Genomic DNA, 61,225 nt, shown 5'->3' on the forward strand with positions numbered 1-61,225 from the left:
CCTAAATTGTTCTCAGCTCATATGAAAAGAAGAGAGTTGTACAAATTAGTACTTTTGTAGTTCGTAGTCAGTATATTTGTGATTCACAACTATTATTATTATAGTTCGTAGTTATTACTCTAGTTTACATTTATTGAATGTAATAGCAGTTATTATCTTTGTAGTGCATGTAATAACTATGACTGAAACAGCAACATCTAGGTTTTATTTTTTTAAATTCATAAGTGATCAAATAAGATCTTGAAAAATTGTTGTCAGTAAGTCCTTAATGTGTAACTATGCATCTAAATCGACTAAATTGCTTACTAATTATCTTTAGCACTAAGGAAGCAGATGAGTTAAAGGGCTAGAAAGTAAGAGTTCTATAATTTGTCGTTCTTCCTTCATATGTGGTGATTCGAGTAGATAAGCAACCTTATCCATGAGTCTGAATGATAGAGTTGTCAACTATTCTTGTCAGTATTGGTAACTGACCCTTAATATACCTTGATGCGTTTAGTTCCTTGAATGGAGGATTACCAAGTATCTCAATTGTTTAGATGTGCAAATTATTACGGGTGGCAAAATTTGATCCAACCAAATAACCCGACTCTTAATCGAATTTGGGTTTAGTCTAATCGGATTTGTGTCGTAAACTGGTCAACCCGCCTAACCCATTTAATAATCAGGTCGTGTTCAGGTTTATACTACTAACCAGTTTTGACCCGTTTGACCGTTTAAGCATATGGGTCAGGTCGAGTCGGGTTGGGTCGAGTCAACCCGCTAACCCATTTGACCCTTTATATATATATAAAGACTAAAATGCTAATTACATCTACCCTAACACGCACGCACCACTCTCCACTCCTCTCCAACTGCCTCAAAGAAAGGAGAGAAAAAAATTCACCTCGAGCGTAGCAATAGGCACCGCAGTGCCTATTTGCCTCCATGTCATCATCCTCCCGCTTCGCCTACACCCCCATCCTCCGCTCCCTCCCGTGGATGGCAACCCCTCCCCTCTCCATCTCTCGATGCAACCCTCTCGTAGCGGTCTTCTCCTTCAACCGCAACCAGCAGCCGAACCTGATCATCAGCGACAGCGCCCGCTACATCGGCGATCTAATTGACATCGAGGATCGCCTTGCCGTCGAGATCTACGATTCGACGGCGGGGAGATGGGAGCTTTGTCCCCCCATCCCGTCGACTTCAGATCTAGCAACTCCTCCTAGTGGCTATCGTCAGTGCTCCTTCCGATGGCTGTCGTCGGCGCTCCTCCCAAAGCGATGGCTCTTCTTCGTGCTCGGGATCTACTCGTGCTACCTATATAAATAATGAATTAATAGAATTGTAAATTTTATGTTTGAATGAGTTTTGAGATGAAAATAGGTTAATTTGTTTGTTTAATACATTATTTATATAGAATAAATTAATAAATTTTAAATTTTATATAGGTAATCAGGTTAGACAGGTCGTGTTATCGTATCGTGTTAACACGACCCATTTATTAAACGAGTTAGACAGGTCGTGTTACTATGTCGTGTTAACACGACCCGTTAATTAAACGGATTAGATAGGTCGTGTCTTGTTAATAATTTAATAATTGGGTTGTGTTTGTGTATAATAAATGCAACCCGTTTATTAATCGAGTCGTATTCATGTTAGGGTAAAATTGACTCAGCCCAAATCTAACCCAACCCAAACCCGCTTAACCCGACCCAATTGCCACCCTACAAATTATCCTATTGTGAGATGAGTTAGTCAAAGTGGAAAAAAATTAGGTGGTAGACTAACTGTCAGCACGATTGTCACTTGTTTGATATTTCATAGTGCACCTTATTTGTTTTGGTATTGCTTTCTAAAGTTGTTTAGTTCTATTTCATTTTTTATTTTATTTCCTTTTGTTTTTCTTAAAAAATGTGCTTTATATTCTCACTTATCGGCTTTTATGACAAGTGACTAAATGTGTGTATTAGGTTTACTAAAACCTCTTAGATATTGGCTAAGGGTGAATTGTTGATGTCTAGAGGTCCTTTGGGCGAAGGTTTACCTCAAGTGAAATTTCTAAGTAATATATCGTGACATTGCTGTACTTTTATTCTTCTAACATGGGAATTAAGAGGCTTCGAGGCAATATTTATTGGTTGCAAGGACAATTCAATCGGGTGTTTATTGTATTTAAATAATCGAGATGTTAAAACTTCTGCTCATATAAATTATGAGGGAGCATGATTTAAACTTATGGTTAATGTCTTCTTAATTAAAATTTATGTTTGTGTTATTGTTAAGGGATTTTTACAAATCACACCCTACATTTTACCTATTTTATGATTCGCACCCCGTCTTTGGGGATTTTATAACGCGACCCCTCATTTTTCCTATAATATTCATTTAATACCCTAACGTTACTTTAGCTAACTGACATTAACCATGTTATATGGTTTATGTGACTCTAGTTCAAAAATTACTAAAATACCCTTAAGGAATCATCTTTAAACCCTAAAATCCCAAAATGGGGTTGAATTGTCTTTAAACCCTAAAACCCCAAAATGGCATTCAACCAAAAATGATTACAGAAACTAACCCCAAAATCCCAACTTAGGAGGAGTGATGTAGGCTTGGAGAAGCTCTTGTCGTTTGGGCAACTTCGGAAGGCAACCTCCTTCAACCTTCGATTGCTTGATGTTTTGGTGATGTAGGCTTTGGGAAGCTCTAATTCCAAGCTGCAACCTTCCGACTATAAGCTCCTTCAACTCCAATGGCTTGGTGTTTGGGGAGTTACTGCTTGGGGTTTGGAAGCTTTGAGGTCAGCTTGGCATTTAGGGATGTTCTTCATAGTTTGGGGAGCTATGAGATAATAAATTATAAAGGTTTAAGTTATGAATAAAATTAGAGATGAGTACAAGGGTAATTTAGGAATATTATAAATTATATAATAGATTATAACAGAATATTCTCTTTCTGGTATCATTCTGTTTGATAATAGTTAGGTTAAGTTAACTCAGGGTGTTAAATGAACATTACTATAAAAAGGAAGGGTCGCATTATAAAATCCCCAAAGATGGGGTGCGAATCACAAAATAGGCAAAATGTAGGATGTGATATATAAAAATCCCTATTGTTAATAAGGATGATAAAGGAGATTGCTTCATGTTGCTTAATTATCATTGGTTAATTCAAAAGGGCTTGACTTAAGTTATGGACTATTCTTCCATTTGTATTTGAATTTAATTATTATAGAGTGATTTAATAATTGAAAGCAGAGTGATGTGGGTATTATCTAATGTCACTTTTGAGTCAACATTTGTGATAATCTTTAATAAAGAAGTTATTGATTAGTTATGTTTATTTATCTACTGCTAGATGATTGAGGACTAGTCATGATTGGAGTGAGCATTTAAGCTCTAAAAATTTCGTGTAATTAGCAAAATACTCATGGGGGGAAGGAGGAACATTATTATGAGTTTGACTGTTCTTTTCCAGACTTAGTCATCTAAGAGTTCCGTGGTTGCTACTGAATTTTTGTTGTTGGTGGTGATGATAGAGTTACTTTCTTTAATTCTTATATGGTTGATGACTCATGGTGGTAAACATGAAGAGCTTAATAGAGAACTAAAATTTTATATTGCTAATTTTGGAATGCTTAGTATTATTATGCGGAAAGAATGAGAGTTTAGAAATAATATAAAGAATAATATGTGGAAGTTTTTATTTTGGGTGAAGTGAAACTCTTTGAGCTAAGTGTTTGTTTATGTCGTTGTTTTATGATAAGGCCATCATTGTATTATACTATGTACCCCTCTTCCTTAATTAATTGATAATTAGTATGAAACCTCCTTTTGCAAAATAATAATAATAATAATTTAGTAGACCATTATTTAGAAGATTTAAATTATTAGGGTCATGTTATTAGTAAATTGATATTGTTGGTAGACATCTAGATAGAAGCATGTAGGGAGCGTGGGCTCAAGTTTGCAAATTGTTTGCAACGTCTTAAACTACGAGAGAAGTATATATTTTGGTTTATCAAGATGAGCATTATGATAATTAGTTTGGATGATACCGGATGACTGTAGTTCTTTGTTGTGACTAGTAGGCTCGATATCCTTAATCCTTAGAGTTTTGTCCCTGGTGGGGGATTGGTTTGTCAATGAAGTCTGAGTTCGACCTTATAGCTAAAGTTTTGCAAATTGACTTGTGGTTTGGTATCCTAAGCTATGGCGCCTATTAAAATGAGTAGTTGCGAGCAAAATTTAGTTCTTGGTCCTATTTTGAGGAGTTTGTATCTTTGTAGTCATTTGTAGCAGAGAGAGTTAAGTTCATAGTGCAAGTAATTCTTGCCATAAAAGTTTATTTTCCCTAATAAGTGTGTTAATTTTTATGAGCTGATTAGAGTTATAGTGCAAGATGTTAGCATGTAAGGTGATATTTATAGATTTTTTTCTATCCTTGACTTTTCCTCCAAAGATTTTATCTTCTAATTTCAAGGTCGAAACTTTCTTTTTGGTGGGTGGGATATAACATCCTAAAAAAAATCGTGCGCACACATGCACCTCTTTCCTTCATCCTTCTTTTCCTCTTTTCTTCTTATCTCCCTTTCCTTTCCTTCTTTTTCTTTTTCTTTCCTTCTTCCCACCTTTAGGTCATTTTCCCCCTTTCTTCTTCTCACTGTGTCGAAGCACCACCGGAGCTTCATGACCCAGTGAACCGCGTCGGGGGTGAGTCCTCTATTTCCGTCTTTATCTAATTACATTTTAATAGCTTATAGAATCTCCTCTCCCTCATTTTTAGCTTTGGCCTAGTGTTGGTCGGCTAGCAACCTCGTGTCGTCGGCATGCTGGTCCAAGGAGCTTCACCTCGTGAAGCTCTCTCGGTTGTGGCCCTTCGTGGGCTCTCCTCGTCTTTGGAAGAGGCCATAGTAAGTAACATTTTTTCGTCGACTTTCGAGGATATTTTTGGCCACCATCGTCATTGTCTCCTCACATGTTTATAATAATGACAAGGATAAATATATCACTCTAAAAGTTTAATACGTTATATGATATAAACTCATCTAATATATAACGCTAACCATAGTCTACTCAAATGCTAGCAAGACCCCTATTGGAGTATCCTACTTAAAAAAACTAAAACTTACATGAATACTTAGAAATGCTCTTATACTAATTGAAAAACATAAGAAACGCTCTAGGAGATGAGATCTATCATACGCTATAGATAATAATATGTAGAAAATAAAGCGTGAAAAAGACGATCGCAAACACAAAAGCTTTTACGTAGAAAGTCCCAAAATTGGATAAAAAACTATGGATCCAAACTCATATCAAAACCAGTCACTAAATCCTATAGCAGTTAAATCTTAGAGATAAGATAATGATGGGTTACGGTACCAAAAGATAATTTCGTGCAACCATAAAAAAATATTTACCAAATATTCTATCGTAATCAAAAAATTACAAAACTAAGTGAATTAGATTCGCAACTCCCTTATCTACAATTTTTGTATTTACGTCATTCGCAGATTAGGACTACAACTGGAATGAAAATATGAAAGAACGCGGGTGATAGTGGTGGTGACGGGTGGAGTGGATGTTAGGGTTGTGGATGATAATGGAGATAAAAGTGGATAGTGGATGTAGGTAAGGGATATAGATGAAGGGGAAGAAGTGGTCGAGATCCCAAATTTAAGGAAGAACTCAACAGATGAGGGAGATTAGAAGTTAGGAGAAACATTGCCAATGGTAGAGGTGGTAGGTTGGTGAAGAGGGAGGAGGGAGAGAGAATAGAGAGAAGATATGAGGCAAGAAATCAATAATCCAATAGCATAATGAATTTGGCTGCCATCCACACCTTTATAGATGCTAGCCAAAAGCCTAATAATAATAATTAACTCTAATCCTAGTGCAATCCCGCTAATCGCGTTTGAATGCGCCCGATTGCATTCGAACGCACAAAAGACGTTATCTGTATGTGCGAACGCGTTGTAGGCATTCGAATGCCGCGTTCGAACGCGCATTTCATATTTTTTGTATTTGCGAACCTGATGCAGGTATTCGCAAAAGCATTCGAACGCGACCTACAAGAATTTTATTTTAATAAAAATAAATAACTAATGTAATAAGAAAAGACTCTAACAAAGTGTATCAAACAGCTACGATAAAATAGTAAATGCAGTAATAAGAAAATAATTAAACTAAATTAGTTCTCAATGCTTAGATTTACTTAGATTCCTTAATAAAGAAGCCCGGCCCTCTATTTGCAAACCTGATGCAGGTATTCGCAAAAGCATTCGAACACGACCTATAAGAATTTTATTTTAATAAAAATAAACAAGTAATGCAATAAGAAAAGACTCTAACAAGGTGTATCAAACGACTACGATAAATTAGTAAATGCAGTAATAAGAAAATAACTAAACTAAATGAGTTCTCAATGCTTAGATTTACTTGGATTCCTTAACAAAGAAGCCCAGCCCTCTATATATAGAAGTAGGGTACAATGAGTCATACTCGGACTAGCCCCAAAGACTTATACGACTCGAACTAAGACTTGCCTTAGACTAACCCTAAAGCTTATACGACTCGAACTAGGACTTGCCTTAGAGGCTTACATGACTTAATTGAACTTATCTTAGTGGCTTACATGACTTAATTGAACTTATCTTAGTGGCTTACATGACTTAATTAGACTTGTCTTAAGGGCTTATATATGAGATAAACATGACCTAGAGATAAACATGACTTAGCTAAATCAGCCTTTCTTATCCTTCTCGAATTGATTCTTCGTTCTGCCATAGATGGAGTGCGAATTTGAAGATACCTTAAATAAGGAAGTTGTAGATCAGCATGTCTTCGATCTTTTCCAAGTAGTTTCGTAATATTTGGTCATCTATGAAATATTCTTTGAATATTCTCCCAAAACTGCACAAAGTTGAATTAGTTAACTAACAAATTCTAACCTAATAAGACTCTAATTAAAGCAAATAAGCAAATAAGATACCTATACTCAATCCATTGAGCCCAATCTCCCCTTGATGTGATCCGATCTGACCCAATTCACATCAAATCAGGTTTCACATAACTCCAGAAATTGTAAATTACGTTGGTGCGTTCAAATGCAACCCAAGTGTGTTTGAACACGATGACTTGAAGTGTGAATATATTGCGAACGGCCAAATATAAACCTCTGTATGTGTGAACGGCACCGTTGTATGTGTGAACACTTGTAGGGTGAGTTCAAACGGCCAAAACAAGCTCTCTACATGTGTGAATGCGATGTAAACAGATGTAGGGTGCGTTTGAATGCTCTGTTCAAACAGCAGATTAAATAGTTAAATACAAAGTACCTATTCTTATGCCTTTAGGTAAAATTTCATACTTCTTCAATCATCATGACACCATTTAAGCACTTCAATAACGATTCTAAAATTATTTTAAATACTTTGACTTTAAAATTAATCTTCTACTTTAATATTCTTCATCAAATAATTCATAATATGTATATATACTCATACATAAAATCTAGACATATTACATGAATATAAATTATATTTTGAAATACTATTTACCAATTATATAATTACAAATAAACCTAACACTACTCAATTTGCTCATCTAGGTTTTTAGAAAGGTAAACCAAAGGTCAGGAGCTAAAGGCTAAATGAATAGACCTTACCTCGAAACAATGATGTCAAATAGAAAGTAAATCATGTACTAGATAATATGAATCAAATCATATATATGGTACCTAATAGCGACTTTAGATATCCTAATGAGATATGTTAGAGCGAAGATGAAGAGCTAAACATGAGAAGGTATAGAAATAGCTTATGTAGAAAATAAGTTGTAGCATTTTTAATTAATTTGTACTATATTGTATTAGACAATAATTTGTATAATACAGATCGAATTATATTGTACTTATGTACTAGTCATTTTAGTTGTCTCTTGATGGTTTATCATGGCCTATTTAGGCCCTGCCAGATTATGTAGCCGTCTTATATGGTTATTGTGGATTTACATATTGATATATTAACGTTTAACTTGATGATAATATGATTTATTTTGTGATAGATTATGTGAGCACAGATATATATATGTGTGCATAACGGCCCCATCCATCCTATCACATGTGCCATGCATGCCATGAGGACAAGTGGGCATGCGCATGCCCATGCCAAGCGAGGGTGTTACACATTTTCTCTTCCTCTTGAACCCTCGTAGTGGTAGTAAATCGTATTTTTAAGCTTTTTCATTTCTTTTTGTGGGATAAGAGCAGGGAAGTTAAGGGTTTGCATCACTGGTTAGTACAAAGCCACTAGGTCCAAGCATGAGAGAGGTCTAGCTATCTCTGATTTGCGGATGGTTAGGCTTTCTCTTGTTGTTAAGAAAGTTTTGGCAATGCTAAACCATGATAATGATCCCTAAACTTCCTTTGTCTTGGAAAATATGGTATGCCTCACTTATTAGCATTTTGAATAGTTATATGTTGGTACCAACTAATCTACCTCTGCTAATCTCTTGATTAGGTGAGAACCTCCCCCTCCGAGGTGGATTAAGGTGAACACGAATGGGACTTTTACAAACCCACAAGATAGTAGCCTTTATTGTCCCACTCTCTAATGGATCCCCTCTTATTATAGGTAACAGATGTTATGGATCGATCTCGGCTATCGGCTGCAGGTCGGGTGCTAGGAATGCAGTCTGTGTAGTCAATGGAGAATATTTGTCAAATCTTTGTTCAATGCTAAAAAATTACAAAGCTAAATATGTTTGTTTTGTATCCTCCTAATCTTCAATTTTTATATTCATGGCCTTCTCTAATTTAGATTATATTTGGGTCTAATCTCAATGATGTTCCATTGGTGGTGTTGATGGCCGGTGAAGATTTTTCGAGTTAGAGGGCTAGATGTGGACTTGTAGGTCTATAATGGAGGGTGGACGTGGGAGAGGATGATTAGGGTTTGTATGAAATGGAGGAGGAAGATTTAGGAAGATGGTGATTGTAGGGTTTGGGGCGGTAGGGGCAAGATAAGGTTTAAACTTTAACGATTCCATTATAATGGTGGCAATGTGGATTTCTAGATCGGTGAATATTGTAGGTCTCTAATAGTGTCCAAGATGTAGTGGAGGTGTGGTTAATGGATATGAGGGTAGGGAATTTGGTCTAAGATAAGAGAGGGGTGGTGGAAGAAGGCGATGAGGTTAGAGAAGAAGATGGTGGTTGTGATGGAGGCCTGCCACTTTATGGAGACAATGGTGGTAATGGCCAAAACATGGATAACACCAAGTAATGGCTGAACATGTTAAGGAGAGGGAAAATGAGGGAGAATATGGTCAGTGCCTAAGGAGGAGGGTAGGTCCAATGGAGGAAGAGAAGAAGGAACTAGCAGTGTGCGACTAGGGTTGATGGGAGGTAGGGGAAGCAGACTAGGTTGAAGATGAGAGGAGAGATTAGGGAAATGATCAATTCTCAATTCATGCATAATCGAGGTTGCTCTCCACATTATATATGGAAGGCTGACCGATTAACGCAAACCACTTAATTAAACCAAGTTCATGATTAATCCAACATCAATCAAACTGATCAACACAAACTGAAATAAAACTAAACTATATATCAAAATAAATAACTAGCTAGATAAGTAGCTCAAGCTATGAGCCTAATGTCCACGAGGTGGTCCACTATATGTAGGTCATATATGTTGACGTGAATTGTGGAGTAATTGAAGGAATCACAAAATATTCTAGCTACTAAGTTAATTTATTTGATTTAAAGTCATCCAAGATTGTAGCATAGATTAGTGTGATTAGTTTCATTCCAAATTAACTTCATGTATAGATGATATATAGTTCCTCTCAATTTTATCTTTTAGACGTAATGAATGAGAATACTATTTTTCTTCTCCTCAACATGGTATCAAAGTAGAGATTCTAAGGCCATAGAATTTCTAGAAAAATAATAGAAGGAAGAAAAATAAAAACACCTCCCACTGGGGTAAAAGAAACATGGAGGTGAGAATTCAACTCTTACGATGAGAGTGGCACAAGTATTAAGCCAAAATTGAACCCAACACTAAATCTCAAGTCATGAACCTGCTACGCAGATTGGAATCAAGTTAGATGGTACCAATTATGCTCTATGGTCTCAAATTGTCGAGATGTATATCTCAGGCAAAGACAAGTTGGGATACATAAATGGAGAGCTTCCACAACCTCTGCAAACAAATCCTACTTTTAGAAAATGGAGAACTGAAAATGCAGTGGTGAAGGGATAGCTAATCAATTCTATAGATCCAAAATTAGTGAGTAACTTTATCAGATTCTCAATGGCTAAGGCTGTTTGGAATAATATTGCTACAACATACTTTGATGGCACTGATATATCACAAGCATATGATCTCAAAAGAAGAGTAACCAGACTCAAACTAGGAGGAGGATCTATAGAGACATACTACAACAATCTGCAAAGCTTGTGGAGAGAAATTGATTTTCGCCGACCAAATCCTATGCTACGTGATATTGATATATAGAAATATAACTCTATTTTATAGGAGGAAAGAATTTATACTTTCTTAGACGGACTTGATGATCGACTTGGCAAGATCTGAGCAGATGTGTTTCAAATGCGACCATTCCCAACAGTGGAACAAGCTTATGCACAAGTTCGAAGAGAGGATTTGAGGCAATTTCTAAGTATGACAAATAAAGATACCATATCTGTTGGTGCTATTCTTTCAAGGGGAGGACAGAATTCTTAACAACAATTATCTTTCCAAATGTCATTAAATCGAAGGCCTAATATAGTTACAAAAACAAAGTTACAAGGGGAGGGAGGAGGCTGTGATCTGGCACGAAACTTTAGAAAAAAATTTCAGAAATTATAGTCTTCAAATCAACGTGAAATTTTGATATGTTGGAAGAGAGCTTTCCAAAGAATTTAATTTCAGGAAAATCGAACGTCAGGATCTCAAAATATCATCAAATAAGTAGACAAATGTCAGGGAGCCCGTCTATGGATCCGTGGATAGAGGCACGAGATCCTAGGTGATTATAGAGGTGGTAGACCGACGGTAATAGGGTGGCACTGGTGAGTAAGGTGGTGATGGTGGTATTATGAATGATGAAAGGGTTAGGGCAAAGGTAGAGAGATTTAAGAGGGAGGAGTGAGCCACTCCTAAGGAACTAGGGTAGGTGGTCGGTCGAGGGAGGCTAGAAGTGACGGAGCCGGGGAATGAGGGAACGAGAGAGAGAGGGAGAAGAAGAAGATTAGGGCAAAAACTTAATTCATTCAATAATGCCTCCTTGGTTGCCATCCACACCTTTATAGGCTAACCAAACAATTCAAAAATGATAATTATGAACCCTAGAAATAGTGGATTTTCGCCGACCACGTTCGAACGCACAAAAAGCATTCTCTATTGATATGAACCTGATGCAAGTGTTCAAACGCACATTTGGGGTTCTCTGTTTTTGCAAACCTGATGCAGACGTTCGCAAGCGCGTTCGAATGCACTCATCTGCATTCGAATGCGATCTATAGAAAACTTATTTTTCTCTGATCAAAATACTAAAACAATTAAGAAAAGATACTCATAAAATGTATCCATGCTCGAGACGACATCGGTGAAGTCCGAATCATATCATGTAGAGCCTCAATTATCTCTTGTACCATAATAAGAATCTTCTATCTCCACTAATGAACAGATTGCTCAGAATGATTTAGGTAACCAAGGTTATATTTTTTCTTACTCGAAAATAGGAAAGCATGATAGCTGGATCATTGACTATGAGGCAACAGACCACATGAAGTTGTGACTTTTCTGAAGCCACCCAACCGAAACGGATATGCATTGCCAATGCTAATGGAATAACATATTCAGTGACAGGGGCTGGAACAATTGCTCTTTCTCCTTTTTCATTACAAAATACCTTACTAGTTCCATTACTCTCTAATAAGTTGTTATCTATAGGACAGATAACTGGGGACTTCAATTATTGTGCTCTAATGTATCCTAGTTTTTGCCTATTTCTAGGATATTCTCACTAAGGAGATTATTGGTTGTGGTACTAAAAGGGAAGAGTTGTATTACATGGATGATTTCAGTCATGATAGAGCAAATAATATGCATTCTACTAGAGTTAAGAAAAGATACATTTGGTTATGGCATAATCGGTTGGGACATCCCTCATTTCGGTATTTGAAATGTTTATTTCCAGATTTATTTACAAAGTTTGCTGAGAAAGATTTTAAGTGTGAAGTTTGTATTCAAGCTAAGAGTCATCGTGTACCTTATCCAATCAGTTTGAATAAATGTGACAACCCTTTTGTGATTGTCCATTCTGGTGTTTAGGGTTGTGCTCCTATTACTATTTCCTCTAGTATTCAATAATTGGTGTTTGAGATTTTTCGATCGTTTCATAATTTGAACACAATTTTCTACTAAACTTCAGATTCCTCAATCTGATAATGGTGGGGAATATGATAATACACAATTTCACAGATACTTTAAGGAACATGGTTTGCATCATGAGGCATCTTGTTCTCAAACACCATAGTATAACGGTGTTGAAGAGCGCAAGAACAAACACATCTTGGAAATCACTCGAGCTCTCTTGACGACTGCTTATATACCTAAATGATTTTTGGATGGATGCAGCCGTGACTGCTGTATAACTAATGAACCAAATGCCATCACGAGTCTTGGACAACAAAACCCCTCTTCAAGTTCTTGCGCAACATATGACATTACCATCAGTCTTGAAGCTTCCTCCAAGGAGGTTTGGTTGTGTTACATATTTTCATCTACACAAGAATCAAAGAATGAAGTTGGATCCATGTGCTGTTCATTGTGTTTTTCTTGGCTATGCAGCTCACAACAAAGGATGTCAATGTTACGATCCAGTTATAAGGCGACTATACCACCATGGATGTCACCTTTATTGAATCAGAGAATTTTTTCACATCTCAATCTTCTCGCTCCTCTCTTCAAGGGGAGATGATGAATGAAGAGCAGAAATTGGAAAATTTGGCCAAGCTTTGAAGAAGCTTCAGGCTTTGAAGAAACTTCAAATGATGTAGGGGTAGAAGTTTAGTCAAGAGAACCAATGACACTGATAGGCCAAAGAGGAGAAATTGAAAATACTATATTTAGAGTATGTCGAAATGGAGACCAAACAACAACCAGGCTTTGAAGAAGCTTTAGGCTTTGAAGAAACTTCAAATGATATAGGGGTGGAAGTTCAGTCAAGAGAACCAATGACAATAATAAACCAAAGAGGAGAAATTGAAAATACTAAAAATTTAGAGTATGTCAAAATGGAGACCAAACAACAACCAGCAAGAGCAGATCAAATTGAAGAAACTATAGAAATTGAAGTGAACAGCCCTTCACTTACCTAATAGTACCACAATTAGACCAATCTCCTGAGAATATTCCTAAGGTACAAGTTCTAAATTCTCCTCAAAATATTTCTGCTAGTTATAAATTACCTTTTAGGCAAAACTGCGGGCAACCACTAAACTGTTATTCACCCAATCATGGAATGAGCAACTCAAAGTACCAAATTGCCAACTATATTACAACTCAAAATTTGTCTAAACATCTCAAAGCATTGGTTCGTAAATTATCTACATATGATATTCCTAATACGGTGAGTGAAGCCATGAATAATCCCAAATGGATTCGAGCGATAGAGGAAATGATTAAGGCATTATAGAAAAATGATACTTGGGCGCTTGTGTCATTGCCCGAGGGATGTAGATGGGTGTTCTTTGTCAAACACAAAGTAGATGGATTAGTTGAAAGATATAAAGCAAGTCTTATTGAGAAAGGATATACTCAAACATATGGGATAGATTATTGATATGATTCGGGCTTCACCGATGTTGTCTCGAGTATGGATACACTTTAGGGGTGTCTTTTATTCTTATTTTAGTATTTATTTCATAGAAAAATAAGTATTTTTATGTCGCATTCGAACGCGGATGGAGTGCGTTTGAACGCGCTTGCGAACGCCTACATCAGGTTCGTAAATACGGAGAATGCAAAATGTGTGTTCGAACGCGCTTACAAACGCCTGCATCAGGTTCGCACATACAAATAACACAAAATATGCGTTTGAACGCAATCAAGTGTGTTCAAACGCGGTCGGCGAAAATCCACTATTTCTAGGGTTAATAATTATCATTTTTTAATTATTTAGTTAGCCTCTAAAGGTGTGGATGACAACCATGAAATCATTATTGAATGAATTGAGTTTTGCCCTAGTCTCCTTCATCTTCTTCTCTCTCGTTCTCTCGTTCTCTCGTTCCCCAGCGTCGCCGCTTCTAGCCTCCCTCGATCGGCCACTCACCTTAGTTCCTTAGGGGCGGCCTACTCCTCTCCCTTCTTTCAATCTATCTATCACCTTACCCTAACCCTTCCATCACCCATAACCCTTCCATCTCTACTTATTCCATCTCTACTTATTCACTGGTGCCACCCCATTACCATCGATCTACCACTAACCATCATCACCTAGGATCTTATGCCTCCATCCACGGATCCATAGACAAACTCCCTGACATTCATCTACTTCCAAGACGATATCTCAAGATCCATGAGAAAACATGATTTCAAGCAAAGCAATTCAGATCATACTCTCTTCTTGAAGCACTAGCAAGGGAAGGTAACAACTTTAATAATTTATGTTGATGATATGATAATTATAGGGAACAATGTTTTGAAAGGTGGCCGCGGATGGCGGGCCGTCACCCCACCGCCTAGCGCCAAGACGGAAGGCAGGTGACAAGGCGGTCTAGCATTTTTATATTAAAAAAATAAAAAGAATTATATATAATGTATCTATAATTTTTAATACTAATTTAATATATATATATATATAATTTGTAATGATGCACTGTGCCACAATATCAAATAACATAATCACAATTCACAATTCACAACTATAACAAGTTCACAACTAAATATCCAAAACAAATAATATGATCAAAGATTAAAATTTATCAAATTCATAACAAGTTCCCAAGAATCACAAATTCACAACTAAATATCTAAAACAAACAACATGATCAAAGATTCAAAATTGTCAAATTCGTAACAAATTCACAATCATCACATCTAAATATAAAATATCTTAAGTATCTAATAAGTTCACAATCATCATAAGAGTCACATTCATAACAAGTTCACATCATCACAAGAATCACATTCATAATAAGTTCACATTCAAAATTAGAATTCTAATCTTCTTCACAATCTTCAAATGGAGCTTCATTTGCTAATAAATTATCATCTAAATCGTCATCAAGCTCTAGCTCAACATCATTATCATCCTCTATTTCCTGATCTGACTAGATCAATTGCTCATCTAGATAAGTAGAAGGAGTGCTACTAGTAGTAGCTTGAGCAACTCTAACACTCCTCCTTGATGATAAAAATTCTTCCGCACCTAATGCTTCTGTCACCATCTCCTAAGTTAAACTTTCACCTAGGAAGATCTCTTGCTCTTGAGGATCATTATCCAACCAATCAAATGCACTATTTCTCTCTTTTGAAGCCACAAGATCCTTCTCTTTTGCTATCTTTCGATCTTTCATCCTTGCATTAAATTGTACATAGACTAAATCATTCAATCTCTTCACTTCCAATTTATTTCTTTTCTTTAAATGAATCCGAAAACAAAGACTAAATTAATATGAGTCAATTATAATTTAGAATTGACAACTTAATCAATACTATGATATATTACCCATTCATATGAGTTCCAATTTCTTTCACACCTGGACGAGCTACATGTCAAATTAAGAAGCTTAATTGCCATGTTTTTTAGGTGAGGGGTGCCAACTCCATATACACTCCACCAATGAGCTAATAATCATATAAATTATAAAGTAACTTAGTAATGTATTAACATACAAATTAGAAAGACATGTTTTATTACATACATTAAATTATTAAATATACTTGGGTTAAATTCATCATTATTAATTTCTTTTGCCAATCTTGCTAGTGGTCTCCCAAAAATTTCAGTAACATCTTTATATGCTTTCATCTCCATATTTATAATGTGCACTTGAATAGATAGATCTGGATAGAAGTTCTCAATACAACTAAAAACACCCTCCATTACATTTACATCACTCTCAATTTCATTGCAATCTCTATAAAAATAGTATATATTTAAATAATATGCAGCAGCATGGAGATGTGTATCAAACTTTCCATTTATGTAGTGATCAATTGCATCGAGGAAAGGCTTGGATGAAGTCTCATTATTACTGAAAATATTCTTAATTTCCTTCTTATCACATTGGTGGCTTTCTTTCACCATCAACAATTCGAAGTAACTTCACTAAGGGAGTGAAAATTTTAACTGCTAATGACACTTGCCTCCAAAATTGATTATTGAGAATAGTAGAGTTAAGCTCTCTTACCCTTAGCAATTTTTGACCATTTGCATATTGAATATTCATCAGAAGTAAACATAAGCCTTAATTTTATTTTCTTCTCAAAAAGACTCTGAATGTGAGAAAAGAAGTGGCAAATCTTGTAATCCCAGGTCTCACGATCTCTCTTTTCTATGTGAATTGGTGCATCATACTTAATATTTTATGATATCCATAAATGAATACTATGACTTCCCTCCCACGTTCAATTGCACATTTAATCTTTCCTTCTTTGGATATCCTCTCCAATATTAAATCTTTACAATGGGCGGCATAAGATGTCCAATATATGCGGGGATATTTATCTTTTAGCAATCGTGTAGCTGCTAAATTAGCAGCAGCATTATCAGTCACAATTTGGAGAACATTCTCCTCTCCCACTTCTTTGATACCATCAACAACAATATTATAGCTGTATTTACCTATATGTGAGTCTTTAGAGAAATCAACAAAATACAAAAAACTAACTCCCAACTCACAACTAACATATAAATTCATAATACTTCTTCCTTTCCGATTTATCCAAGCGTCAATCAAAATTGAGCAACTATTTTTTCTCCATGCAATTCTATGATTCTCCAAATCATCATTTGTTTTAGCCACTTGCTTCTTCAAAAGTGGCTCACGCAATTCATGCATAGATGTTGGCTTATACCCTGGGCCATACTGACCAACTGTTTCCATCAATATATGAAATGATTTATCATTGATAGCATTAAAAGAGACGCCACATTTATAAATCCAGTGAGATAAGTAGTTGTTAACTTTATCTCTTTCTTCTTTGGCTTCTTTGGCAAAGGAATCTTTTATGTTCATCTGTACTATCATCTTTCCCCGCTCTCAATAGAGGTGAACTTATCCATAGGACCTCTACTCCTTGGTCTTTTACTGCCAACATCTAAAATTTCTAAATCTTCATTCTCTTTACATATATTTACTTCTACCCTTAATTCTGCTGCCTCTCTTGATTTCTCTACTTTTTTCTTTTGATTCTCCTGTAGATGATCTTTGATAATTTTTTTGGCCTGATCACTAGCTTTCGAACAAGGTGCAACATCACCTCTAATATGAGCAATATGCTTTTTAAATCTACCAATTCCTCCCTTAGTGACCTTCCCATAGAATCTATATTTCACTATGTTGGCATCATTTTTATAAAGGAAGATATCCATATTTTCATCCTAGATCATTAGAGCCAATAGGCATAAAATATTCAGATGATGTAGACCCAGCCACAAACACTGTTTGAGAGGAACTAGTTGCCATATCTGATTAGTTTTACTCTATATATAAAATTGAGGTCATTGGGTAATTCACAAATTAATTAGCATATGAGATTAACAAAATAACTAGCAGTCTAGCATATCAGATTAACAAAGTTACAAACTAACTACTTAACTAGCATATCAGATTGTTAATAGCCAAAAAAAAAATACTAATGGCAGAAGTATTTCTAATTAGCAATTAATTCTTCTAGACTTCATAACAATTAACAAATTAACAATAATTAGTTAATTACTAATTAAGCAATTAGAAAACCAAAAGTCCAAAACTAACAGTGAGAGTCAAAGAAATCTACATTTAAATTACTACTTACAATAATTAGTTTTCTAATTACTAATCACTAATCAGAAATTCAGAATTTAGAAAACTAATCACTGTAAATAATATTTATTATTTAATAATTACAGTGAAGTAGTTAAGCAGTTAATTAGTGAAACTGTGAAAAAAATTAAAAACTAAAGAAAACTAAAGCAGTATTGCAGTAATTAAGTGTTAAACTGTTAAATCTTAATTAATCAAACCCTTTCCCTTCTTCTATAATCAAACGCTTTCGCTGCTACAGTAAATCATAAATTAAGTATTTAAGTGTTTAATTACTTATTTACTGTAGCAGTGAAGAAAATAGAAAGCAAAGCCGGCAATGAAAGGGAGAAAGAGAAGGAGAAAGGGAAGAAGAAGAAGAATCATCTAAAGGGTAGCAAAGCCAGCGAGGGAAGGATCAACAAAGTTACAAACCTTAGTTGCCGCCTTACCGATTGCCGCTCGGAGCTATGAAGGGGAAGGCTGTGCTTGGAGCTATGAAGGGGAAGGCTGTGCTTGGAGCTATGAAGGGGAAGGCTGTGCTCAGAGCTCGATGAAGGGAATGGCTACGCTCGGTTGGTCACTTGCCAGTGCCGCTCGAAGCCTCAATGAGACCGAGAGTGAGGAGAGAATGGTGGGATTTTTAACGCTCGAAGAGATTGAGAGAGAGAAGGCTTCGGTGAGATCGAGAGAGAGAGAGAGGAGAATGATGGGTTAGTTTTTTAAATGGTTAACGGGTTAGCCTGATATCAATTTAAACCCAAAACCATTGGGCTTTCCTGCAAAATGATTAAGCGCGCCACCCGGCCCGCTATGTGCCTTGGCGGACCGCCACGTGATTTGGTGTCCCGCCAAGAAGGCCTAAGCGGCCTGGCCGCCAAGCCGAGGCCACCTGGGTTGTTTGCGGGGCGGCTGGCGTGCCGCCCCACTATGGCGGCTGCCTTGACCGCTATTTAAAACATTGACAGGGAATGACAAGGAAGAAATCTCTTAATAAGAGCATTTAGCAACTGACTTTGAGATGAAAAATCTTGGAGGGTTGAAGTATTTTTTGGGTATTGAAGTAGCTCAATCAAAACGAGGCATATTTCTATCCCAAAGAAAGTATGTGCTTGACTTGCTGCCTGAAATAGGAATGCTTGATTGTAGACCTGTTGATACACCAGTTGTTCAAAACCATGGTTTGGGAGAGTTTCTAATGAGACTCCTACCAATAAAGAAAGGTATAAATGCCTTGTGGGAAAGCTAATCTATTTATCTCACGCAAGACCTGATATTGCTTATGAGGTGAGCTTGGTGAGTCAATTTGAAACACCCAAACCTCTGTTTACACGTGTAAACCACCAGAGTAAATCCCCCCATGCGGTACATCACATGACCTATCCGTAATAGAATCTCATAAGGCACAAGCAGCATAGTTCATACTATAAATAGACTCAACCATAAGAGTCCGGATACAGGTTCCACAGGCCACAACAAGCCTTCTAGATACATATCCAAAATACAATGCTAAAGTCCAAAATACATTGTCAATCATAACACCATCGTAGGGGCTCAATACAACTAATAGACATACTGAAATAGAAAGGCAGCTACTCCTCGCTACCCGCACCTGCATCCCCTAGCTCTGAAATAATGCCACCAAGAGGTGGTGAGCTCACAGCCCAGCGAGTAGGATCCATACAATCTAAAATAATGAAATCACATGCGTATATCTAATGTATACCTATATTTGTTAGCAATAACAATATGTTTGTTGAAATGACTTACCATGAGTTACTAAATCAATGCAATTGATAAAGATTACCAGTCACTGTCCTGGAATATGCTAGTTCCTAAACGTATCAGGATAAGTCCACACAAATATAAAGTTTGATACGATCTCTTATTCATACAAATCTCAATCATAATGTTTACATATTATGCATAGCAATAAAAGAGTAGTTCAGTCATCTTATGCCTGCCAGGGCATTAATCATATTTATCATAGCTCACTAAGCTATTCACCACACAGGGTAAATACTCTCAAGAAAAATCATCCATCACAACCATCCACCTACACATGTATGGCGACACTACATATGACCATTAGTCTGTGGCCATCAGACTAAGGACCCCGGTCGTAAGTCCATATCTCACTCTATCTAAATCATCATCACCCTTAGCGGGAGAATCGGGAACCCTCGGCTCATCAACGGACGCCCTAACCTGCATCATGGAGTGCTGCTAGAGATATATCCCTGTCTCACAATCATGTTCTTCTATCATCATAATCTAGTCTTGACTATCTAGTATAATTACCCGAATGCCACACAGGCTCCCGACCTTAGGTGTAAGCCGCTAATAGTATAGTCAGATAAGATACACTCTACCCTTAATCCTGGGCTGAGTGAGTAAGGGCACTACCTAGTCAGAACGTGACTACTAATGATAGGTGGAAGTGGTGCAGTGTCTGTAAGTGTATAAAGCATGTCATAGTCATCATGATCGTTACATTCTATATTCACAACAGATATTTATGTAAGGGTATATCATACAGGATACATGTAGAGCATCGTAACACTAATACATATGCTAGCATTCTCATAATATCATGATGAGTAATCTATCAATAACTACACATATCAAGATACATCATAGTACACTAAATGCATGTACTAATACTAACATTCCTATAATGTCATAGAAGGTATAATAACTGTAACTACATTATTCTAGACTTGTATCAATTCTACTCGCCTAAGGGGCCTCTACAGTACACTAAATCTTGTCAGCTAGCCGATTTCTTTGGAATCCCAAAATCCTCCTCACGCAGTGTCAATCCTATTAATTCACGCAAGTAAGGCTATACGTAAGATTAGCGAATTAATAGAATAAATTTCTTTATTATGGAATTTATGTTTAGGCATAAACATGAGTCAATGTCTCCTAGGGTGAGTTCTATGTTATCCTAAAATTCACATGATAATAAATTATCATTACGGGGGTGATTAGACTGATTAATCAAGTGGAAGTAGATAAACAGGGTTATAAGGTCCAAATGGGCTAGGCTGGAGGTATTGGGTTAGGCTCAAGCCTAACCTAATAGGCAAGAGGGGCCTTGGTGGGCTAAGGTTAGGGGTGTAAATGAGCCGAGCTTGATCGAGCCCGGCTCTAATCAAGCTTGGATTGAAATTAATTTCGAGCCTATCTTTGTGATCAAGCTTGAATTGAAATAATTTCAATCCAAGCTAATTTCAAACGCGAGCCAATTTCGAGTTTAAACGAGCTTAAACGAGCTGCTCAATTAGCAATTTCAAGCCTTATCAATTTCAAACCATTTTCAAGCTTGAGCATGCTTGAATTAATTTAGGCTTGAATTAAGCTTAAAATAAAACCTAATTCAACTATAAAAATATAAATATTACTAAAATATAAATTACAAGCAATAAAGATGGGTTAGAAAACTACAAGCAACCAAAATATAAATTACAATTAACAAAGATAATTGTGTCAAAAAACTATAAGCAACCAAAATATAAATTACAAACAATAAAGATAATTGCGTCAGAAAATAATGGCTGAAATTCTAAATGGGTAAAAGGGTTTTAATCTGATGGTTCATATTAGTTTGATATTATATATATATATATATATATATATATATATATATATTCGAGCCTTATCGAGCCGACGCGATCGAGCCGGCTTGGGATCAAGCTTGGCTCGAATTTAATTTCGAGCTTAGCTTTAATGATCAAGCTCGGCTCAGCCTATTTATGAGCCGAGCTTGATCGAGCATTATCGAGTCGAACTCGAGCTGGCTTGATTATTTTGACAGCCCTAGCTAAGGTGGGCTGGGGGTCCAACCACAACCCACCAAGGTTGGATTAGTGGGCTGCAGTCTACAGCCCACTTAACATTTGGGTTAGTGGGCTGCGATCTGACCGCAACCCATTAAGGGGTTGGGTTGGTGGGCTACGGCCTACAGCCCACCCCGAGCCTAGATTGGTGGGCTGCGGCCTATAGCCCACCCCGAATCTAGGTTGGTGGGCTACGGCCTATAGCCCACCAACACCTATCTCGCCCCCCCCCCCCCCCCCCCCCCCCCCCCCCACCCACCCCCAACTCCTTTGAGGGAGGGAGACAGAGGGGGAGAGGGAAAGCCCACGCGGCCGCGGTGCTGGTGGCGCAGCCATGAGGTCGGTAGCACAGCCACGAGGCCGGCAGCACAGCTCGAGGCCGACAAGTAAGTAAAAGGGAAGGAAAAAAAAAGAGGGGAGGAGGGCTCAACGGTGGCTAGATGCGGAGTCGTAAGCCACCGCGGACTTCGACGACAGCGAGGGGGGAGGGAGGTTATCTACTGAAATTAATGGCGGGGGGGGGGGGGGGGGGGTAGGAGGGCTTACCGAGGGGGTTGTAAGGTAGGCTCGTCGGCTCCGGCGTGCACAACCCGCGAGAGAGGAGAGGGAGAGAGGTAGCGAGGTGGAGGATAAAATGGGGGTTGGGATGGCATCGGTGAGGGGAAAAAGAGGATTAATGAAGGTGGTGAGGGTGGCGTGCACGGCAAAGGGAAGAGGAAGAAGAAGAAAGGAGAAGAGAGGACGGGGAGAGGGCGGCAGGGTCTGACGCACGTGCTCGACGCGTGCGTCAAGTTTTTTTTTTTAAATTGGGGTGTTACACAATTCATGCATTGTCCGAGTGAAGAATATATGAGTGTAGTGCTTCGTATTTTATGGTACTTTAAATCTTCTCCAGGAAGAGGGTTGATATTCACGAAAAAACAACATTTGCATATTGATCGCTATATGGACGCAGATTGGACTGGGAACATTACTGACAGAAAATCTACATTAGGCTACTTCACATTTGTTGGAGGTAATCTGGTCACTTGGAGAACTAAAAAACAAAAGGTAGTTGCTTTATCTAGTGCTGAAGTGATACGATTCGGACTTCACCGACGTCGTCTCGAGCATGGATTCACTTTAGGAGTGTTTTTCTTTCATATTTTAGTGTTTAATTTCCATTAAAATAAGTTTTCTGTAAGTCGAGTTCGAACGTGGGTGGAGTGAGTTCGAACGCGGTCGGTTGGGCGAGTTCGAACGCGGTCGGCGAAAATTGTGTTTTAGGGTTAATTGGAGTTGTTGGTTAGCCTATAAAAGGATGTGTAGGGCAACCAAAATTATTATTGAATATTGAGATTGAGTTTTGCCTTGCCTCCTTCGTCTTCTTCGTTCCCGTTCTCTCAATCCCCGGCGACGCCGCTTCTAATCTCCCTCAACTGGCCAATCACCCTAGTCCCTTAGGAGTGGCCCTCTCCTCCCCCTTCTTCCAATTTATCCAACACTTGCCCTAACCTTTCCATCATCCATAACCCTTCCACCACCGCTTTTCCACCGGTGCCACCCCATTAACGCCGATCCTCCACCAATCACCATTACCTAGGATCTCGTGCCTCCATCCACGGATCCAAAACAGAGCATCCTGATGTTTGTCCACTAAACGGACAATATCTCGAGATCCCCAACTCTGATTCGTCTGAAACTTGATTTGTTGGAAAGCTCTTTTCAAGGGCGACAACATATCCAAATTTCACATCAATCTAACGGCGGTATCTTTCGGGATCTTATTTCAAAGTTCCATGCAAGATCAGTCCAGATCTGAGAATCGGAAGAGATCGATCCTTAGCCCAAAAGGAGAAATCATATCAAGCTGGTATCAGAGCACCATATCCCGAGGCGTGATCATATCATGAAGCTGAAGCTGAGTTTAGAAGATGGCTAAAGGACTATGTGAGCTACTTTGGTTAAAAAGATTACTAGAAGAAATTGGGTGTTCATTTCAAGATACAATGAACCTATTTTGTGATAATAAAGTAGCAATGGCAATCGTGCACAACCCAGTCCAACATGACCGCACCAAACATGTGGAAGTAGATCAACATTTCATCAAGCAGAAGCTCAAAGACAAGGTTATTCAATTTCCTTTTGTGAAGTCAAAAGACTAGCTAGCAGATATTCTTACCAAGGTGGTTGCTAGCAAATATTTCACAACTCACTTGACAAGTTGGGCATTGAGGATATCTATGCACCAACTTGAGGGGGAGTGTTGACGTCAATTATGGAGTAATTAAAGGAATCACAAAATATTCTAGTTATTAAGTTAGTTTTATTTGATTGAAAGTCATCTAAGATTGTAGCCTAGATTAGTGTGATTAGTTTCATTCCAAATTAGCTTCATGTATAGATGATATATAGTTCTTCCCATATCTATTTCTAGACGTAATGAATGAGAATACTATTTTTCTTCTCCTCAACAATATATACCAAGAAGCCAATAGAACAACATATTGGCTTGCCGTCTCAAGTTTTGGGTGCACTTAGGACCCTGTGAAAGACACTGAATTCTTAAGCATTTTAGGCATTTTCATATAAAAGTAAAATTTTTAACTTAGTTAAACGGAATGTTACAAATAACATAAGATAAAAGAAATTTAGTCAGCGGTTGAATAAAAATGTATAACATTTGTGAGTTCAGTGTTTTAGATATTGTTACAGTAGAAAATAAACTTCTTTTAATAATAAATAAATTTGAGGGACCATCTATTGTGGTAAATAATTTTGAAATAAGGCTAGTTCGAAGGGGTACTGCCAGTGCTAGGACGGTAGTTTTTGTCCTCCGATATGATCAGCGGAGGTATTTGTAATCCCGGCGGTTAATTAATCTACATCTGTTACGGCACTGCTGCAATTCGGGAGCTTTCTTCTGCTGTACTGTTGTGAGTCAACATAAGACTTAGGTTGTTCATTTCTTTGTTACTTTCTTCTTCTTCTTCTATTCCACCGCCGGCCGCCTATGCACGGTTTAGTCAAGCGCTGATGCAAGAGCTTCCGTTAGGCGCACCATGGCTTAGTTATATAGTCTTAACGCTGACGCAAGAGCTTTCGTTAGGCCTCTCCAAGAACCAAACACACTCACTGTTCTGCTTCCTTATTTAATACCGGGAGAGAAATCCGAGCGATCCATCCCCATGGCGATCCCGCGCATGAAGCTCGGCTCCCAAGGCCTCGAGGTCTCCGCCCAAGGACTGGGTTGCTTGGGCATGACGGCCTTCTACGGCCCACCGAAGCCGGAGCCAGACATGATCGCCCTCATCCACCACGCCATCGGATCCGGTGTCACCTTCCTCGACACCTCCGACATGTACGGCCCCTTCACGAACGAGCTCCTCCTCGGGAAGGTCAGCTCCCACATCCCTTCTTGGTTACATCGGATTTTGGGAAATTCTCATGTTAACACTGTACATTTTTTTTTTCCTTGGAAAATATATTTTACCTCCTCGTAGAGTTATAAGCTTGCCCAGAAGGTAAATTTTGGGTTAATTACTATCACCCGTTACCATATCCATCTCTTAATTTTTTTTAAAACATAATAAAATTTTGAACTATTAAAAATATTTCAAACACCTCTTTCCTTTCCGATAGATTTTAGTTGCTTTTCTAAGATATTTTGGTCTTTTAAACTTTACTATGTACAGGATTAATAGGTCTGAAATATTTTCAATAGGTTAGAGAATTTATGTGTAAAAAAATTCATGAAAAAAAAAAGTAATAGTTCAAGAATCTAATAGTAATTCTTTTTCGCTAAAACTATTAAAATTTTGATCATTTTGCCTTATATATTATTTTGTTTTAAAAGTTTGTGATGTCTAAAATATTAAAATGAGAGACAAAAGCGATTTTCACACACAATAAAAACTTATTTTTCTAATTAGTTGTTGTAAAATAAAAAGACTATGTCAGTCTTTTTATATTAAAACTAATACTTACTAGACAATTGTATATAACTTAGAATTATAAATAGGTTAAGAGATAAATAAAAGTTCAAGAAAACACTATAAATATTGGCTTATTCACTAGGTGTAAAATATATATTTCCCTTTATTTAATAAGGAAATTTTCAAAAAGCATTTATTATTAGTAATTTAACACTGCCATATGATGTCCTCTGCTACCTTAAGCCAATCAGTATATATCAAAAAGGTATCAATTCTTTTTATGAAAACAGTATCATAGTGGAATTATTATTCTGCTAGGATAATAAGATTAACTTCATAAATGCCTAAAATACCATTGTTTGCTTTGCAAAATCCAAACTCAATTCTATCATTTTCCCAGGGATACTTTAGTAAGCTTGGCTGGTGTAAGATTAGGTTTAGTTAGTAACTTGGTTTGTAGAGTTAAGTAAATCACAGTCAAGGGTTAACAGTAGTTAATTAAGGTGTCATGAAAATTATATGCAAAAAGGAGGGGGAAATCATTACTATAGTTAGGATGTTATTTAAAATTTTCTCTGGTTCATATTGTAAATTTGCTTGAATGTAAAGTAGGGGTGAAAATGAATGAGATAAGAATTAGATAGCGATAAAATCTTATATATATATGTATTTAAAAACGAATACAAATATGAATTTGAATAGGGGAATGAATAGTAAACTTAATTTATCATATCTTCTAGTACATAAATATAGATATGGATCTCTAATATATCCCTATTTCATTTTTATAATTTATAAGAATTTATCATATTATTAAAATCTAACATACAATTAGTAGATATGTATATATATATATATATATATATATATATATATATATATATATATATATATATATATATATATATATATATATATATATATGAAGAATATAATGCATATGCATGTAATAGTATAACGATTGCCTTTTACATTACTATTGCTATAATATTTTAAACTATATAGATACACATAGATATTGATCCAAAATACTCTTCTTCAAACCATATTTGTATCTGCAAAAATTATCAAAATATAAATACAAATTAGAATACAGAATTAGATCTAGCCAAATAGTATCTAACTTGTTTTCATTTTTACAAAGAGTGTTTGGTTGCTAGAAATTGAGAAAAGAATTCACTTTTAATAAGTGACTTTCTAACCTAGCTTCACTTTCTTTTTTTACTTTTTTTCTTCAAAGAAGAGAGCCACGTTAACAAAGTAAATTAGAAACGTGACTTCCTTATCTACCACAAATAGTTTTTCTTTTTTATTTTTTTTAACTTCTTTTAATTTCTTGAAAGAGAGAATCGGTGTTTGAAAAGAATGACGCTCACCAAGTGTTTGATGTTTTGCAGGCGGGGTCAGGGAGAAGGTGGAGCTGGCGACCAAGTTTGGGATTAGGTACGTCGATGGGAATATGGTGATACGCGGGGATCCGGCGTATGTCAGGGCCTCATGCGAGGCAAGTTTGCAAAGACTTGGCGTTGAATGTGTTGACTTGTACTACCAGCATCGTGTGGATACCAATGTACCCATTTGAGATCACGGTGAGTATGTTGCCATCTTGGTCGGATTTTAATATTAAAAGCCATAAATCTTTTATTAAAGTATTTACTCAGGTGGATGTCATTCATAGGAAATATTCTCTCAAGGTGGAGAAAGAGAGAAAAGAACGGTGTTTTTTTTTTTCAAAAATATAAAACAAGCTTTAAAATGTGTTAGAAGAGTTTTCTACTTTTTACATGAACAAACATCTCTGATCAGAGGGTTGACTAAAACTCCTCACGAGGAGGCTTAATTTAACAGTTTCTTAGTAAGTTAGAGCTTTTCTCTAAAAGACTATTAGAGTTTAAATATGTAACAAACAATCGAACGATTTATGAAAAGAAGTTTTCTTTTGATCGCGTGTCTCGTATTATCTTTCTTTTTATTCTTCCTATATATCTATTCTCTTCTCTCTAACTAATTTTATTTCCCTCTCATCCTCTTCATCTTCTATATTTTCTCGTCGTCTCTTATTCATCTCTGTCGGAAGGTCCACTGTCGCATAATAAGACCCCCAAATTGTCCTGCATCAGTGGGGTCATTTCAATTGGAGATTTGGATTAAAAATGACACAAAATGCATCTCTAAAGAGTTTTATATTTTGATTTTAGCTATGCTAAAATACACAGGTCTGACCAAAATAACTACATATTATGCAGTCTGTGTGACATTTATGATCATATGTATCTTTTATCTTTCTGGTTGAATGATATAACTGGATTCTTTTAACATTCCACCGTCAAACCTTCTTATAGTATATGTTGACACATTTGTTTGAGACATTCTGTACTGATGGAATATTTGATAATCTTTTTTATTATCATTAGATGGGGGAACTCAAGAAACTAGTTGAAGAAGGAAAGATAAAATATATTGGATTGTCGGAGGCATCATCTTCAACTATCAGGAGGGCGCATGCAGTTCATCCAATAACTGCTGTCCAGTTGGAGTGGTCTTTATGGACAAGAGATGCTGAAGAAGATCTAATTCCTACTTGCAGGTGTGACTTATGTGGAGTTATTTGCATTAAAAAAAAAACCTTAGATTTTAAATAATAGTAAGATTGGGCTCTTAAAACCTCGATGTGAACCTCTATAGCACTCAGTATTCTTACCATATGTTGTGCTTCTCAGAGAACTTGGTATTGGAATCGTTGCATACAGTCCACTGGGCAGAGGGTTCTTTTCTGGTGGCCCTAAGATGCTTGATAATCTCTCAGAGCAGGACTTCCGTAAGGTGCACAGTCTTAGAATCTTTAAAGGTTTCAAAAGTAAGCATAATAATTGAAGGATTACACCTTGAATTATACCTGCATGTTGTTTCTCGGTCTGCAGAGTCTGCCTAGATTTCAACCTGAGAATCTCGAGAAGAATGCTGCCATATTTGAGCATGTAAACGCAATGGCTACGAGGAAAGGATGCACACCTTCGCAGCTTGCATTGGCCTGGGTTCATCACCAAGGAAACGACGTCTGCCCTATACCTGGCACTACCAAAATTGAGAACTTCAAACAGAATATTGGAGCATTATCAGTGAAACTCACCTCTGAAGAAATGGCTGAACTCGAATCATATGCCTCAGCAGATGCTGTCCAGGGTGATAGGTATGACAGCGCAGCAAACACCTGGAAAGATTCTGAGACCCCTACCATATCTTCATGGAAAGTGAAGCAGTGATAGATGAACTCAAGAAAGATATTTGTGAGCTCGTAATAATGCTAGTTGGACTTTGTTTCAGTTTTGATTGAATTAAATTTGATTAGTAATGAGAATAAATGTCATGAATGAAATATGGGAATGAGATGCATGTAAGCAGATTCAAGTACTCAATTGCAAATTGAACTGAAATTTTGTAGGGTTCGAGACATTAAATGATTATAAAACTATTAGCCTATATGAGCTTAAGTTTTTACAGAAAATGGTAAGTTTACATGGTTCATAGAGCAGCGGGTCACCAGTTTGAATGGCTACCAAAGCATATAGCAGTATCTAATACAGTAATACTAGCAGGGTGAGCATTAAAAAAGACACGCCCTTCTTTAATTTAAGTATGGTAAAACTTTGCACAAGTACTGACTAACTTCTTGTTCACTACTTTGTCTGCAAAATTTGAGAATTATCTTGCCTTAGAAGCAGTTTCTCAATTTGTGACAAAGTTTTCAGAAGACAAAACCTGTATATTTTCTTCAGGTACATTGGGGCAAGCAGCAGAAACCACCCAAGAAACAGTAAAACTACTTTCTTCCAAAATAAGAAAGCAATGATGCTTGTCCATCCCCTGCATCTTTAGTCGCCCTTTCTTTCTTTTTCACTTGACTGTAGGGCAACATAGAAATGTTCTCCACTTTTATTCCTGAATCAGGTGTCGTTTCTTCCAATTCCCGTTTGATACCACAAGTCTCTCCTTGTATGGGCTCCTTGGGCAAGAGTATATCACTATTAGCAATATTTTCCTCCTTAATTGGTTCTCCAGATTCTTCTCCAGAAGGTTCTTCTTTCACACTATCAGAAGCATTCCTTTGTGTAAATTCCTTGGATAATTTCAGGTTTTTTTGCTCTGGCTGGTCAGTGGCATTAGCTTTTTTTGTGAAGAACTGTGATATTGGCTTGTCACCTGTGTATTTCAGTTGTATCTGTATATCGAATAGAAAATTATTTGCACAAAATAAAACAAAATCAGCAAGTTTTGTTAATAGAGTTCATAGTTCACTCTTTTAACAAAAACAACTCCTAGAAATCTGTCGATAGATAATCTTGTGCTTTGTCAAATGTATCTAGAGGACTTTTAGAGTATTCTTCTTTTTCTTACATCATGGACATGAACAGAGAAGTGACTTAATGCAAATAACCACTCTTAAAGATTCCAAACTAACCACTCTTGAAATTCTATTAAGATGTTCTATAAAGGTTAATTGTAACATTTTCAACTCATCTCCTCTATATCCTGTAGTTTGAATAAATCAGTAGGACAAAGAAGTATATCACAAGGGAGAAATACGAGTGACTGACATCACCAGTAAAGGATACCTCTATATTAAGCAGCTTTACCAACTAACAACTTATCCTAATTTTCCTTCCATCTTATCGTTAGTTGTGCCCTATTAAGAATAGACTGAAAGAAGGGTGTGTCAGCACTTGATGGTCTCACCTAGGCTGGGACTGAGGATAGATACATGTAGTCTTACCCTCATCTTTGAGAAGGTTGACATGTTGGATGAAAGGGGCAAGCTTTATTGTCACATCAAGTGATACCCTTGCTAGGCTCACAATCAAATAGTTGATGTGGTGATAGTTAAGCCATTCATTGGCCTACTAGAGTAGCTAATTGTTTACTATAATTCACCAGGTTTACCTGGCAAATGACCAAAAGACATCAGAGCAGATGCTTCATATGTTGACAAAACACAATCCCCAACTGTGCTCTGGTAGCATTTGCACTTCTTGTCCTATTGATTTCTTTTTGAAAAATTCTTTCTAATTATACATACAAACTAGGGGCGTCAACTCTTGAAGTTTTTAATTTCCTGAAAAGCTTAACCAAACCTAAAGATTCTTTTGTCGTTGATAACCCCTTGCTCAACCAAGAATTTGGGACAATATAAGATTGGACATCTTTCTCTGATACTATATTAATACTATCCTTATCATTAAAAATTATAATCATTACCATGGTTTTAACTTTTAAGAAGACACCAGAACCAAGAATACCTGTGAAAAGATTCAAGATTGCCAACAAAAATTTTCCTTTAGGCCACTATTAAGGTCTTCTCCCAAAGATGCATGCATACCTTGGAGATATTTGTACACAAAAAATTCCCATGTATATCACAATGTCCGGCAATCCATCATTGGACTGCTAGTTATTGTTAATCATACTCATTGTCATTCATTGTCTTAATGTCTTTACCCAATAACAAATGCATAGAGCTCCCCATCTTTTAACAGAAGCATGTGGAGAACCTTATTTATATGCCAAACCTCAGAGATGAAGTATAAAGATTGGAGTTAAATTTCTGTACTAGACCTTTTAAGGCAAGATATACATTGTTGGGCCATTATATAAACATCTCAGACTTTGTGGTTAATGATTATTTAATATGGTATCAGGGCCAAGTTATTTTTGGAGGTAATTAGTTCAAATCCCATTAAGCTTTACGTAATATCTCTCAGAATCTAGTGTATAGAAGCAGCATGTGAGAATGCTAAGGTATGATTTATATTGTTGGTCCACTACTTAACAGCTTAAAAGATTTGGGTCAACTGATTATCTGACAAAACTCATACTAATTAAAAGGTTAGGTCTTAAACACATCGCTACTTTTGTTTTGAAAAATTGGCACTGCTACTACATTTGAATATGTTCTACATATTGATGCATCTCCACATTAATTTAATCTCCAGAACTCATCTAAACTCTAGACCATATATTCTGACCCTACAAGAACCAAGACAATGTATGCTCTTTCATCTAGATAACATGAAAAGAAGGTATGACAAATCACAAATGTTAGAGAACAAAGGTGAAGAATAAGTTAATAACAGACTATAGTAGGCAAGAAACAGTAAATTTCGTGCAATACCCTAAAATAGCTTAAAATGCAGCAACATGCTTCAAGCTTGTGTTAGACTTGAAATCAGTTAGTTGATACTACTCTTCATACTTGCATAAGCTAACAGAGGAAAAAAAATATCCTACTCAATGTCAGTTGATACTACTCTTTATAGAAAAGTATTAACATTTCCACAGGTTTCAATATCAGTTGGATACATATATAAGATCAAATACCTCCTTGATGCACTCAGGGCCGTCGAAGGATGGCTTACCAACTGCAGTGGTTACAGGGTACCAAATCTAAGGAACAAAGTAATGCATGATTGAAGTAGTCATTAAATAAGAAAACTGTAACAATGAACCATAAATTAGTAGCAAATTGTCATACATTGCACACAAAAAGAAAAAAAAAGTTTTTTTTTTCATGTATACCCCTTCAAAGTTTCTTATTTGTGTGTATACCATTCTAGATTTCATATTTGTATATACACCTTTCAAAATCCATGGATTTTGTGTGGATACCTTCAGGTTAGTGTTCAATGATTATAAAATCTTAATGATTTAATAGACAGAAGACATCAATAATTAAATACCATTATCTGAAAAAAAAATGCATGTGAATAAGAGTATTTATGATTTTTTACGGTTCTTGATGAAATCTTATTGTTACATAGGTTTGAAGGGTATCGATGTAAAAAACCAAATGTTTTGAGGGATATCAGATACGCATGCAAATATCACCTTTATAAGGGAGTACACACAAATAAAAGGTTTTAAAGAGTATACTTGCAAAAAAAAAACCAGAAAAGAAAAGAATACGAATTTAGTCACAAGATTAGCTTCACCATGTTCCTACCAAACATTATCATTCCTAGAGGCTCCCATGAGGCAGCAGGATGATGTAGTTCTTGACTCTTGAGAATGACTTACCAGATCAGAACCCTCGTAAGGCCCGAGGATTGTTTCAAAATCCAGGGAGTTATTTAACCAAATACTGATGGAGTCCTTTTTCCCGAGGACCACAGGCATTCTATCTGCAGGTAAAATTCATAATAAGATAAACTAATATCATTACAATGAAAATAATCAACAAATATGAAGAGTTGATAGCATTGCAAGATTAGAAGAATTAAGCATCATAGATTAGGTATTATGTGATAGTAAGAATATCAAGATATCTCCATTGCTTCACAATAAATAAAAGGATAGATGAAGAACGCATGATAAAACATTTCATTTCAATCTTTAAGGCTTCCTTTTATCTATTTCCATTTGCATTTTAGGATCTTGCATAGCATCAGCAGAACCTGACATATGCATCAGTGATCTGTACATTAGATCTTTCAACTTCTTTTAAAAAAAATATGTGTTACTAGCTACGAAGAAAAAATTGACAACAAAACTAATGAGATGAGATTTATTACATATTGAAGAGGTTGCGTGCTCATCTTAAACTTACTCGAAACCGCATGAAGCAAGTTTATGATCGTAGCCATAGGGAGCAAGAGTTTGACATCAGTAATTGGGTGTTTGTGAGGGTGCAACCATATCAACAGGTGACCTTGTGTCCGATGCGTAACCAAAAGTTAACACATCGCTACTTTGGTCCGTTTCGGGTATTGGAGCGTATTGGTCCGATTGCATATCGTTTGGAGCTGCCCGAAGGGTCGAGAGTGCATCATGTCTTCTATGTTTCATTGCTGAAGAAGCGCATTAGAAATCATGAGATCGTTGGATCAGTTCTACCGGAGCCATTAGAGGAGATAGAGATCGTAGAGCCAGTTCATGTACTTGCTAGACGCCGACGATGACATGGTACCAGATTGGAGATGAAGATTCTAGTTGAGCGACTTGGCAAGCCATCTATCTGATGAGGCGACATGGGAGTTGGAGACTGACATCTTGGAGCGTTTTCTTAACTTTTCACCTTGAGGGCAAGATGGGGGAAGCATGGTGAGCTGATACACTTAGTTAGGATCTTTTTTTATTACATTAGTTGTTTATTTTTATTAAAATATAATTCATGTAGGTCGCGTTCGAACGAAAGAGGGGTCGCGCTCAAATGCCTACATTAGGTTCGCAAATACAGAGAACGCATATTGTGCGTTCGAACGCGGTCGGGCGAGTTCGAACGCTCACGTTCGAACGCTTGCATTGCGTTCGCACATACAGAGATGAAGCTTTCAGGTGTGTTTGAACGTGATCGGGCACGTTCGAACACGATCAATGGAAATCCTCTAGAATTAGAGTTTCATATTATTTTAGGATTTGTTGGCTAGCCTTTATAAATGTGGATGGCAGCCAAATTCATTATGATATTGGATTATTGATTTCTTGCCTCCTATTTTCTCTCTAGACTCTCTCTCTCCTTCCTCTTCACCATCCTTCCACCTCTACCGTTGGCAAGGTTTCTCCTAACTTCTAATCTCCCTCGTATATCGAGTCACCCCTCTTCTTTGTGATCTCGACCACTTCATTCCCTTCATCTACTTCCCTTAATCACATCCACAATCCACCCTCATCTCCATACCCATCCATAACCCTAACATCCACTTCACCCATCACCACCACCATCACCCATGTTCTTTCGTGTTTTCATTCCAATTGCAGTTCGAATCTGCGAAGGGCGTAAATACGAAAGTTGCAGATCAGGAAGTTAAGGATCCAACCCAATTGGTTTCGTAATTTTCTTACTACCGGAGAATATCTGACGAATATTTTTCCACAGTTGCGCGGACTGATTCGTATAATACATCCAGATCTTGAAGGAATCGTTGCGTGGCCTATTTTTAGTATGAGAACCCATCAAATTGGCATTAGAGCCCATCATTAATAAATTAACACAACACAAAGAAGCAAACCCTTATTCATGACGTAGAAGATTCAATCCAATCTCATATTATAGATTTCATCTTTTTTCCCAGTATGTCTCCTTCATTATAGATTTCATCTTCTTTCATTTTTAATTTTCATATGATGCAACAACTTATTTCGTCAATTGCCTCTCAGATATATCCCAAATTAGTGAATTTGATTATACACTGTTATCAAAAAATCGCAGCTTAGGATTATATAGCATATTGTACATTAAATCATCTTGATTGTCGAAATGGAAAGAGGTCAAGAATTTAAAATATAATGCAGCTCAACCAGACACTCTTACATTTTCCTAAATCAAATAAAATCTTCCACATAGATTATTACTTTCCTTTTTTAGCACATCTTTTTGTGCTCAGATATGGAATCATGCAGCTCAACCTGACACCCTTATATTTGTTCTAAATCAAGTAATATCTCCATCATAGATTATTACTTTGCTTTTCAAGCAAATCTTTTTGTACTTGTTTCCAAATCCAAGCCAAACCAATGTAAGTTTGAGAAAAGTAGAAAATGCTTTCCTATAAATGTCTTCTCCTCCTCTTGAATTTCATTTCACAGAGGAAAAATCTAGTGATGTATGTAACTTAGATGTCTTAATTAAAGTACTTGTAAGTCTATCACATAAAACCTCCAACTTTTCAAACAACGGATAGATATAACTCTACTTCATATTAAAGGGCCCAAACAAGCTAACCATGAAGCCACTCCAAAGCTGTTGAGGAACGGGTGGTTAAAATTGTGAAGGTGTGAAGAACCTCTCCTGTCAGCGAAAAAATGAAATGCATTAACACATCATAGGCACAAAATAAATGACTTTAGAAACTAGTGATAGTGAAAAAGAAAAAATATTTAAAATAAGAATGAAGAAACAAAAGCACCATGTTTGATAGGTTTTCACTGTTAATACTGATGTTGTAGGACCAAATATTCGTCATTAGTAGTGCATTTTCTTTGTTTTTACCAATATATCTTACATCAGCAGTGGCAGAGTTTCAACTACAGTTGTAGGACCAGATATACGTCATTAGCAGTGCATTTTCTTTGTTTTTACCAATATATCTTACATCAGCAGTGGCAGAGTTTCAACTACAGTTGGGTTCAGAATTTGTTATTTTGGCACTTTCCATGCTTTCAGTGGATTCAATCCAAGTTACCTTGAGTTAGAATAATTTATAAAAGAACAAAAATTTGAACAAAATCAATAGATAAAAAGCATATTTGAATTTAGAATTACATTATTTCAGACTGCATTGGTGGCGACCAAGTAAGAGAAAGTATTGCAACTCAAAATTGTAAGCAAACATTGCAGAGCATGATCAAATGTAGGCTAAATGAATTCAGCAATACAGATAACAAAATCAGTAAATGATCCCAAAGTCTTCTATTAAGACATAAGCAAGATTAAATCCAGTTCAATTTAAAGTTTAAACTTAGACAAACCAGCAAGCCTGAAATTTATGACTAAAAGATATGGCCAAAAAGAAAAATGAATCAATTACTAGACTTAGGTTAATCAAGAGCGGAGCCATGGACTAAGTCTTTGAGATGGACAAGTGTTGCACCCCATTTCATGGATCTCAAAATCAGCCGATCCTAAGTTGGATTTGTCAAACCGCATCAGGATCTGCCATAATTGTTACAGCGCATTGTAGATAGCACTACCACCTAGGTTATCTAAAGTACATAATGTCTTCCATGTATCTATGTTGAGAAAGTATGTGCCTAGTGCAAACTATGTGATCGACTTCGAGCTTTTAGAGATCCGAGAAAATCTATCTTATGAGGAGCAACCTATGAAAATTCTAGAGACTCAGCAAAGAAATCTTCGAAATAGGGTAATCTTCTTCGTGAAGATTCTATGGCAAAACCATAAGTCAGAAGAAGCAACTTGGGAGCGTGAAGATGAAATGAGGGAAAAGCATCCAGAGCTATTTCCTCAATCTTCATAGCGTCTATTACGGTATTACCTTATTCTTTTATTACACTAATCTTAATTTCGAGGACGAAATTTCTTTTTGTTGAGAATAATTGTCAAAACCAGAAACAAAAAAATAAAATAAAATAAAAATAAAAATAAAAATAGGGGTTGAGAGAGGAGGGTGCACGTGCTCTGCACGTGCAGCCCCTCCCCTCTCCCTCTCCGGCACGCAACTAGGCGCAGAGAGAAATCGCGCCTAATCCGGATTGGATTAGGTCTGGATTTCTCTTCTAATCTATAAATTTCACTATAATCCTCTTTCTCTCCTTAAGGCCCCCCCCCCCTCAGCCTTCTTCTCCTCCACCGTTTTCTTTCTTTTCTCACCGACGGAGTCACACCGTGGAATCGGCCTGCCGGAGCGTCGTCGGAGCCATCGGAGACCATCTCGTGACTCCTTCGTAAGCCTTCTCCCACCCCTCAAATTTAATTAAAGTTTAATAGAGTAAAACGAAAATACCTAATTTGGGATTTCGGCTTCACCGACAACTCACGCCGGTCGGCGGCTTCGGGTCGCTGTTGCTCGTATGCCAAAGACTTGCGTCGTCGACCTCGTGTCATAGGCACACTCCCCTGAAGTCTTCATGGCTTGAGGTGTGGAGGAGACGACTCCAGGGCCGCCGGCCATGGAGTCGAGCTGTCAACCTTCATCTACGGTTCCTCCTCCACCTCTCATGGTATGCTGAGTCGCAAGAGTGTCGAAGAGGTTAGGGTGCGGCCGGTGGTTCATCGCCGGCGGTGACCGCCGGCACCTTTTCTCGTTTCCTCTCTCTTTTCCTTTCTCTTTTTCTCCCTCTCTCTCTCTCTTCGGTTTGGAGAAGACAGACTCGGGCAACCCGAGTCTGGCTTTCTCCCATTAAGTGATTGGATTCAGGTCGGGTTGGATCCGAATCCAAGGAACCCGACCCGAACTAATTTAAATTGGATGGGCTGCGGCTAACCCGTAGCCCAATCCATTTTCTTTTGGTTGGGCCAAGGCCCGATTAACCTCTTTTTTTTAAATGGGCCGGGCCAGCAGTAGCCCAGCCCAATCCAATGGGTAAATTTGAACCCATTTTTAGTTTTTTTGGTTTTTAAATTTTAAAAATATTGTTATTATTCAAATTAAAAATTTGATTATTATTTATTATTTAAGGTGGTGATTTTTAGTACGTGAGCTAGAGATTTGAGATTTTGGTTGTCTTGCCTAGACTCAGGTGAGTGGATTCACTCACATGTTTATTTTATCGTATTTCGTATCTTTGTCGGACCATGTAAATTTTCTGTGTGCAATTTATTTATTTCACCCTTACGTGTAAAAATTAAATTCTTGCGATTTCTGTGTGCAAATCTATTTATTTCACCCATACGTGCGAAAATTTAATTGTTATATTTACTGTGTGCATTTAATTATTATATTCAGTGCATCACCATACTTCGTGCAAATATTGAAATTTGTGAAAAGAAAAATAAGACTAGTATTGGTATGACTTAGAGAACAGTCCCGGTATAAATCATTTACGATTTTCTGTGGTGACTCAAATCTATCTGGAAGTCCAGGGGAAAGTCCTAAATTAGATCACTGCGGTGACTTTCTTAAGTGACTCTGGCAGAGTTAAAGAACAGTTGTAGAATGAATGAGAAAATTTCCTAGGTGACTCTAACTTCTCTCAACGGTTAGAGAAAAAGACAGAGTATGTTGATCACATGGTGATACCCTCTGATGACCCTAACCGGATCAGCTATGAAGAAAAGTCCCGAACGTCATCTCGATGTGACGTCTAGTTGATGTGGATCAATAGGGTTTAGACCCATTGAGACATATAACAGTATAAATATCAAAAAGATGTTAATATGTTGAAAACGTGCAAGGTTACAAGTTGTGGCATCTTTCTATTGTTATCATTGTTATTATTTAGAGAGCATGCCTATTGCATATTGTGATGGATATTGTTGTTTTATGTTTAATTTATTCAGCATTAATATGAATTAAAATTTATTTGGTTTTCGAGTGGATTCCACTCACTGAGCTATAGTTATTGGCTCATGGGTTCTATTGTTTTTGTATTTGTTTATTTATTTCAGGTAATAGCCAGCGGGGCGACTGAGCGAGATATACCCGGACTTCACCTCCACTTAGGATTCACCTATTTACATTTCCGCTCTTTTAGATTTTATGTTTTAGATTAGAAGTTTTATTCATTTAGTTTAGAGACTATAAAACATTAACATTGTTTTATCTTTATTGCAATTAGTTTGAAAATTTTAATAAAGCACATTCTCATTTTATTTATTTATTTTGCCATCGTACACATAGAGAGTATTAATAAGGCTTCGTGCATCTCTAGCATATTGAGATGCATGGCCGGTCATGATTCCTATTTTGAGTCGTGACAATAACTGATCCTGTTCCCAACCTGGAACCAGTTTGGTGACTGGTTTCGATTTGGGAACTGTTGGTTTCGACCATATCAGCCAATCCGTCTCGTCCGTATCAACCAAAACTCGACAGTTTTGACTGAAACTAAATTTTTTAACATTCAAGTTGAATGTAAAATATATATCCAACTTAAAATGTTAGTAATTGATATCCTCAACTATCTTCTTCTTCAAATTTTTAGTTTTATCCTCTTTTTGTCACACACATACTCTCCTCCCACCCTCACACTTCAACTTAATTCACGCCCACTCCCATAAGTCCCATTGGCTATTCCACACTTTTGTGAACTCGAGTGACTATTGTTTTTTTCTCATTTCTTAGTTTTCTTTTTCACTCACTTTTTAATTCCTCTTTTCTTATTGTCATTGTTGTTCTGCAGTAGTAATTTACGAATATAAAATTAGATAAATTCAACGGAATTCATTATAGTTTTGAGTGATTTTTCCTTTAGTTTTTAGGCTTATATGTGACTAATTTTTATTTTCTTAATTTGTTGTTATTTTTTTTAGAAATTTTCCTATATTTTAAATAATATTTAGAATTTTACATAATTTAAAGTAGTATGATTAGATACAGGCGGCCGATATATATCAATTTTTTCTAACGACCGATCCTAATTCTGATACCAAGTTTTGAAACCTTGACCTATTTAGATTGCAACAAAATAAAGACAAAAAAAAATACACAATTTGGTAGAAAGGTTGCGATTCTTTATTGATAGTAAAGGAAAGTGTAAGACATGCCAACGACAAGAAAGCTAGAAGACCAGGAAAGCAATCGAGGGCAAAATGAATACCATTGAACCATTAGCACTTCTATTGCAAAATTGGCTCACTTAATGTTTTTCAATAGTTCTCCTATACTTTGTGGAGCATTATATTTTGAAACTAAGCTCATTTGAGTTTTGGCCCACAGTCCAGAAGGGCATGGCCTAGGCAATGCATGGGCAAACCTAAAACTAGTGTTACAACGACATTAGTATTGCGATCCCAAGATAACTTCGCAAAGAAATCTTGAAGGAACCAAAAGACACTCAAAAATAGGCAAAAGACATGGGGTTGGCAACCCATTTACAGACTCAAAAGCATTGAATACAATAGGACCGACATTGGGAACATAATGGTCCTAACAGTGGGCTAAAGATAGGTCTAAATTTAAAGAACTCATAGATGGCTGCAAGACTTAGGGCCAAAATAAGGTATAAACAATAGTGGAGTATGGTTGGATCTCACCTATTGTGAAAGTGTGTAGCTTTAAGCCTTCGCTTCAGCTTTAACTCCGGGCAACAATAATCCTTGTTATATTGCTGGAAATCCCTTAAAACAGCAAATACATAGAAACGAAGCATAGTGATAAGGTGGATTGACAAGAAACCTACAAAAATTATAGAGAGTTTTGTAGAGAGGATATAAAAAGGTGGAAATCCACAAGGACTCTGAAAGGGAGTAGAGTAGAATGAAGAATAGGTGAGACGTTTATGTGAAGAATACAAGTGTTTGATAACCTTTCAAAGATGATCCTCCACTAGAAGCTGCTTGGGGTTCACGAAGAGAAATGGACACCAAAGGTCTTTTTCGGGAGGTCCAATATAAGGATATTAAGGAGTTATGTTAGGAAGTTATGGAGTTACATTGGAAAGTTCAAGGGTTTTTTGGGAAGTTGAAAAGTTAAGAAAAAGTCTAGAGATTTCTAGAAGATTCCCAAGACGTTGAGGTAGCCTACTAACCTAACTTTACCTAGCTTGCTGCCAAGTCTAATAACCTATGACGCACAGATACAGATACAGGGATACGGCAATACAGATATGGGATATAACGATACGGATATGGGAACACAGTAAATTCCTAAAAGCAGGATATGAATACGACATGGACATGACAATATAAGATAATAAATAATATAATTTTAATCTATTGTCAACCAATATAATGACAACATCCCAGAAATGATAACATAAAAAAAAGCTACAAATAACTTAAAAACGTATCAAAGTCATATCCGAGCCAGATCAAAAAATTGGAAAATAAATATTGGATACTCCTCCAGCTATATCTGATATGTATCAGGCCATATCGAGGTCGTATTAGGGTCTAATACGTATCTAATATCGATACGAGAGGTAAACTAAGTATCCATACTTCATAGCTAATAATCGATCCATTGACCAAATAAAATAATACAGACATCCCTGCACATTAGGCCAATATTATTATTGTTCAACTAAAGTAAATAAATAATCTAATTAAAAGTTAATGTCACATCAAAAAGGAAAGAGCTAGAAAACATATACAGTATGGCATGCAGTTGAAAGTTAATAATACAGATATTGTTGGCCATTAACACAATCATAGGCACAGTAACACAGCAGCATAAGAATTAACCACAATAACCAAACATGGATGTGATCACATTGTCCGAGGGGTAAGAGAGCTATTTACTTGGCTGAAGAAAATGAATCAAGTCTGTACGATCATATCGCCTATGTTACCTCTAAAGTCTAAAGTGGCATAGTTTGCTCCAAGTTACTAATATTTTAGGAAAAGGAGATAAGTGGCAGAAATAATTGTTTGCAATAGAAGGATACCAGGAATGCAACCTAGTTCGAAAATAACCATCATGTGCACGGAACATGGCAGACCCTCAAAAAGTATGAACTTTTGAACTGCACCCCAGTCTGAACATAAGAATTGTTTTCATCAACCCTTTATAGGTTATAGGAACTAATATCAAGCTTTCACCAATAACTCTGGAAACCTAATGCAGCTAAAAAATGATGTTTGTTCAATGATTGTCAACTACCAGATCTGCTGGTATGCTACATTCATCCTAGACCATAAGCAAAAATCTTCATAAAGCCAGTCAGTCAACTGATCCTTCAACTGGAATCCACGGTGGTACCCCATGTCTATCTGTATTTACAGGCATCATTAGAAATAACATGCCAATTTTTTCCTGATATCTAATGTCCTATAAATCTTCTTATTATTTAGTGATGTCTTGCCACATCATCACTTAAACTTTTCCACAAGAAATACAAGGTCCTCTAGTGCACTAATCAAGGTTAAGTAAGCTCTAGGAAGAATTGACAGATATTCATGATGAAACATAGTTTAAAACCAAGAGTCAATATAAAATCGACCCTCTAGAATTCATTGCCTCATTTTAACCAAAGGATTGTCAATGGAGCGTTCCACCTTACTGGTTATGATTTAGGCTCCTGTAACCTAGTAGCACCCATCCAAAAGTTCCTAGAAGCATGAAAAGAATTAATGGAGTACAAACATAATAATTTGTAAGCATTATGCTTATCTCAATCCCACATCTTCTCCTTTTCTGGTCAGACACTACACTATGCAATAAAAATACAAATTTTCATCTCCATGATACGCTGACCATTACATATAAAATTTCTAACTTATACACCCTACACAGATCATCCTGTAGAATCTTTTTCAAGTAATCAATTAAGAACAGAGGAATTATGTCTGAGTCTCTTAACAAATCTTGCTTTTCTGCTCCTTGCCAAGTTATCTATCAATAGGACCTCATGGAATTAGTCGACATTCACAGGTTTCCTGCTTTCTTAGTCATTGTAATCTTGCTTTTAAAGCTTAGTCCTCAAGGACCTACATATGAAAAATGTTACGTAACTATCCAAAAGAGACTGACTTCTAGTGTGGAAGAAAAATGGTTTGTGATGCTAAAATGGCATTACGACCTTTACTATAATGATGCCATCCATAGATCAAATCAGAAAACCGAACAATCCCACTACATCAGGACCCTTTCAACGTTCTTTTTTTCAAATAAAAATTCATTGGCGCCAAGCGTGAGGGACGACAGAGACAATGCCCTTCAGTCAAACAAAAACGGAGAAAGCTCTTCAAGTGTGGCATGGAGAAGACCTACCTACTCTGCTCCCCATTGCATAAACCTGTACCTGCCTCTCGAATTAAATTAGCCCAAAGTGTGCGTTCATGAACCCATGCTAAAGTTTCACAGCTGCAACAGGAGCTGAATATGCAATAGCAATCCAAGGTCGCATACCCAAACAGAAACTAAGTTCCCACTCATGACCCATGTAACAAGCTACACCAAGTAAGAAGTGTTGAACAATTAATTCATAAGGACCACCATTGTATAACCACTCATCAACAGATGCTGTAACAACTAAAAAAAATTATAAAAAAAATTTAGGAAGAAGAGGGCACACGTGCCCTGCACGTACAATCCCCCTCCTTCTCAGTAACGCATCTAAAGTGGCTACGGGATTTCCGACCACTCCAAATCAAAATCTGATTATGGATTAGGATTAAAACCTAACATATAAATTAAAAATCATAATCCTATCTTATTAACCCACCTTAGCCTCCCCCTTCTTCCTCCCTTACCATCAGAGTCGTCGTCGTGGAATCAAACTACCAAAGTGCCGCTGAAGCAATCGAAAACTACCACGTGACTCCTCGGTAAGCCCTCTCCCACCCTTTAAAATTAATTTAAGTTTAATAGATTAAAATTGAAATACCTAAATTAGAGGATCGCGGCTTTGTCAGCTAATCGGGTCGACTGACGACCTCGAGTCGTTGTCGCTTGTGCACTGGAGCTCCGTGTCGATGGCCTCGTGCAATGGTTTCCTTCTGGGAGAGCTCTCATGGCTCAAATCACCACCGGCCAAAGAATTAGGTCATTGGTCATTGCCGGTGGCTTTTTCGTGGAGTCGATGTGGTTGTGATGAGGGCTTCGGTGAGGTTGGCAAGCTGCCGACGATAGTGGTCGTCGGCGATTTTCTCTCCCTTTCCTTTCCTCCCTCTCTCTTCTTTCTCCCTCACCGATCTCATTGGGTTCAACCCGAGCCAATCCTTTTCTTCTCTCGGGTTCGGGGTTGTGGACCCGACCCAACCCTTTAATAATAAGTCATGGGCTATAGGCTGACCTACAGCCCAATTCTTTGTTGGCTTTGGGTTGAGCCTTGGCCAAGCCCAATTAGTAAGAGCTAAGAAAGTGGGCTGCAGAACAGCTGCAGCCCAACCCAATCTAATGTGTTTTATTCAACCTATTGTAGCCATTTATTTTAGTTTTAAAAATTCAAAAACTTTATAGGGGATAAATTAAATTTTCTATTATTTCTGTATTGTTTAAAGATGGTGATTTTTAACACATGGACTATAGACCTAGAGATTTCAATTGTTTTATCTAGACTCAGATGAGTGGGTTCACTCACATATTTATTTATATTATATTTCATACCTTTATCAGACCATGTAATTCTTTGCAAATTTATTTATTATATTTTCTGTATGTAATTTAATTATGATAATTTAGTGCATCGCTATACTTTATGCAAATTGTAAATTTTTGTGCAAGAAAAATATAACTAATATTGATATGACATAGAGAACAGTCCCAGTATAGATTACTTGCGACTTTCTGTGGTAACTCAAGTCTAACTAGAAGTATAAGAAAAAGTCATATTTTAAACCACTATAGTGACTTTCTTACGTAACTCTGGCGGAGTTAGGGAATAGTCTTAGGATAGATCAAAAGACTTTCTGAGGTGACTATAATCTCTCTCAACGGTTAGTAGAAAAGACAGGGTGTATTTATCGTACAATGGCACCTCCTGATGATCCTAACCGGATCAGCTATGAGGAAAAATTACAAGCGTCATCTTGAGGTAACTTTAGTTGATGTGGATCCACAGGGTATAGACCTATTGAAACAAATGACATTATTATTTTTTAGAAAGATTTTAATATATTGAAACTGAGCAACATTACAAGTTATGACTCTCTATTGGTTGTTATTTTAAGAGCATGCTTATTAGAAATTGTCATTTTATATTGCTAAACTTGGGTTTATTTAACACTATAAAATTTTAGAATTATTTAGTTTTCAAGTGGATTCCACTCACTAACCTATAGTTATTGGCTCATATTCTAATTTTTTAAGTAATAATTAGCATGACGGCTAAGCGAGATGCACCAGAACCCTACCTCCACTTAGGATTTACCAATTTACTTTTCTATTCCTTTAATCTTATGTTTTAGACTGTTTGTTAATTCAATTCACTTAGAGACACATTAATTATAACATTGGTTTCATTATGATTAGTTTAAAATAAATAAAGCAAATTCTCTTCTTTTATTTATTCTTGTCATTGTGTACTTAGAAAGTATTAATAAAGCTTCGTGTATCTCAAGCATATTAAGGTACATAGCCGATCATAATTTCGATTTCAGATTATGACAGATGCTGCTTCCCATATTGGGTAAAAATGCAACCCAATAGCTGCAGAAGTGAAGACAAAGTGTGCCCCGTTTTCCTAATAAGACTATATCCAGGTAAAATTATGTGGAACTTTTTAGCTGAAAGTTGTAGATAAAGTCATAAAGGTTTAAGGCATAATGGAGAGGGTACAATTTCATTTGTATTATAGATTAATAATTGCATAGACGAGGTAGAAAATAATGAAAGATGTACAACCAAAAGATGATTCTTGTGTTGATTAATGGTTGAGGTCATGCACAACTTTCAAGTTTTGAGTCCAAAGAAGTGATCTTTAATGCCTAATTGGAACGGAATAGAAAAAAGAAGATATTGCAAGTGCTCAATATTACTGCTTTACAAGTGAGATAAATCACATAAAGAAGATGCTGTTCAAAATTTTTGATTGGTAAGCAAAAGAAGATCACTGACCTTCTGAGTTTTTCCAGGAATCGTAAAGAGCAGCAAGCACAAGTGGCCGATGATCTTTAAAATGTATGTAGTATGGCTGCTTCTTGGAACCATCCTTTTTCCACTCATAGAATCTACATTCCAACATTTCTAACATGGTTACAAAGTATATTAAACCAAATAAAATATAAAATGATAAAATTAACATTATGTCCAATTATAAGCAAGAAACTTAGAAATGCAGCCTAAGCTACATAACGGTAATATAGTCTGAAAAATGCACCAACCATGGGGAGTCATGAATGTAATAAGTTGTAGAAATGGTTTGGCAACCACATAATACAGATATCAACTTATTGGACGCAACAATTTTATCATAATGGGAATTGGGAAAGCATAATTTTGAAGGAGGATGAAAGTGACTAAGATTCTAAATAGTTTAGACTATGGTTATTAGTTACATTTTTATTTTTGAATGCACTGTAGCAATCACTATGGCAGAGCACTATTAATGGTACCATAGCAGTGAACAGTGTCAAGGAACATGCTATTATATTTGGAAGGAGACCTAAATAGTGTAATTAGGATTTCATTAGGTCAAGGATAGCTGTGCTTATAGCATGACATGTGCTGCAAGAGTAGAGACTCCACCCACCGCCGACCCTATGCAAGAGAAACAAAAAAGAGGAGAAGAGAGAAAGATTGCTCGCCTTCAACCTCACCCTCGCCACTCACCATCACTGTTGCCCTCTCCCGCTCCGCAACTTAAGTTAGATCTATAAAACGAATTGTTTTTATTAGACTCAACCAACTTCCATCGTCTTCTTCTTCCCCGGGTTAAAGCATAGGAGAAGAGAGAGAAAGGACGATAGCAATAGTGACGACAATGGTGACGGCGAAGGCGAAGGCCACGGCGAGCCGCGAGGGTAAGGGCAAAGGCAACGGTGGGGGCGATCAGAGGGACGCGGCAATCTCGTGCCATATGCCGATACACCACCAGTACGGCTATTGTTGGATTAGATTATCTAAAAAGTTTTATTAGATTAGATTAAAGTTTGTTTCTTAGAAAGTAGGCTTTTCCTATAAATGACTATTAGAGGCTTAAAATTATAATGAACAATAGAATTATGAAAGAAGTTTCTTTTGGCTAACTATGTCATGTTATCTCTCTCTTTTTTCTGTCATCTTTTTATCTCTAGAACAATACCTTGTCTCTCTCTTCCTTTCCATTTTCTATCTTTTTCTCATCTCTTTATTCATCTTCATTGAAAGGTCCACCATCACAAGTAGGACTCCTACTTTGTCCTATATCACATATAATGAGCTAAACAAATGAAAACCTTTTAGTTAAAAAATGCCTAACGAAATTGATGCTGTGTTGTAAGAATTTGAGAGAACATATTCTGCAACACTACTGTCAAAGTATTAACTATATCATATATGACAATCAGATAAACTGTAGTCCTAGCTGTTCTAGTTACGAACTGATGCAAGCAGGTTGAGAAAATAAAATACAGTTCAATTTGAGAAATCTCTACCAATAGAGCTCCCAGAATATGCGATGTCATGAAAACAGACTAATGGAAACTACTGATTTCTGCTCAATTGGGAACTTCAAGAATGACGATGACAGGCTTATTTGCTATGATACTATGCAATGGGACCAGATCTTAATCACATTTACTGGCTCTTTTCTATTGGAATTTTTTTGGAAAATCAAATCACATTTTCTTTCAAAATTCCACATTCTGAGTGAACAATTTAGGCTGCATAGGTTTAGAGAGTTATGCTTGGATCACTAATACCTTGAATTCTTTGAGCAGGCCTACAATTTGTGTAATTGAGATTTAAAGGGTAAGAAAGTAACTGCAAGAAGGGAAAAAAGAGAATCGAAAAAGTGCAATAAGGACAGGAAAATAAAAACAATAAGTACTTGCCTGGATCTACAAACAATAATTTATTTTTCTGGAAGTGAAACCACATAGGAGACTGAAAACACCAACCCAATTGGCTATTCCTATTTCCCTTGTATCTTTGTGACAAGAATAACACAATGACTTTGCCACCCAAAAGACTTGAAAACCAATAATCTTATGTAAGAAAACTTGTTTAATTTGGTACAGGGAATATTGAATGCCTGATCAGTTCCAATAAAACATCAACTGTGCTATCCCAACATATGAGATACTAAAATTATTCTACTAAAAGATATTACTACTGAACAAGAGGAAACAAGACAAAAAGGAAGAGAATAAAACAAAAGGATGTTTTCAAGAAATATATTTTCCTTCAAGAAGAATCTCATCAATTTGGAAAAAGAACATCCAGACTAATTGGAAGAGGAAAGAAAAAATTGGAGAAATCTAATCTTTATCATACCCTTCTACTGCCACAATGCATCTATTGGTAGGAATAAGACGCCGAAATGAAGCTTTCTCCTTTATGGACTCTGACCTGGCATTAAACTGCATATAGGAAATAATTATGAAAATTCTACTAGGCAGGCGCCATAAGCTTCTAAAATAGTACATTGTAACCACAAAAAGGTTCAAGAAAATGGTTCAGATGACAGAAGGTTTCTTATTTAATGAGCAAAACAACATTCTATGTGATCCATCAGCAGAAATAAGTTATGACGGTGCATCTAGTTAAGTATCTTCGCAGTCCTTACTATTTCCTTCCCAAAAAATCAATGTCTTTTCTTCTTATTTTCTTTTTCTCTTCTTTCCTTTTTTTTGTTTTGATAAAAAAAAAATTACACTAGCAGGCAGGCTACCCAACTCAGGATGAAAATGGGTCAAACAATGTCTGATCCAACATAGTTGAGATTTGCTGAATATGGACTTAGATTTCCTCGTCTTTCCACATCCATATTCAAACAGTCTTATCTAGATATGGGTATGAGTTGAAGAATACTATCTGAATATATATTTCTGTATATATGTATTTAAAATTTACAAGAATAGTGAAAACAGATAAGAATAAAACTTACTTTTGCATTTCCATGTAATTGTCTAATCTGTTTCTCTTACACATTGTGTAATAGATTTGACTAATTTCATATTGTCCATGGCTTTACAAATCTAATATGTATATATCTGACACCCAACCCATATCCATGTTAAGGGAATATTGGTAATCAATTTTGCAATCCATTTATTTTTCATATCATATTTTTATCCAGAGAAGAAAATTGGATAAGGATATGGTTTTTTACCACCGTCCAATTCATAACCTCAGTTTCTATTCATGGCACAACTCTTCTTTCTTGGGGCTTAGGAAGGCTCTCCAAAGATATAATTTTTACTGTGCCAGGTGGAATTATTCTTCTCGTTTCTATTGTTTCTGGCAAACACTTTCAAATGACTATTAAATGGTCACCAGAAGAACCTCAAACTACTAACATCCGGTAACAGGACCAACTCTATTCAATATCCACTCAAAAAGCTTTCTTCACATTCAAATAAATAAAATCCTATGTCCAAGGAAGGAAACCCAGACGAAGGTTATTCAACAACATATTTACCAGAAATTACGACCGTACAACATTAAGGACCAACTCGTGGCCAAAATTCAGCCCTCTTGCTAGCACAAAATACATATATGAACCCAGAATCACAAAAGAAAACACAGAAACTCTACAGCCTATCAAAATTTTCCATCACCATGGATCACCTTAGATCTAACCATGCTTTGTTTGTAATGTCAGAAAGAAAAGAAGCATCTTTTGTTAGTTCTCAAATTGCAAAGTAAACATCAAAGGAGAAATGGGACTTAATTACCATCTTATAGTGATCGGGCTTCTCGGCCTTCTTGGTAAAACTCGGGACGAGCCCCCACTTCATACAATGGATGACAGCCTTCTCTCCCCCGGCCGCCTTCTCCTTCCGCACCACCGGCATGTACGCCCCCGGTGACACATTGTACGAGGGCCTGTAACTGCAAAAATAACTCCAAACGTCGACTCAGCTCATCTGAACCGAAGCAGCAAGAAGACGAGAACGCGTCTAAGCTTGCAAGTGTGCAAAGGGAGGTGGAGTTACCGATCGATTTGGTAGGTTTGGATGGAGTCGTCGCCGCCATCGCCGAGGTCGCAAGCTCTCGCGACTCGGTCGGGGTTTAGGGTGCAACGAGCTCTCCCGCACATCCCAGTCGCTCGTCTCTCTCTCTCACACACACTCGAGTCTACAGGGAATGAGCCGCGGGAAAACATTATAAAGAGAGAATTGGGGAACAGAGCGGTTTGATCATCCCTTTGATGGAAGGCACGTCACAATAAGCTATACAGCGATGTTGTTACCGCAGTGCCACGAGAGCTTACAGCGATGTTGTTACCACAGGGCCACGAGACTTTTTGAACAAAATAGCATTCTTTCTAAATTAATTTACCGAAACGGACCACCCCTCGAGAGGCTCAAACTTATTATTAAATTGGATCAGATTTACTGTTGCTCTAAATGAAATGATTATTCTTTTAGTGTTTACGGCATGAGATAAAACGCTAACTAATTAAGCATTGTCACCTCATGAAGAAACACCGAAGACTTCGACGTTTACTCATGACCACACAATTACCTCTATTAGATTATCCTAAATTCCTCTGTAATTAAGCGCTTATAAGAAACGTCGTAGAGTTCAACATTTTAAAATAAGATGCTTATCAATTCAACATTTTTACCGGTGCACTAGAAAACACTCGAAATATTATTTTGTGGCGAATTAGCTGAGTATACAAGAGAAATGTTGTACAGTTCAACGTCTTATAGTAAGATGCTTATCAATTAAGTGTTTTTATCAGTGCACCCGAAAATATCCAAAACATCTGAAACATTGTTTTGTGACAAATTAGTTGAGTATATAAGAGAAATGCTAAAAGGATCAGCATTTTACTTAAGGAAAGATGATAGCGTCTTCCACGACTTAGAAGCCCCATCCCCTTCTTCTTCCTCCTCCCTTATTTTATTTCTTCGAACCATGTGTGACCAACAATTCTTTCTCCTCCTTCCTCACACATAACGTCCTCCTCCTTCAAAACCCCTAACTATAGGAGGCCCAAGAAAACTAGTGTAAGAATTGAAAAGAAAAAAAAAACAATCTCTTGGGAAAAAAAAATAATCTCTTAGGGCACACGTGCACTACATGTGTGCACCTTTCACCCTCTCCCTCTCCGGCACGCTACTAGGAAGTCACGAGAGTTTTGGTTGAATTCGAATCAAAATCAAATATGGATTATCTCTATAAATAAAACCCTAACCCCCCGCCCACCCCCCACCCTTCTCGATCCCAACCCTTTCTTTCCTCTTGTTCTTTTTATTTTCTTTAATATCGGAATCATCACTATGGAATCGGACTGCCGAAACACCTACATAGCAATCGGAGACCACCACACAATACGTCGTAGTGATTTTAGCACGTGGACTAGAGATTAGAAATTTTAGTTATTTTACTTAGACTCGGGTGAGTGGGTTCACTTACATATTTATTCATATTGTATTTTATGCTTTTTATCGGATCATATATTTCACTATGAGCAAATTTATTTATTATATTTTCTATGTGCAATTTAATTATTATAATTCTGTGCACAAAATATATAATTCAATGCATCACTATACTTCATCCAAATAGCAAATTTTAGTGAGAAAAATATAACTGGTATTTATTATGACTTCGATAACAGTCCCAGTGTTTGCGACTTTCTATAATAACTCAAGTCTAATTAGAAGTTCAGAAGAAATTTCTATTTTAGATTACTACAATGACTTTCTTAGGTGACTCTAGCGAGATTAGGAAATAGTCTCAACTAAATCGAAAGACTTCCTAATATGACTCTAATCTCTCTTAACAGTTAGTGGAAGAGACATTATGTGTTTATCACATAGTAATATCTCCCAATGTGATACAACTCGGTCAGGTTGAATCCACTCGTGTCATTGGGTTCATTGGGATGAGCTTATTTTTCTAATTTGATTTTGCTTGAGAAAATAAGGCCTTTTACTAGATGTTCGGACGCTAGGTACCCATGTTTGAACGGGCCATGCGAACGCCTACATGCGTTCACAAAAATAGAGAACAAGAATTGCAAGTTTGAACGGCCATGGGCTCATTTGAACACGTCCATTCAAACATCTACACACGTTCGCAAAGACAGAGAACAGTATTTATGTGTTCGAACACACTGCAGCGAGAACTATTAGTTTTTTAATTTGGTTGTTTGGGTCAAAAGGGTGAGCCTCTATGAATATGTGGAGGAAACCCTAGCTAATTGGAGTTCATCTAATAATTGCATTGGCATTGTTGCCTTTATCTTTCTCTTTCTTGCTCTAGCCATTGGCGGTCTCTCTCATCTCCTTTCTTTCATTATCCAAGTCCTTGGTCGGCCTCCTCTAACTCGTAATCCCCCTTTTCTATAGCTCTCTTCTAGGGTGACAACATATCTAAAATTTAATAAGATCCAACGACTAGATTGACCGCAATTCCTTTCGAAAATCACATCCTCAAACCTGTCTAGAATCATTATGGATCGAATCATGCTGGTTCGTAACATAATAACCCTAACCGAATTAGTATGAAGAATAGACCCGAGCGCATCTTGAGATGACTTCTAGTTAATTTGGATCCACAAGCTATAGACCAAATTGAGAGAAATGACATTATTATTATTATGAAATTTTCAATATGTTAAAACTAAGCATGTTATGAGATATGACATTATTATTATTATTATTGTCATTATTATTGTTATTTTAGGAATATGCTTAGTGGAATTATCATTTTATATCGTCGAATTTAGATTTTATTTAAGTTGTAAATTTTGAATTTATTTGGCTTTTGAGTGGATATCATTCACTAAGCTATAGTTGTTGGGTCATGGGATTTCTTTTTCTAATATTTTAGGTAATAGTCAGCATGGCGAGTGAATAGTATGCACCGAAACTCTACCTGTACTTAGGATCTACCTTTTTTACCTTTTAGTTCTTTTAGTCTTTATGTTTTAGACTATCTGTTAATTCAGTTTACTTAGAGACACATTAGTGATGATATTGGTTATTTTTATTATTCTTGAATTAAATTATTAAATTCAAATTTTCTCATTAATTCTTGTCATTGTATACTTAGAAAGTATTAGTAATGCTTCGTGTATCTCAAGCGTATTGAGATACATGGCCGGTTATAAATCTGATTTAGAGTCACGACAATTGGCGAGTTTTTGGTACTCCTTCACACACAAAGGCCTCCTCCTCCTCCTTTGAAATCCCTAGCTAGCATAGGCACCCAAAAATTGGTGTATAATGAATTATGATAGAATGTTGGTAAAATTAGAGTATTTTGCTCATGCTTCAAAATTGTTTTTTATCATGCTAAAATTATAGTAGCAATTAATAACGAAAGAAATGGATAGACTTAGTGATACGATTCGATCAATATTGGCTCCACGCGTGACATTAGGTTCATGGGAATGAGCATATTTATTTAGTTGAGTATGTAAAAGCAATAAAATCAATTTTTGGTCAGGATGCGTTCGAACGCAAGGACCGCGTTCGAAAGGGGCCGTTCGAACACTTGCATTGCGTTCGCATCGATAGAGAAGGAAAATTCTGCATTCGAATGTAATCGGGCGCGTTCCAATACATCGCGGCGAAAGTGTGGATTAAGTTAGGGATTGTTAGGGTTGTTTGAAGTGTTTTTATGTTAATTAAGGAGTTCTTAGGGTGAGTCTCTATATATATGTGGAGGAAATCCTAATTGAAATTATCTGGATTGGAATTGGTTTTAGCCTCATCTCCTTCTCTCTTGATTCTAGCCATTGATGCCTTCTCCCACCTCCCTTCTTCCACCGCCCAAATCTTGGTCGGCTTCTTCTAGTCTCTAACATCCCTCTTCCACAATAATATTTCTTCCTTCACACTACGAACTAACCCTAGCATCCATATAGCCATTGGAGGGCTATCAAGCTAGGATCTAAGTTTCGAAACTATTGCGGATCGAATTAGACCGATTCGTAACACTTAGATATGATAATTAGGCCTGATCCGCCCAAACCCTCTTGGTTTTAATTGGGCTAAGCTCAGCCTAACCCAAGCCCAAAATGGTAGTGGGCGATATGGGCTAAGCATTTGTCCACTCGGCCTTAACCTAAAAGCTTGATCCACTACTCTTATCTGTGGGCCGACTCGTAATGCATGCATATTCCTATGATTATTAGTCTCATATTGAATCGCCAATAAGCTATGTATCAATATATAAGTATATTCTTATGAAAGATAGTTAAAATGTCTTCATATAAACCCATTAAACTTGGCCTAATAAGATATAATATATTTTATATTCAACACATTATGTTAGACTCATTATACTCAACCCAAGCTCAATATCTAATAGGTTAGTAGGAGGTAACATGTTAAAATATTCTAGCCTGGCCCGAACCCAGTTTGGCCCGAGTAATTGGTGAGTCGAGTCGTAAACAAATATTTAAGCCTAGTTGGCTCGAAAAACTTGGCCCAATCGATGATCACCTCTAGATAACTCATTGTAGTCTAGATACAAAAAGATGTCTTAATGATATTTTACTAGAGAAGTGGTTTTTAACTCATAATGGTGGTCATCGATATGATGCTAGTACTATGAACCTTTCAGAGATATTTAACAAAATAATAAAATATGCACAAGATTTGCGAATAAAGGTGTTAGTTGAAATGTTTTTTATATCATGCAGTAGGTTTCTCATATACGATATGAAAATTGGAGATAAAGCAATGACCAACCATCAAGATTTTCTTTCTCCTGCCATTATTCTCATTTGCACATATAGTCTAAAAGATATTATTTTGACTGATTGTCATAAGTTCAAATGAGCAGAGTAGTGTTTCATGCCTTTGATACAACATCTTTTTATGATATTATGGATTACTCCTTACTATTTACAAGATAGCTCTATTTTTTTTATTTTTTTGGTAAAGAATGCATTGGTCTGTAATGTGTGTACCCTGCTACACCCTAACTTGCATAGACATGTTTCAAGATTCTCATTGGAGATTGTATGGGAATTTGTTTAAACTTTACGGACCTAATAAGCGGTCTGGTAAAAGAAAATAAAAAGATCTTAGTATTAACTTTGTTATAGGTTGCTATTTAAAAAGAAACAATTTGCTATATTCTATCAGCATTCAGTAATAATAGTCAACCTGTACTGATTGCAGAGCTTAGCATCCTCTATTGAGATAAAAATAAAGAAGTTGCAACCGAGTATTGCGATGATGTTTTGCTTAAGTTGTGAATATGGTGTTTGGAAACTGGTTAGAATTTTTTATTCGTGATATAAAACGGAAAAGCAGATTTTTTTTCATCTGTGCACCTACCACAAGAGACGCTTCTGTTTAAAATTAAAGAGTGTAAATTATTTTACATTTGCACTATATATGTTCGTACATGAAGAGTTCAGCATTTTACATTTCTATAAATACATCTAAGTTCTAGATAGAAAAATTCTAAACTATAGTTTTAGGCTTGAAAAACTATTGTGTAACACCCCAAATTTATAAAAAATAAAATAATCGCGTGCATGCGTCCCAGCACCACTGCCACCCCCGTCCTTCTTCTCCTTTCTTCTTCTTCCTCTTCCCTTGCCATGCACGCCACCATCCCCACCTCCATTCATCCCCTTCTCCCCCTCCCACCGCACCATCTCTCCTACACCTCGCTACCTTTCTCCCTCTCCTTTCTCGCGGGTTGTCGATGCCGGAGCTGACGAAGCCCTAGCCCCGGAGCCGACGAGCCTACCTTATAACCCCCTCGGTAAGCCCTCCTACCCCCCGCCATTAATTTTAGTAGATTAACCTCCTTCCCCCTCGTCGCCGTCGGAGTCCGCGGCAGCCAACAACTCCGCATCTAGCCGCCGATCCAAGGGCTCCGATGGAAGGAGAGAAACCCTCTCTGGGCTTTGGGCCCTTAATGAAGGGAGGAGGGACCTCCATGGTCGTTGGCCATGGAGCGTGCCCCACTGCCGTCGAGCCCTCCTCCCCTCTTTCTTTTCTTCCCTTTTACTTACTCTTCTCGGCCTCGTGCTACGTCGTCGGCACTGTCGACCTCGTGCTGTGCCGCCGACACCGTCAGCCTCATGTCGCGTCGTCGACACCATAGCCCCATGGGCCCTTTCCTCTCCTACTCTGTCTCCTCCGTCGGATGGAGTGGGCTGCGATCTAGATCGCAGCCCACTAGGCCTGGGTTGGGTGGGCTGCAGACCGCAGCCCACTAACCAAGCCTTTAGTGGGCTATGGTTGGACCCCAGCCCACTTCAGCCAAACTTGTGGGCTGCCCACCAAGGCCCTCTTGCCTATTGGATAGGCTTGAGCTTAACCCAATACCCTCAGCCTAGCCCATTTGGGGCTATTTGTATGCTATAGCCTCATTTATCTATTCCACTTAATTAATTAGCCTAACCACATGTAAGGACAATTTATTATCATGTAAATTTTAGGATAACATAGAACTCACCCTAGGGACCCTGACTCATGTATACGCCTAAACATAAATTCTCTAATAAGAAAATTTATTCTATTAATTCGCTAATCTTACGTATAGCCTTACTTGCCTAAATTAATAGGATTGACACAGTGTGAGAAAGATTTTGAGATTCTGGAGGAGCCGGCTAGATCCCGCAGGCGAGTAGAGTTTATACAAGTCTATAATAATATATTTACAACTATTATACCTTCCATGACACTATAGGAATATTAGTATTAGTACATGCATCTAGTGTACTATGATATATCTTGATATGTACAGTTATTGATCATTTACTCATCATGATATTATAAGAATGTTAATGTTAGTATAGGCATTAGTGTAATGATGCTCTATATGTGTAACGCCCTCGCCCAGCACGGGCACGTGCACGCACACGCGCCCACACGGCACGTGCGGCGCACGCGACAGGTCGGGCGGGGCCCGCCACGCACAGATACACTCCTGTGCACATACAATCATGACATCATCAAATAACACCTGCTAACATATCCATGATCACATAATCCATCACCAAATAAATCATACTCTTAACCAAATAAACCTGTTAGTATATGAATATCAAAATCCACAATAATATACACTAGACCGCCACATAATCTGGCAGGACCCACACAGGCCACAACAAACCATCAAGATACAACTAAAATAACTAATACAAGGGTACACTATGATTCGACCTGTATTATACAAATCATTGTCTAATACAAAAGAGTGCAAATATCAAATATTGGTACAACTCGATTTCTATATAAACTATCATCTATACCATCTCGCATCTATAGCTCACCTCATCATCGCTCTAAAATATCTTCTCAAGTCGCTATCACGTACCACAAATCTGAGGGGTTAGAAAAGAAATAAAGAGAGTCATGAGCAAAAGGCTCAGTGAATAGACCTTACCCCGAATCAGTGATGCCAAACAGAGAGTAAATCATGTACTGGATAATATGAATCAGAAAGCAGTATGATGTCATGTATGAACATATATATATATGTATCCTCAATGACATATATATGAATGACCATATTATATCCTCAACCAAAATTATATAACATGATGAAATTACCATATAACATCACCGAATATAACACCATATCATGTATAACAATTATGATCCAATGATACTAGTCACAACAATGATGATGCATGATGCATGCCAACTACTAGATAATCATATATGTCAGAGCCAGATATAATTCACATATCTCTCACTATCACAATCATCCGTCTCAACTCTGAATATCATCCACCATGCTGGACTACGGTACCCGGCCCCAAACTCGATACACATCATGTCACAAGCTCAGAGCATACCTTGTCATACGCTAAGAGTATCTCTGTAGATAAATCATACCCTGCCATACGCTAAGGGTATCTCTGAAGAAAGTAATCATACCCTGCCATACGCTAAGAGTATATCAAAGATAGTTGTACCCTGTCATACGCTAAGAGTACAACTATCAGCCATCACCATACTCTGCCATACGCTAAGAGTATGTCCAGTACCAGTCCGGACCAGATACCGTTCCAGCCATCACATCACATCACATCACATCACATCACATCACATACACATGTACTTTTATGATTTCCTATACATGATAAATCATATGCATATATCCAGTACAACAACAGATCATACAACTCAGGAATTTATGTGGTAAAGAAGCCGAGAGAAAAATGATGTAATGCAAACTCCAACCATGTATCTAACACATGCATACTCATGCTAATCTATCACATGCATACTCATGATAGAGATCATCCCGACATAAAACCATAATAGTATAATCATCTCCAATCATCTCTATATATCACCAATGTACTCATATCCCAGATCAGTCTAATCAAATGCATGATAAAATATATGCTCGACTGAAATCATCTCTATATAAAGTCATATAATCATGCTGGAGGCCAAAACATGCATGTACATAATATATAATAAATCCTAATTTGAGAAAGGGATCTAGGGGATAAGACTACTCACACTGATCAGAAGATACAAACCATGTATCCCTTACATCCGCCCATCAACCGTGTGACACTTCTCGCTAGCAAGGACAACGGGGTCTCAAATAAGGGGTTCGGGATCTGAAAATGTTTAAGTAACATAAAGTTAGTTGTTTATCCCATTATAATCCGTTCGAGTAAAATATGATGATTTATTAGATTTTACAATTTCTACTTATTTTTATGATTGACTAGATTTTAATTATAAATAAAATATAAATATAGATAAAAATCTAATTATAATTAAATTATATCTTGATTAATTAGGGACTATGTAGTCATTATCTTATTTGTTACAAAATAATAATGTATAATAAATTAATAGAATTACTTAAAATGTAGATCATAAGAATATTAGAATATAAATCTAATAATTATAATTTACAAATCTATCTATTAATCTAATAGATATGTAAATAAATAAATAAATATAAGTATTACATATATTTATACCTAATTAATCATTAATGATAAAAATTATCATTAATAAAATTATATTGAAGGATATATAATATTATTAACATAGTTCATGTCTAAATAATCTATTTGCATTAATTAAGAAGAAAAATACCTAAATAAATAACCTAAATAAACTAATTAATTAATAAAATAATCACATCTGCCATCAGTGCTGGGCTCGGCCCAGCACTGTCTGCCACAGTGTTGGGCCGAGCCCAACACTGTGCAGAAAGAAAGAGAAGGAGCTGAGGAAGAAGGAGAAAAAGAAAGAAAGAAAGAAAGAAGGAAAGAAAGAAGAAGAAGAAGAAGAGGAAGAAGAAGAAGAAGAAGAAGAAGAACAGAAGAGAAAGAGAAGAAAGAGGGGAGGTGAGGGAGGCGGTTGCGGACCCGGGCCGGCGGGGAGGGCACCGGCCGCTGCTGGCCAGCCAGCGGCCGGCCTCTCGCCGGTGGCTCAGCTCCGACGAGCCCACCCTCGGGCAAGAAAGAGAGAGAGAGAGAGAGAGAGAGAGAGAGAGAGAGGAGCTCACCGGCGCTCGTGGAGGTGGCGACGGCGACGACCGGCCTCGGCGAGAAAGAGAGAGATAGAGAGAGAGAGAGAGAGAGAGAGAGAGAGGAGCTCACCGGCGCTCGTGGAGGTGGCGACGGCGATGACCGGCCTCGGCGAGAAAGAGAGAGATAGAGAGAGAGAGAGAGATAGATAGAGAGAGATTTAAAGAGAGAGAGGGAAGGCGGTGGAGGAGGAGTAGTGGCGGCGCCGGGGCCCACCGCGGCCAGCTGGCCGCAGGCGCGTGGCGCCCCACCAAGCTGCATAAGCAGCTGGCATGGGCACGAGGCCAGCCACAGTGTGGCCGGTCGCGTCGTGCCCATGAATTTTTTTTTTTTTTTATGGATTGGGTTGTTACAATATGTATCCTATATGATAAACTCTTGCATAAATATCTGTTGCGAATATAGAATGTAACAATCATGATGACTATGACATGACTTATACACTCACGGACATTATACTACTTCCACCTATCATTAGTAGTTGGGTTCTGACTAGGCAGTGCCCCTACTCACTCAGCCCGGGGTTAAGGGTAGAGTGTATCATATATGACTATATTATTAGCGGCCCACACTTGAGGTTGGGAGACTATGTGGCATTCAGGTAATTATACTACATAGTCAGAACTAGATTATGATGATAAAAGAACATGATTATGTGACGAGGATATATTTCTAGTGGTACCGGACGACGCAGGGTTAAGGCGTCTGTTGATGAGTCAAGGGCTCCCGATTCTCCCGTTGAGGGCGGTAATGATTTAGAGAGAGTGAGATATAGGCTTACGACTAGGGTCCTTAGTCTGATGGCCACAGACAGTCGGTCACATGTAGTGTCGCCTTACATGTGTAGGTGGCATTACCGCTAGATATGTATATATCCCCCTTAATGTATGAGATGATGGATGCTTATGTGATGGATGATTTTCTTGAGAGTATTTACCTTATATGGTGAATAGCTCGGTGAGCTATGACAAACATGATTAATACCTTAGTAGGCATGAGATGACTAAACTACTCTTTTATTGCTGTGCATAACATGTAAACACTATAATTGAGATTTGTATGAATAAAAGATTATAGTAAGCTTTATATCTATGTGGACTTATCCTAATACGTTTAGGAATTGACATGTTCTAGGATAGTGACGTATAGTCCTTATTGATTGCATTGATTTAGTAACTCATGGTAAGTCATTTAAACAAGCGTATTGTTATTGCTAGCAACTATATGCATGCATTAGATATGCACCTATGATTTCATTGTTATAAATTATATGGATCCTACTCGCTGGGCTATATGCTCACCACCTCTTGGTGGCATTATTTCAGAGTTATGGGACGCATGTGCAGGTAGCGAGGAATAGTTGTCTTTTTATTTAAGTATCTATTAGTTGTATTGAGCCCCTGCGAGAGAGTTATGATTGACGTTGTATTTTGGATGTGTATCTTGAAGGTTTGTTGTAGCCTATGGAACTTGTATTCGGACTCTTATGGTTGAGTTTATTTATGATATGAACTTGTGCTGTTATGTGCTATGTGAAATCCTATTACTGACAGGTCATGTGATGTACCGTGTGGAGGATTTACCCAAGCGATTTACACATGTATTTGGAGATTTAGGTGTTTCATGTTGGAAATTGAATAAGCATATATTCTAAAAACCCTGAAATGTGCCAAAACGCTGAACTATTAAGCATTTTACATTTCTATAAATACTTCTAAGTTCTAGATAGTAAAACATTGTCACATAGTAAAACGTCGAAAAGTTCAACGTTTTAGAGGTACGTAAAACTTAAGCTTAACTACAATCACATTAGCAATTGGTAAC

At 37.1% G+C, this 61,225-nt stretch overlaps 1 protein-coding gene and 1 pseudogene across 2 annotated transcripts; one reads left to right on the forward strand and one right to left on the reverse strand.

Annotated features, from left to right (window-relative positions):
- The first annotated feature begins 24,909 nt into the window (after positions 1-24,909).
- Positions 24,910-29,199, forward strand: LOC140775104 (probable aldo-keto reductase 2; annotated as a pseudogene).
- Positions 29,200-29,369: 170 nt separating this feature from the next.
- Positions 29,370-50,079, reverse strand: LOC140774886 (uncharacterized). Of its 2 annotated transcripts, XM_073118097.1 has the most exons (8): positions 49,896-50,078; positions 49,635-49,791; positions 48,232-48,317; positions 45,874-45,986; positions 35,478-35,543; positions 32,834-32,937; positions 32,138-32,203; positions 29,370-29,984 (listed from the first exon to the last, which is right to left on the reverse strand). In XM_073118097.1, exons 1-8 carry the CDS (start codon positions 50,063-50,065, stop codon positions 29,586-29,588), a joined length of 1,161 nt encoding a protein of 386 aa, XP_072974198.1. In that variant the 5' UTR covers positions 50,066-50,078; the 3' UTR covers positions 29,370-29,585. The 2 variants fall into 2 exon arrangements, with proteins under 2 accessions (XP_072974198.1, XP_072974273.1); XM_073118172.1 differs by lacking the exon at positions 32,138-32,203 and having other exon boundaries at positions 49,896-50,079.
- Positions 50,080-61,225: the final 11,146 nt, after the last annotated feature.

Source organism: Typha angustifolia, chromosome 1 (assembly GCF_048772165.1).
Source record: "Typha angustifolia cultivar Huaian chromosome 1, ASM4877216v1, whole genome shotgun sequence".
Classification (NCBI taxonomy): Eukaryota; Viridiplantae; Streptophyta; class Magnoliopsida; order Poales; family Typhaceae; genus Typha; species Typha angustifolia.

What these genes read in the sequence shown, in the direction of transcription:
- LOC140774886 (XM_073118097.1), bottom strand. Translation starts at nt 50,065, where the DNA reads ATGTTTTCCCGCGGCTCATTCCCTGTAGACTCGAGTGTGTGTGAGAGA. An exon ending in CAAACCTACCAAATCGATCG is followed by an intron (nt 49,792 to 49,895) that starts GTAACTCCACCT and finishes TTATTTTTGCAG; the next exon opens with TTACAGGCCCTCGTACAATG. An exon ending in AGCTTTGGAGTGGCTTCATG is followed by an intron (nt 32,938 to 35,477) that starts GTTAGCTTGTTT and finishes TTTTACCTGCAG; the next exon opens with ATAGAATGCCTGTGGTCCTC.